The sequence below is a fragment of the Dipodomys ordii genome, unplaced genomic scaffold (assembly GCF_000151885.1).
Source record: "Dipodomys ordii isolate 6190 unplaced genomic scaffold, Dord_2.0 Scaffold119, whole genome shotgun sequence".
Classification (NCBI taxonomy): Eukaryota; Metazoa; Chordata; class Mammalia; order Rodentia; family Heteromyidae; genus Dipodomys; species Dipodomys ordii.
In genome coordinates, this window is record NW_012267335.1 from 3,524,824 (window position 1) to 3,596,912 (window position 72,089).

The following is a 72,089-nucleotide window of genomic DNA, read 5'->3' on the forward strand; positions in this document are numbered from 1 at the left end:
CTCACACCAGTAATACTAGCTACTCAGGAGGCCAAGGTCTGAGGATTGCGGTTTTAAGCCAGCCTGGTCAGGAAAGTCCATGAGACGCTTATTTCCAGTTAATCACAGAAAGTGTCGGTGGTAGTCCTGTAGCTTAAGCAGTAGAGCACTAACCTTGAGGCAAAGGAATTTAGGGATAGCATGCATGCCCAGAGTCCAAGCCCCACCTGGGGGGTGGCGGTGAGCGGGGAAGAATATATAATGAACACTACAATTCAACAATAATGAAAATCTAGGCATAGTTCTTCATTCTTGTAATTCCAGTACTCAAAACATGGAAGCAGAATTTTGAACTTAAGCCCTCCCTGGGCCATATAGCTGGTTTGAGGCCATATAGATCATGTATCAATCAGAAAACAAACAAACCCCAATTCAAAAAATGAGCAAAGGTCTTGACACCCTAAAGAAGATAAACTGTCACTTGTGAAAATATGTCCAACATTACTAGCTACTAGGGAGACAAAACCATTATGCACATACACATTCTTATTTAATGTTTGGATTCTTTTCTGTTTTGATTTACTCAATATTTAAACATTTATGAGGTATAGTGTGATATTTTGATTCATGCATACATTGGATAATGATTACAGTAGGATAATTATATCCATCAACTTAAACTTTGCTTTACAGTGATTACAGTCAAAATCCTGTGTTTTATTTTGAGATACACAATGCATTATCGTTAAACACTTGGGCTTTAGTCATCTCACTGAGAAATGGTTAACTGTGAGTCAATTCCACAAATGACCAATTTGCTGACAAGAATTTGGCAACAGAAAGTTTGTAGATTAATTCATCATCCTGATCTAGGATAGTTCTCAGCAGCTTTTTGGCAGTCTTTGTGGCAGTGACAGACAGGCAGAAGAGACAGCAAACCACATCTAAGTTAAACTATTGTTAACCTAGTAGTTTTAGTTTAAGAATAAATAAAACAATGTTTGACTTATGTTCCATTTTCTTAAAAAATTTTTTTTCTCAAAAAGCTTGCTCCCTCTCTCCTTTCCTCCTTTCCTTCCTTCCTTCTCTTATCTTTCTTTCTGCAAAGGTGAAAGTTGTGGTTAGGATTGCCATTTGTAATTATGAGGAGGCATCATTATGGATGAGGAGAATGGCGGGAATATGCTCTCAGTTATCTGTGAGGAGAAAGCCTAGGGGGCTGGGGTTGAAGCCTAGTGATAGAGGGCGTTCCTAGTATGGATGAGGCCTTGGGCTTCATTTCCAGCACTTTTTTGTTTTTCTTAAACTCAGAAAACTGGATCATTGTGGTAAATTTATTGGGAAGAGAGTATGTAGCCAGAGCATTGGCAATATTAAAAGACAGGTAACTAAAAGTACTGTATTGTCGTTTGGATGGGAAATACATCCAGAGAGGCTCATGGATCGGGCCGTAGCGGTCCCACTGTTTTGTGGGTGGTAGAAGCTTTAGGATTTGGGGCCAAACTGGCGGAAGTGGACCACTGAGGACATACATTTGAAAATTATACCTGCACCTCTGCTTGTTGGCCTCGATGAGGTGAACAGCCTGTGCTACACGTTTTGGACACCATGATGTTCCGCCCAAGTCCGTGGGGCCAAGAGAGCAGCAACTGAACTCCCGAAACTATGAACCAAAATAAGTCCTTTAAGTACAGCTCATCTGTACTTAAGTACAGTGCTGTGCACATTGTTTTCTTTGTTTGCCTTGTTTTTTGCATTCTTAGAAGCCATAGTCTATTGTTTCCTTTGGCAGGAAAAATTGTCCCAGATTGATATGTAGACTAAAAACAGAGCTACATGGCTGCTATTAATGTCTCTACAGGAGCAGAAACCTGGTCCTCATAATGTTTTCTGGATAATATTGTTGGATAATTCCTTCTCACTTCTTCAGCATTAGGATATTGTTGCTTAATCGTTTTATTCTCAGTATCATGGAGGATGTGGATATCAAGCAATAATCTGATCTCAACAGGAAAGATTGCACTGTCAAATTGGACTCAGACATATCAGATCTTAATCTGCATCAGGCTTTAGGAATAAGGATTTGCAGGTTCAGACTTGGTAGGAAGTATTCTAGGGCCACCAGTAGAGTTGCTCATGCCCTTTCATATCACACTAGGATTCATTTTGGCACAAGCTAGTATGTGAGGACCTTACATAGGTGATGCATGTGTCCCTCTTACTTAAACATAGGGGAGCTTTTCCAGTAATGACACTCTCCCATTTTACATTCAGTTCCTAGTCTGCATGTCCCTTTGCAGACTATGTTCCATAATTCGGAGGTTACATGTTTTCTTATCATAAAGTCAGTGGGATGTTCTAATTTCAATAAATTAGAACTCACTGTAGCAAATGCAATTAATGTGTTTGCTGGTATTTATCATTGGAATGCTCATGGGAAGATTTAACTAGGCCACCTTGTTTCTTTCCCAGATTTTCTCCTTCAAATAAGGAGAGAGGATGGATTGTGAGTATGATGCTAAATAGTTTCTCCCAAGGCAGCACTATTGTGATGTTTACATTCAAGCTGAAGAAATTGCGGTATGGAAAGGTTTAGTTGTCAGAGTCAAAGGTTTAGTTGTCAAATGATGGCATCTGGATTTTAGAAAGTTATGGTTTATTCAATACCAATACACCTGAGGCAATAAATTGTACGAAACATATAAGTTGTAAAAAAATTCCTCAACACTCATTTAATCCTCAATAACTTAAAATTTGAAAGACAGTATAAAAGACCATGAAATAGGTATCTATGTAATAATACATTGAGAGAATATTATGCAAGCTTAGCTGTCTTCTAGTAGTCTCTTTCTCAGGATTAACACTACCACATAATTACATAAGCCATAAATATATGACTGACCTATGAAATTTCCCCCCACCCCTATATCCAGTATTTCTACAACATATCCTATTTTATCCTACCTCAAGAACAACTCTGTAAGTGATTTAATTTGTACCACTTCTTCCCATTTCCTTGTCCAAGTACTGTCATTGCTCTCCTGAACTAAAGCAATAATAAATTTCCAGGGAAGAAAATACGCTATATAAGCACATTCTTAAAATCTAGTGCACTTAAAATTTGTACCAGTTAATGAAATGATCTTTTCAAAATGTAAATCTCATCATTCTCCTACTTAAAATATATTGAGAATTCTCAGTCCTAAAATAGGAACACAAATCATCACCGTCTATGAGGAAAGACCTGGTCTCTGGCTCCCAACTCTTTATTTCTACCTCAGTTCACACCATGCTGCTGCTAGTTCCCTTTTCCATCTGTGCTGGCCTTTTGCAACTCTGGTAATCACTGTGCTGCTTTCTTCCAAATGGCCTTTGCATACATTATTTCTTTTGTCTAATGTTCTTCTATTTTCCTTTTGGCCTAGTTATTTTTTCAATTATTTTTCTGACTTCAGGTTCATTAATTTTTTTCCTCAGTGAAGTTTTCTTCCATGTATCTAATTTCTTCAATTATAGGCTAATTTCTTCAGTTATAGGCTCCCAACACTTGGGCTTTAGGTCATCTCACTAAGAAATGGTTAACTGTGAGTTAATTTTACAAACAACCAATTTGCTGCAAGAATCTGGCAACAGGAAGTTTGCAGATTAGTTCATCATCCTGATCTAGGATAGTTCTCAGCAGCTGTCTTTTTGGCAGTGACAGAGACAGAAGAGACAGAAAATGACATCTAATAGGCCCATCATTTGACTATTCTGGAATACTAGATATCTGGAGCAAAAGAAAAAGGAGTTGGCATTTAAAATGTGAAAACATGAAATTAACATTCATCTCAGACTGTCAGACTTGGAGTTTAAGAGCTGTCATGAAAGAATGCATCAAAACTTCTGTGAAGATGTGAAAAAATTTTCAGTAATTCAGCATATCAGTCATTTGGCAAAATGATGATTTGGCAGTCTACTTTTCATGAAATTGATTTTCTAGAAACTGGCTTTTGGCAAAGTAGCTTTCAGTGAATTGTGTTAGGGAATTCAGTGAATCAGTCATTTGGAAAATTGGCTCTTGGCAAATTGGCTTTCTGCAAATTGATTTTTGGTAAATTGGCCCTCTTATAGCATCATGTACCTCACCTTGTAGCATTTTTGATAGCTAATGTTTTCCATTTGTTTTATGATTATTGGATTTGTGGTGCTTTCTCCCCCTCGACACAAGTGCTAAAGGGGAAGGGTAATATGTATTTTTATTTACCATTGCATTCTGAGTTTGTAGTAAAGAATCTGACACATAGTAAGTACTTGACAAATATTTGCAGAATGAATAAAACCAAATAAGACTGCTACAAAACAAATTGGAATAGTGTGGATTTGGAGTGCCACTGAGTTGTGCTTAATTATCAGCTATCTGGTGGATATAATTATGAGGCTGTTGCTTACCGCTCAGTAGCCTGTAGGAATGCTGCATATATACCATAGTACCTTTTTAAACCTTAGTGATAGTAACTACCTTCATATACTATTATTAACTCATTTAATCTGGGTTTCAATCATTTGGGTTAGATTATTGCTGTTGTCTTTATCTGACAGATGAAAAAGCTTAGGTATAAACAGGATAGGAATCTGCCAATGTCATCCAACTTCCTGAACACCGGCAGCCCAGCCTGTGTTACATTAACTTGTATAGTGTAGCTCTGTTGACTCAAGAAAATTGACATTTTAGTCAAAAATTGGTGGTTTGGAATAACAGTTTTTAAAATTTCACTATGGTAAACATATGGAGGACATTATAGATGTGCTAAGGAAATTAAGAATGCAGTTAGAAAAGTTTTTTTTTTTTTTTTTGGGTCCGGTCATGGGGCCTGAACTCTGGGCCTGGGCGCTGTCCCTCAGCTCTTCAGCGCAAGGCTAGTGCTACCACTTGAGCCACAGCGCCACTTCCAGCTTTTTTTCTTTTTGCTTATGTGGTGCTGAGGAATCGAACCCAGGGCCTTGAGCATGCAAGGCAAGCGCTCTATCACTGAGCCACCTTCCCAGCCCAGTTAGAAAAGTTTTGTGGAAGATAATGGTCAATGATGGTTTATAAGATGGTTTGAAGTGATAAGAAAAGGGGAAATTTAGGTTCCATAACATAACAACATACTAGAAGAAAAATTGTGTGAATGTGGTGTTTGATTTTTGCTTTTTCCTTGTCTATTTTTCCTCTCAGTTCATACAACCTTTTGATGTGAAATGAAACCTAAAGCACTTTGTGGCTTCTTTTTGGCATAGCCAAATTGCTGGTTTCTTTGGGGTACCACTGGGTTCATTGGCTCATTTTTGTAATCCTACCTACTCAGGAGATCTGAGGATCATGGTTCAAAGCCAGCCCAGACAGAAAAGTCCATGAGAACCTTATATCCAATTAACTACACCACACACACACACACACACACACACACACACACACACACACACACACACAGCCTTAAGTAGAGCTGTGGCTCAAAGTGGTAGAGCACTAGCCTTGAGTACAAAAGCTGAGGGACAGCACCCAGACAGTGAGTTAATGCCCCAGGATACATTCTCTGTCTCTGTCTCTCTCTCTCTGTCTCTGTCTCTCTCTCATACACACACACACACACACACACACACACACACACACACAAAGTTAGCTAAACATATGCACTGCAATATCAACAGTTGCTCTGGTAACCCATAGAGCCACTGGCTGTGGAATGGATAATATATCTAATACAGATTCAATGGAAGAAAGTGGTTCATATCGTAGGCCCCACAGGATGGAGCAGAATAGAATGGTACAAAACTTAATTGTGTTCCTCAGAACAGTACAAAATTTAAATTATGAATTGTTTATTTCTGGAGGCTTCTATTTCATATTTCCAGCCACGATTAACTACTTGTACTTAAAGAAAGGAAAACCATGGTGGAGGAGGATTGAGAGAAGACTGCATACAGTCTGTGACTTATAGTGGTTTAACCTGCAATTCTTGAGGTTGCAATGGTGTGAAGTATAGAACTATTGTGTTTTATATCTTTTGGATTGTATTCAAGAAATTACATGAAATGTGCTTTTGTTATAAAATAGAATCTTGAGTCAGATGATTTTGCTCCCAAGTAATCTAATGTAATCATTCTGAGCACAATTGAAGTAGAGTAGGCTAAATCTGATATTTGGTAGGTGATATGTAATAAACTCATTTTCAGCTTGCAGTGTCTTCAACATAGGGTGGATTAATTGAGGTGTAATCTCAATCATAAGTCAAGGATTGTCTGTATAGAAATTCTGATGCTGACCTTCTGCCCACAGTTATGTGTCCAGTAAGTGATCTTGTGATTCCCAGTAAGATCTATCTTATTTTGGAATTTAAGTAATTTCTACCATGCTGCTCTTGTCTGACATTGTCAATGTTGAGGAAAATGATGGATAGTGCTAGAAATGGAATGCTTGCTCTCAAGTGCATATTGTGAAGAAAGGAGTTTATGTTAAGAGTGCTTGTGGTGAATAGAATTTGGTTAACTTAATGGAGTACTTCAGTACCGTAGCTATTTGTCAGAACATTCCTGTGGTATATGGACAACTCAGGAATCTTTGGTTAGATGACAGTTCTCTCTTGAGAACATACCATTGAATTTTCTCTCTTGAGATTTGTTATATACTTGGAAGGGACTCAATGCATCAAAAGAAGATTGCTTCTTGCAGCTTCTCAATGACGTGAGATATTGATTATTACTCAATATTCTCTGAACATGTAAGAGACATAGGGTAAAGTGGGAATGTTTACATGATCCAGTAGATCATTATTGGTCTTGTAGGGAATTGTTAATTTCATTCAATGACAAGAATGGATTTGTGTAGATTTCATTCATCATGTGCTTCCTATTTTTTCTGCTGTTGCCACTTAGATGTTAGGCAAAAAGTTAAATGTTATTAAACACATTCATTGTTACAATTTATTTTGAAGCCAAATGTGGTGATACACACCTTTACTCTCAGATAATTGGGAGGCTAGAGGCAGGATGATCCCCCACAAGTTAAAGACCAAACTGAGCAACATAATGACATCTGCAAAAATAAATTATTTTGAGTCAAATACTGTATTTTTTCATATTGTGTTAAAAGCCTGGCTTCCAAAAAAGTCAACATATATGTCCTTAGCTTCATGAACCCTTTTTATTCTGAACAGAGCTGGGGAAAGCACAGATATAGGACTTGAACTCAGGGCCTGGGTGCTAGCGCTGAGCTTTTTTACTCAAGGCTAGTGCTCTACCCACTTCAGTCACAGATCCATTTCTGACTTTTTGGTGATTAATTGAAAAATCTCATGGACTTTCTGCCTGGGCTGGCTTCAAACCATGATCCTCAGATCTTAGTCTCCTGAGTAGTTAGGATTGCAGGCACCTGTCTGGGAAGAAATCAATGTGTTATTTACTAACAATTTTGGAAATAAAATGTTTCTTAGGATGAGACAATTTTGAAAATTACATTTCTTTTTAGAATTAACTCTAGTTTTAACCATTAACACCTGAGCAAGTTCTCCTCTGTGGCATACATGCACTGATGTAGATTTATGACTAAGATTTGTTATATGATAATATGGACAGTCTGCCTTTTGACATTCAGTTTTGTATAATAGCAGTAAAAGCTGTACATTTCCTTCTCTGAATAATACTGCATCATTGATTTTGTGATTTCATCTGTGGAGAAACTAATCTTGATTTTCCAATCTCTCTCTTTTATAACTTTTTAATAACATAGCCCAAGATGGGATTTTGTGACAGATTAAATTGTTTCCCACGAAAGCAGCAATGAAGACATTTATTATTTCATAAGGTTTAGTATTCTGCAGAACCATTTCAGCACAGAACTGATCCAACTATAAAAAATAAGGTGTTCTGAATATTTTTTCAGATGCTTTGAGTTGATAATGAAGTAACATTGCCTTGTTTTTAAAGATGAGAGAATACTTTTAAAAAACCTGACTAAAAAGTGATTTAATAGAGAAAATTCTGCTTTATGATTTTTTCAGAACATGGTTTAATGTTTGACTTAAAAAGCCTAATAATTTATACATTTTCATGTCTCACTTTGTGAAATCGGCAGCCATTCCTTTCCTGGGGAGTGCTTTTCTCCTGAGTGATACAGATAGGGTCAAGTTTATCAGAAAAGCAACAAAGAGAAAGGGAAGAATTGAAATTCAGAAGAAGATATTGGTGGTTAGCAATATGAGAGGTTGATAAAATTTCTCAAGGAAAGTATGTTAAATGAAAAAGAAGAGGGACTAGGAAACTGTGGGGCACATCAGTATTTAAGAGGTAGGTAGATAGAGGGGGGAGAATTGGAACAGAGCAGCATAAGAAATGGAAAAGAGTCGCAAGAGTCCAGGGAATGGGAATTTCAAGAACAACGTTTTAATGTCATCAAAAATTCAATACAATAATAATTAGTACATGGTACTTACCATATACTGGGCAGTGCTTTAAAACCTTCATAAATATTAGCATTTCAAAATAAACGTGATGTAATTTTTTTTGTTCACAATATTTTATTGATAAGACCATGGAGTCAAATTAATTGCCTAAGGTAAGAGAAATCATGTTCTTAAACCACCGCTACCATGCTTGCTCTAAAGATGTGGATTATGTGTGTTTCACAATGGTGGCAGGACCATATTGTTTATGACCCAGTATATTTTCAGTGCAATTGGGCAGTGGAATGCTGTGGGTAGTGAGGAAGTCAAGGCTATATTGGTGTTTCTTCCTAACAGGCTGACTAGCAAGGAGAGTTGGAAGTGTTTTTCATGATTACCACGATGGAAGGAATTATTTTTGGAATGGAGAGATCTTTGCATATTTATAGGGTGAGGTAAGTCTTTGCCGAAAGATTTTGGATACTAAAGAGTCATGGTAGACATTTTCATGATAAAGGAAGAGATTGGCAAAATGAACTGTAAGACACTTGAGCCTAGACAGGAGAGGGAAGGGGAACATATATTTTACAAAGGGAGAAGGGCTGGTGGGTGTATAGAGATACATATATGATGCATGTATGGGTGTAAACAATGTTGGTGGGTTTGTGCTTAATCCTCTTGTTTTCCCTGTGATGATTCCCTTTATTCCTCAGCAAATTTTTATTTGTGGGAACAACTTCCACTTTCCCCTACACTCATATGGTTTTTTTGGGTTCCTCCAGTTATTAACTTTTCTTCATTGCCTTCCATCTGAGCAAAGCTAGATCAACCAGTTCTTTTTTTAAAAAATTACTTTATTGTAAAGGTGCTGTACAGAGGGATTACAGTTATATAAGTAAGGTAATGAATATATTTCTTGTTGAGCTCAACCTGTTCTTATTCCTCAAATCTTGTATAAAGACTCTGAGGAATGGGAAGTGGTTGGAGCTATCATAAGATGGTAATTTTTTAAGCTCCGTAGGGTTTTCGCCCTTTCTGAGATGTTTCCTCTTCAGACTCTTTCAGTTGGATGAACCCTAAGAAATCCCTTTTTCTTTCCTAAATGTTTCTTTTATTTAATTCATTTGTGTCGTCTTAGCTGTTAAAATCTTTTAGAGGAACTTGAAAACTGTGACATGAAGAACATAGGATACTGAGCTATCAGTGCTGGAAAAACCAAAGCAGGATCCAAATAGAAATATCCAAAGATTGCTTAGAAACACCGACGTTTGCAATGTTTGATTTTTAAACATGGAATATAGGGAGTAAGGAGATAACACAATTTTTTAAGTCATTGTTGTTTAGTTAGGTACCCTAATAAGGAATCGCTTTTGAGGCAAGTCTTGAAAGGAAACCATATGAGAATTTTTAAGCTCAATATTTTCAGAGAACAAAATTAATGTTTGATTTTCCTGGAGTAGTTAAATCCTGGGCACAGTCTTAACCTTCAACCAAAAAAAATTTTTTTTTATCATAGATCATTCACACTATTGAGAAAATGTCCCCAAGTAAGTCTGTGAGAGTTAATGTGTTGTAGGCATTTCCTATAAGCTCACAGTTACATGATGAGTAGCTTATCAAACATAGACTCTGAGCCAGGACATACCATATTCAGATAGATTGTGCATATGCAGTTACTGTTCACTCCCTGCCATTGCCCATAAGTGACTGCTCATGATTTTGCAGAGTTGTACAATTAGCTTATGCATCCTTCTTCTGCTTGTATTTCACATATTGTGATTTTGTAATACATTTTATAACTAATAAGTTACAGAATGGTAAAGACAAGTAGGTCTGTGAAGTAGGAATAGGCTACTGGATGGCTACTGGACGGCTACTGGACAGCTACTGGACGGCTACTGGACAGCTACTGGACGGCTACTGGACAGCTACTGGACGGCTACATGAGCAGCCTTTTCACTCTCACTGTGAACAAAATTATACTTTAGAAAAGGAAATGTATTTATATTACGCACTTGAAAGTTTGTCTACATCCTGGCATTGTTTTTGATATTCAGTAAAAAGCAACCATTCTTTGGATGCTCTTGTGAGAATAGGAAGCACACACCTGGCATAGTGCAGAGTCGTCAACATGGCAGTTCCTAGGTGCATCTTTATCCCGCAGGCATCTTCATGCATCATCAACGGCAGCAGGCTTTCTAAGACATTTTTTTATCAGAAATTCTTTATTCTTTATGCAAAATGTCTGTTGGTGTCTGACAGCAAGGAAAAAAAGGAAGAAAATGTACTGGTGCTGTGCTCTTGAATGAGTTATTCAACTCACTGGAATAATCATTTATACAATGGGATTTTGCCTCATAGTATCATTATAAGTATCATTTAGGTAACCTTCAAATAGCATATTCATATATAATCACTTAAGCTTTTGTTATCTACTGTGAGAGTATCATGTCTAGTATTCTAGATTCCTGAGGAGGCTTGGTTTATGGCCTTCCCTTTCCTAGTTAGCTCTTTCTGTCCCTGCCTCCATCCTTCTCTTCTTTTTTTCCTTCCTCCCCCCTCCTTCTCTCCTTTTAAATCTTACAGTAAGCTTCATTTGAGTCGATGTTTATTCTGAGACTATTTCTTACTTTAATATGTTTTTATGGAGAGTCTTGTGATAAGAAACAGGTTCCTGGGGCTGGGAATGTGGCTCAGTGGTAGAGCGCTTGCCTTGCATGCCTGAGGCCCTGGGTTCGATTCCTCAGCACCACATAAGCAAAAAAAAAAAACCCGAAAGGGCGCTGTGGCTCAAGTGGTAGAGCCTAGCCTTGAGCTGAAGAGCTGAAGGACAGTGCCCAGGCCCAGAGTTCAGGCCCACGACCGGACCACCCCCCCCAAAAAAAAAAAAGAAGAAGAAAAAAAAGAAACAGGTTCCTGCTCTGATTCAGCCAGTTCAGGTTCTTTTATCCTTTGTATGCATTCTAGTTTCAGACTCAAAAATTTCTTCTTTATTTACTCCGTCCTCTAAAGCAAGGAAGACAATGGACACTTGCAACTTTCTGTCTGATAATTTGTTAGCTGGATTCCCCCAAATATTGTGTGCATTATCGTGCTTCCCAGTTACTTTTAGTAACGAGTTATCCCCTCATTACATACTATGTCCATTTTGCTAATCTCCAATAATAGTTATAAGCGAACTCTCAGACATGCTAATGTTTTGTTCATCATTTTTCTACTCATCCTTGATGCTTTTGAAGTCTTTGTTTGCTACTTGGTCTCAAATCCAGGTCTCATATTTTTGTTAAGTCAGGACTCATTTTCAGGTACAAATGTCTTAATCAAATACTTTGATTCATCACAAAGCATATCCTCATACTTACACACAAACACCCCACCGTTTTGCATCACTCGAGTTGGGCTCATCTGAGTGGTTTTTCTGTTGGTCTTTCATGGGGTCATTTAACTAGCTGTAATAATCTAGCTGCTTCACTGGGAGTGTGTCTTGTTTATTTGGAAGTTGTGGAACTCTTCTTCTTTCTTTTTGTTTTTTTTTTTTTTTTTTATCAGTGTCGGTCATGGGGCTTGAACTCTGGGCCTGGGCTAGCATTCTACCACTTGAGCCACAGTGCCACCTCTGGCTTTTTTCCCCTGCCTCTGTGGTGCCGAGGAATCAAGCCCAGGGCCTCATGCACACAAGGCAAGCACTCTACCACTGAGCCACCTTCCCAGCCCTGGAACTGTTCTTATATACATATCTGTCTTTGCAAGATCATCTAGGTTTCTTATATATAGGTAGAAGTTCAAAAGTGAGAATAGAGTTTCAAAAATTTAATCCAGTACTTAGAAAGCACACAGTCTTACTTTGGCACATTCGTGAGGTACAGCTAGTCACAGAAGCCATCCCGATTGTGTTTGGGACACAAGGTATTAAATTCTAGCCATTTTTGTTCTTTGCTGTCTTTGGATATCTTTTCCACACACTATCTCTTAAGTTTATCAATTCCTTTCTTTATTTCTCTATTCAGTATAAGTTTAGCAAACAGTTATGGAGTATGTGAAATGTGATGAACACTGGAGATAAAATTCAGTACTTTGGAAATTGATAAAATTATGATGTTCTTTAAGATTATAAAATTCCAAGAGCTCTATATGGCTTTTTCATTTTTTGAGTTTAAAAAGTTTTTTTTATTGTTGTAGAAGGTTTATAACTTATGATTCAATTTAGCTACTCAATTGCAAACAAAACCTATAAAAATTGAATGAAATGTCAAGATGAACAATATATTTCTGTGAATGAAATTTTCTAACTTCATTTTCAAAATAGCTTGGTTTCAGAAACATAAATTAGTAAAGATCAAACAGATTTGTTTTTCTTAAAAAAATGGGGATTCCTCTCCCCTCAACTGGTTTTAGAGGTAAAGTTTTTTTTTTCATGTTTCTGAAATGAAAGATACCTATATATGCTTATAGAGTCAGCCTTGATAAACTACAAATGGAAATTTTATATTTATAGATGAAGCGTTCTCAACAACCAAGAAAAATCTATTCTTAAATATTATTCATTTAAAAGACTCTGGGCATCCCTGCCCTTTCCCCTACCCAAGAAGCGTGCTATACCAGCTGACATAACACTCTCATAGGACATGCATGATCTGTTGTGAACTATTTGGTATAACTTCCTTCGCTTATCATCTTTTCAAGAGCAGAAATAGTTTTCTTCTCTGGATCACATTGCCCCACATTTAGTAGATATCTAGGGTCTTTGTTAGATGTACTAATAAATAATATGATAGCTTGGCATGAATTCATTATGATGCAGATAGAAATTATTCCAATTGTTTTGTAAAATTCTGGCATCAAATTTATTTGTTAAATAAAAAAATGGTTAGAAGAGAGCATTCAGTCAATCAGTACCATCAATCAGTTTTGTAGGAAAAACACTGTGAGAGACTTAAATACTGGTTATATGGGACAGATAATTAATTTTAGAATAAACACAAAACCAGAAGTTTTGATTCCTGGGTCATTGTTCTTTTCCCTGAGTCACAGAGTTTCTCCATTCCAGGTTCCCTCCCTTATTTAGCCAATCCGAGGGCTTGAACTCAGGGCCTGGGCACTGTCTTGAGCTTCTTTTGCTCAAGGATAGCATTCTACCATATGAGCCACAGCGCCACTTCAGACTTTTGCTGTATATGTGGTACTGAGGACTCGAACCCAGGGCTTCATGAATGCTAGGTAAGCACTCTACCATGAAGCCACATTCCCAGCTCCAGGCTTGCTCAATTTTTGATCTAACATTTTTAACTGGACTCATTCATTTCCAGGACTGTGTAGATGGACTAATTACAAGGGGGCAAGAACATGTTTTTGTCACACAGATTTCTAAATGGAATAGTTGGTGCTCCAAATTATCTTTTGCAATTAGAAAATTGGCTATCTTTTTTAGGGGAAGAGCTTGATACCTGAGTGTGATGTATTCCCTCCTTTTTGCTTGCTGTGGCTTGTTTGCTCACAGTTGGTGTGCTACTACTTGAATCACACCTCCAGCTATGCTTTTGGAAATAGAGTCTCATGGACATGTTTTTGGTTGGGGTTGGCTTCAAATCTTGATAGATAAAAGCCACCAGAACCTGGCTCTAAGATTTTGTTTTTTACTATGATAAATACATACTAAAAATAAATTTCAAATATTTCTAAAACCTTTATCACTTATTTAACATGAAAACATTTCTTAACATTTCTTAATCACATAAATTTATACAAAATTAAAATGACAATTGTTAGAGCTTTTGATATATGGTCATTTAATCCAGCTGAATAAACTAAACTCATTTGGACAACAAATCCAATTTATAAACTTAATTACATTTTCTAAAACATTTTAGATGGCATTTAATAAATTTAATATATTTAATTTTCCTTTTAAGTTCTTCAAATGCTTGACTAAGCAAGCCTATGACTTTAACAAGCAAAACTCCCTTAAGAAATCAACTCTTATAAAACTAATAAATTAAACCTAGAAGTGGAACAAAATCTTAAGTTCTTCTTACCATTTTTGTGATGTGATTCCCAAACTTAATAAAATTAGTCTCATGACCTCTCTGGAAAAGTATTAACATCTCTGATTAAAAGCTTGAAAAACTTTCCTGATAAACTTGAAAGCTTCTTCAGAGCAACTTTTCTCTGACTAAAAACCATATGAATACCCTAACAACTTAACCAGCCTTGCAAGAAGTTCTCTGTTGTCTGGTAGCACAATGACTACCTAACCACTCATTTTCACTCTTATAAATCTATAAAGAGGACATCAATCCTCAAATTGCATTTTAGAAATCTCCATAGCAAGTTTGAGATAAAATATAATAGTAAAAAAGTCTGTAGCATGCAAATGTTAAAGGATAATTTTATGCAAGTTACAGAATTTTAAACAGGCTTTTTTTGTACAAACATAAAATAATTTTGTATCACATTTTATTTAATAAATAAGGAAGCTGGTAATATGTCCAACAAGTGAATAGTAATTAGGAATTTCAAAGTAAATTTGCTAATACATTAAAAAAAAGAATAACTTAGGGAGGAGTTGGGGAGGTGGGGTAGGAAGGGATGGTAGGGGAAAAACAATGCTCGATATGAAATGTACTCATTACCTTAGTCATGTAACTGTCACCCCTCTGTAAAGTATCTTTACAATAAAAAAATAAAGTAAGATACAAAATTAAAAAAGAATAATTGGAGGTAGGATTATGGCATTGGTGAAATCAATATACCTCCACTAAGAAAAAATTGTATTTCTATAGATTAGACTCCTTTTATTGCAGTTGTTTTGATGGTTTACAGAGATAAGGTTCATTTTCATTGCAATAGTATGTTTTTAATGGCTCTGTAGTAGCTTAGCTAGAGATAATGAATAGACAGTCTCCTATACAATCAGAGAAGCTGGAAGCAATTTCTCTCTTATTCGGTTAGCTACTGTAGCAATACTGTTATTGTTTACAATTATCAGCTTCCTTTCATAAATATAAAGCAAACAGATAAATATATTTATGAGTGAGTAAATGTGGGGAGCAATGAAAATCTTCGTAGGAAACTTGCTTTGCAGCATCATGTTTTCTGCACCTCTTCTTGTTTCTTTATTCTTCTCTAAGTTCTTATTTGCTCAGAACCCTGAGAGGTCTGTATTATTTCTTCAGTCCTCTTACTTCTTGTACGTACCGTCATTACTCTGTTTTATGGTTAAGCTACAAACAAGTTATCTGCAAAGAATGCGCCAGCTTTTACTGAATTAATCACCCACAGACCATACTTTTTGTGGTCAAATTATATCTATGTCAGAATTTAGTTTGAAATAGGATTCTGTAAGAGCTACTTGCCTTCTAGTCTGGAAGGTAGAGGGAAATTACTCATCTCAAAACCTATCATTCCTATTTTGTGTATTGACTGAGGTGGAATAAGGAAAACAAATAACTTCAGTTGTAGAAATAGTGGCTAACACTGATTAAATGCCTATTTTGGGTTGGATATTATGTGAAAACCATTTCACCTACATTATCATACTTAAGTTTTGCAACAACCCAATCACTCTCTTTTATAGTAGATGAGGCTTTAACTTAAAGGTCAACGAGCAGCCCAAGACCTTTAGTTAACAGATGGTGAAGCTGGAATAAACCCATATCTGATCACAGATTCTGTACTCCATTTTCTAATATATTGTCCTAGAACCATAACCAATCTCATTTTATTTGAAAAACAGATCTGGAAAGTAACTAAAGAACAATTTATGAACATCTAAACAAAATCCTAAACACAGAAAACCTTAAAACAACTTGATTTGGTGTAAACAAATATGTAAGTAAAAGTAGACAGGTTAATTTTTTTTTTTTTTTGTCGGTCATGGGGCTTGAACCCAGGGCTTGGGCGCTGTCCCTCAGCTCTTCAGCTCAAGGCGAGCACTTTACTGCTTGAGCCACAGCATCACTTAGGTTTTCTAGTGCTTTATTTGAGATAAGAGTCTCACGGCCTTTCCTGTCCGGGCTGGCTTTGAACCGCAATCCTCAGATCTCAGCCACCTGAGTAGCTAGGATTACAGGCGTGAGCCACTGGCATCAGGCAAGGCAGGTTAATTTAAACAGAAATATTTACCACTAGAGTAAAAAGAACTCTAGTGGAGCAGTAAAAAGTTTTTGAACTGTTAGTGGGAGAAATAAAAGGGAAGGAATATTTTTATATCACAGTAACAGAGTCAAGTATGGTTAAGAACATCTGTTGACCTGGAGATATGCAGCCAACAGTGTCACTTAGAGAACAAAAATATGAGAGCAGAAATGATTTCCAAGAGTCTTAGTAGTTTTTTATTTTTCTAGTCATTCTTTATATCAGTCTGTGAAAATCTGTAGATATTTCATGAAGACAAAATTTTAGAATCCAGTATATCAGGCATTGATTTATTTTAGCTGTATGGAAATCACCAAGAGACTGAGTATTTCTGAAATTGGCTGAAATTAGTTTTCATACCTCAGTTAGTTATATTTCTTCTCTAAATTGGATTGTGATGAAATTGCCCTGTATTGGGAGATGATACTGTTGCATTTTTTAATCTTAAAGAAGCCTTATCGTAAAACAAATTTGAGAACTTCTTCAGGCTGTTGATGGCTTTAACAAACTTCAAAGACTTAAATTTTATAGCAAAGCTGTGTGTGTGTGTGGGGGGGTTAATGTTGGCTAGGGGAGGAAAGAGAAAGGAATTGGAATAGATAGAGATAGAGACACATAGAATATGAAGCTACTTGATAGTACAACAGGAAGTATGTTTAGTCTGGCTTTATCATATAATTATCATGTTTTTTGTAGTTATTTCGTGTAGTTACCACTAGATATCCTACTGTAGGAATGGATTCTAGAAGTACCTCTATTATCTACTTTTTCAGTTAACCTACGGTTTTGCAATGTATGTTGTGTGATCTATGATAGAAGTAAATGGTTAGTTGATGAAAAATTATCAAAAATGGATGAAATAAGAAACCAGTTTGTGGGAAAATATTACTAGTGTATTTCACAATGAAAGAAGTTTGGTGGAGATTTCTAAAATTTGAAAACAATCTTAAAAAATTATAGAGCATTTCTAATGCTTTCCATTCTTTTTTTTTTTATGCTTTCCATTCTTGAGAGTCAAAGTCTCTCTTCTAAACTAACAGTAGATTAAAAAACAGCCAAGTCCCTTTCAGTCATGAAAGAAAAGAATGCATTATTGTTTATTCTCTCCATAAAATAGAAAATTTTTATTATAAAGAATATAATCAAAGTCACAGAAAAACATAAAAATACTTTATAGTTAATGAATAAACATTATCTTATTCTTTCTAGTTTTTGAGATTTGTATTTATCAGTCTTTTAAAATTTGCAATTCCTGATATTTTCTCATTCAAAGTGATGTTCACATATAAACCTAACTTTTATAACATGCCTATCTTTTAAAATTTTAAATCTCTAAAATGTATTATTAATTACACATTTGATTGGCAAAACCTAATGTTACTTCAAACTATGTGTAGAGCACAGTCACAAAAATATTATGGAACTGGAATATGATGTATAGAACAATGGAATAGAAGATCCAGATAGAAGTCCAAATAGCTTCAGCCATCTGGTTTTTAACAAAGTTGTACAAGCCATACATTGGGGAAAAGACAGCCTTCAACAAATGGTGTTAGAAAAACGGGATATCCACATGTAGAAGACTGACACTAGATCCCTATTGTACAAAAATCAGCTCAGAATGAATTAAAGACCTCAATATAAAACCTGAACTTTTGAAATTATTAGAGGAAAACGTAAAGGAAGTATTTCAAGATCTAGAAAATGACTTTTTGAATAGGATTCCAATATCTCAGGAATAAGAACAAGAAGTGACAGATTGGATCAAATTAAAAACCTACAAATAAGAAGGTATAATGAGCAGAGTGAAGCAAGCCTGCAGAATGGAAGAGAATCTTGGCTAGTATTTATCCAACAGGGGATTAAATATATAAAGAACTAAAATAAAAAGCTAGAAACAAAACAAAAAACAACAACCAAGAAAAATAGCAAAATAGGCCAATCAGTAAATGGCAATGGAACTTCAAATGAAGAACAAGTGGCAAATTAATACATGAAAAGATGGTTAGCATTCTTAGTCATCAGGGAAATGCAAATAGAATCAGAATCAGAATAACAGTCATTAAAAAAACCAAACAACCAAATATTGGTGAAAATACATGGAAAAAGGAACCCTTCTTCACTGCTGTTGGGAATATAAATTAGTGCAGCCACCATGGAAATAGCGTATGGAGGTCCCTCAAAAAATTAAAAATAGAACTTCCACAGGATCCAGTTGTACTACTTCTGCTATATACCTCAAAGAATCAAAGTCAGCTTACTATATCATAGAAGTGTTTACAGTTGCCAAATTATGGAATCAGCCTAGCTATCCATCAACTGATCAAAGAAAATGAAACACACACATACATATACATGTACACACAATGGACTATTACTAATCTATAAAGAAAAAGCAATTATGTTATTTGCAAGAAAATAATCCAGTCATCCCACTTCAAAGTATATACCCAGAGGAGCTGAAATAAATATATACTCAAGATACCTGCACTGTTGGGTCATAAAGCATAAATTCACCAAATAAGTATTTTCTTTTTTTTTTTTTTTTTGGATCGGGTCATGGGGCTTGAACTCTGGGCCTGGGCGCTGTCCCTCAGCTCTTCAGCTCAAGGCTAGCGCTCTACCACTTGAGCCACAGTGCCACTTCCAGCATTTTTTTTCTGCTTATGTGGTGCTGAGGAATCGAACCCAGGGCCTCAGGCATGCAAGGCAAGCACTCTACCACTGAGCCACCGTCCCAGCCCCAAAATAAGTATTTTCTATGTTTAAATTAAATCACTTTTGGGACACTGACCCAGTTTTATTAGACCATTTTAGCAATATGAATAATGGATTATTTTATGTATTCAATGAATATTTTAATAAATATATATGCATTGTTTTTCTTCTTGTGTAGCAAACTCCCCCACAATTTTGGAGCCTAAAACAAAAAGTTATTTACATCATTCATGAGTCTTTCATTTGTCTGAGCTCAGTGGTCCATCTCCATTCCACACAGTTTCAGGGGAGTGACTTCATGAAGAGGTGTAGAATTCACATTTGAGATGGCTCATCCATAAGGCTGACACTGGCTGTTGACTGGGACCTTTGCTTGGATGCTGAGCACTTACTACTTGCTAGATACTGTTAACTTGATAGATGTAAGAGCACTAAATTAAAGTGCTTACTTAGTGCAATATCAAAAGAGATAAGGATTATGATGGAGATGGTGATTAGTACTATGGAGAAAAATCAGGAGTAAAAAGAGAAAGTGATACATTCAGTGGCCCTCAGGGTCACAGTCACTGAGAGGATAACATTCCTGCAGAGACCTGAAAGAAATGAGAGCTGGGAGCTGGTGGCTCACACCTGCAATCCTAGCACTTAGGAAGCTGAGATCTGAGGATCATGGTTCAAAGCCAGCCCAGGCAGATAAGTCTGTGAAACTTTTATCTTCAATTAACCACCAGAAAGGTGGAAGTGGTGCTGTGGCTCAAAGAGGTAGAGTTCTAACCTTGAGCCAGAAAGCTCAGGGACAGCGCGTAGGTCCCGAGTTCAAACCCCATGACACTACCAACAACAACAACAAAAGAGGATGAGACACACATATCTAGAGGAAATGTTAAACAGATGAAAGGTACTTTGGCCCCAGAGCAAAGGCTTTGGATGAGAAAGTTTAGCAAAGACTCTGCTTAAGTAAAATGAAGGGCCCAATACTTCCTAAATCTCAGGAAAGTAACATGAAATATAACTTCATAAAAAACGCATATTTAGGAATAAATGAGCCGGAAGTGACTATGTACAACTGACCCAAACAGCATTTGGAAATTGTTCAGAAAGCCATTTTACTCCTATTTTTCATATCAGACAATAGCACCACGTAGTCGCCAACTGAAAAACTTCATATCCTAAACTTATTTGGCTTTATTCTACTATATGACAATTCACACTCTCCGTTCCTACAGTATTACCCTGGACTGTCACCTGGAGCCCCACAAACTTGCCTGGAATATCACAAACATCTCCCATTTCCCTGTAGCCTTTCCACTCCTGTCATTCTTGAGACTCTTTTTTGGGGGGGTTGGGGGTCCGGTCGTGGGGCCTGAACTCTGGGCCTGGGCACTGTCCCTCAGCTCTTCTGCTCAAGGCTAGCACTCTACCACTTGAGCCACAGCACCACTTCCAGCTTTTTTCTTTTTGCTTATGTGGTGCTGAGGAATCAAACCCAGGGCTTCAGGCATGCAAGGCAAGCGCTCTACCACTGAGCCACCTTCCCAGCCTCCAACTCCTGTCATTCTTTTGGGTGCAGTCTATCCTACAGGGTGACCTTTACAAAGGTCTCCAGTCCCTTATTTATACCCTTCAATTGCTTGCTTGTACCTTTAGAAATAAATCCAAACTCTGGAACATAATTTATAGAGTTCCTCACAAATGCCTTATTTGACTAACCTCCCTTTGTCCTCTCATCCCAGCTCATCTATCACTTTCTCTGGGGATCCTTTTCTGGTGCCAAGTCTGAATTAAGTCACCCTCAAACATTCCCCTACGGCAGTTTCTTGTCATAGGACAGAATATACTGAGTATAATTGTTGGAGCATTCTAACACTGTGAGGTCAAGAGCCACGTCTTTATTACTTGGGGACACATGAGAACAAACTAGCCATAGTCCCTGTTGTAAAAATACTTGTAGCATGATGGGAGAGACTGACATTTAAAAAATGATCACTCAATTATAAGCAGCAGGATTCTGTTTGGAGATTTTTTTAACTCAAGTTCCTTATTCCTTGTACTGAAATTATTGTTATTGTCTGTGGTTCTTCATCTCTCCGGTGGCTGTGAAGGAGCAACGATAAGCTAGAATAATGAGATCATTGATCCATTTTTAATTTAATAATTCTCAGTGGGATAATAGTCTCAGAGCCCAGGCTTTCAATCACAAAAATTGGTCACCTCAAGGAGAAGAGGATTTCTGAAATTCTCAAAGATTTCCTTTAATAAACAACCTTACAGTGTGGAGGGCTAGAGTAGAATTCTACTAGAAGCTTCAGAGCAGACAGGACGCACAATACAAAGAGAAAGCAAAAGCGTTCTTTAGTGGGCAGAGAAGTCTGGAATGAGAGGGAGGGAATGATGAAAGAGAAAATTGCAAGTGAGTTTTTCTGACTTTCCCTAGGGTGTGTTACAACAGAAATGGAAGATGGTGGTGTTGAAAACTGAGCAGGACTTGTGCCTATTTCCCTTTCCTTGCCTGTCACTCAGAAAAGGTAAGAACCCCTAGAGATGCTCTGGATTTACCTTGAAGCCAGTACATAGGTTGATGGTGGTGTATTACATTTTATTTTTTTGGGTCCGGTCATGGGGCCTGAACTCTGGGCCTGAGCGCTCTCCCTCAGCTCTTCAGCTCAAGGCTAGCACTCTACCACTTGAGCCACAGTGCCACTTCCGGCTTTTTTCTTTTTGCTTATGTGGTGCTGAGGAATCGAACCCAGGGCCTCAGGCATGCAAGGCAAGCGCTCTACCACTGAGCCACCTTCCTAGCCCGTGTATTACATTTTTTAATGTAAGTGACTAGGTGTCTTGATACAGAGAAAGAAGTTGCTATGATTTGTTATCTGGCAAAGGCCCATGCATTACATGCTTGATCTCCAGGGGAGTTGGGACCTAATGAGAGATGCTTAAGTGATAGAGATCTTAATCTCCAAAAGAATTATGGGATCTTGCCTACACTTCTTTTTCTGCTTTTTGGCTTGGTGCATGGGCGCTCATTTGATATGATCTCCTGTGATGTGTGATGATGTGCTACCTGCACCAGAGGCCAAAACAAATCAGGCCTCCCAGTCTTGAACTGGAGCCTCTAGACTGTGAGCTAAGTAAGTGTTTTTATTTGTACAGCAGTTGAAAACAGATATTTGTGGTAGTAATGTGAAGTTGACTAAGATAGAAGTCTGGAGTCTCCTAGCTCTTTAGGTAGGTAGAACTGATGGGAAAAGAAAATGTGCAGTAATGCCAGATGGGGTGACACATGCCTGTAATCCCAGCTACTTGGAGGCAGAGGCAGGAAAAGTGTGGTTTCAAGGTCAGTCTGGACATAATTATCTAGACCGTATTTTAGAAACAAGATGTAAACAAAAGGGTTGAGTGTAGCTCAAGGGGTAGAGTGGTTACACAGTGTGCACAAGGGCTAGGCTCAAACCACCACCACCACCAACAGCACCACTTATAGAAACTGATGGGTCTTGTTCTTGGTTGTACCCCAAGCATCTAATATTGTCCACTGGCACATAGTAGCAGTTAATCAGTATTTATTGAATAAATTGATTGGAAGGGTAGTACAATTGTTTTATATGTGGATTGGTTGGAACATAGTATAAACACACGTGGAAATGTAACAATGAAATCCTCCTCAGTATGACTACTGTAAGCTAATTTAACAAAAGGGAAGTAAAGGAAAAAGAATCTGTGGAAGAGATTCTTTAGTATCCTGTTGTTGTACTATGTTGATACTTGATGTTCATTCTTTAACTTCAGGAGCGCCATGTTGCAACTCAGTGACATAAATGAAGTCATAGATTCACCTTATCCTTGCTTTAAATCTCCAGATCCACTGATTGTCCATGAGGACAGTTCACTTGATCCAGGCCTTTCCCAGCTTGCCCCACTTCTTGGGTTAATGTGGGTTGCTTCTGTTACTAAGTTGGTCTCCAGGTACTGTGCAGCATTTAACTGTGCTTTAAAAAATTACTATTTTTATTGTCAAAGTGATGTACAGTTACATAAGTAAGGTAGTGAGTACATTTCTTGTCAAACTTGTTACCCCTTCCCTCATTTTCCCCCTCCTTTCCCTCTCCCCACCCCCAAGTTGTACAGATCATTTCCAACATATTGTCTTGTGTATATCTATCGTCGTTGCTTTGTCTTACCATTCTGTTGTTCCCCTTCCCTTCCTAATTTGCAATAATTAGTATATGTCTAGGATAATCTTAGCAGATGCATAGAATAGCAAAATAGCTATGTACATATGACCACATAAGATGATGCTAAGCAAAACAAACTCCAAGACATGGACACAAGAGGTTTTTCTTTGTTGTTGCTGTTGTTTTTAATGTACTATGTGATTTTTTTTGTTTCTTTTGTATGTTCTTCCCTCTATGGAATATCCCCGTTGTCACTGTACTTGATTTTGGTACCTGGTATTGTAGCTTGTGCTTTTTGATAATGGAATTCATCTAATGCTCAAATCTGAAAACTTTAATGGAAGGAAAGATCTCATTCTCTCTTAACTCATGGTTGTCCTAATCTCTAATTTGCATCTGCTGCAAGACAAGTATTCACAGCATTTGTTGAAGGAACTGATTGGACAAGGACGAAAAGAAAGGAGGGGGTGGATTTTGGATCATTTCACACGTGCCTCTGGTGCTGGTGTTGTAAGATAACTCAGTCATGAGAACACAGGGAAGCCACATTGTGAGAGGTCCAATTGGGAGTCTTTACTGGAGAACCAGTGTCTGTAAGTGGAATTGCCTCAAAGACCTGCCGCCCATACAGAGCTTGAACCAAGCTTTTAAAGACAAAACCCACATGCTTGGGTGGAGCACCTAAGCCCAACAAAAGCAGAGCATATTAGGGAGCAGCTCAGGTGTCAACTTAAACTTTCCATATGGGGAGGGGAGATATGGCTCATCCTTTCCATATAGGGAGATACTTACAGGCTACTCAGAGGTGAGTGAATCAAATCCTTTAGGGAGGTAATCAAGGAGGAGCATTAGCAAAGGCTCTCCTAAGGCTAAACAGCGTGGCATCTGTGATTCGGTGAATGGCCTCTCTCACCTCTAGGCTTTTCAGAGCTGGGTGGAAAGCCCCTTGACCAGCAAGGCACCAGCACAGCAGTGAGAAGTTATTTAGACTCAGCCTCTGTATTCACTGGTCTAGAAATTAATTTTTAACCCAACCTCTAAGGGTACATGGTTGCTTTAGTGGTTAGGATTACTATTCCTGGAAACGGACACAAACTAGTTTCATTCTGAGTTCTGAGGTTACTTTATTTAACTCTGGTATAGTCAGTCAAGTTTATACCTTTCTATAACAGTCCCTAATTATTATATTATAGAATCTCTCCCTAAAAGACTTTCTGTCCTTTAAATTTGTATGAATGGACATATTCTTTTTTTTACATTTTCTGTCACAGCACATCTAGCAATCAGCCTAACACCATGCATACAGTAAATGCTCAAGTGCTGGATAAAAGACACCCTAGAAACCTACAATTACAAAGTAATATTTTAATTTGAGAGAGGCAGTATTATAAAAGGCCACAAGATGGGCTCATTTCACTGTGAAATTCTGTGAGACACTCGACTTACATTAACATTTATTTCTGCAAAAATGAGAAAGACTTTATATACATTTCTGAATCTTCAGGATTCAGAATCTTCTTTTAGTAACAAGTACTGACAATACTTAGCTATTTCTTTATTCATCTGAAATTGTGGTAAAAGAGAAGTTATTTAATGATCAGTCCCTTTTATGGTTAAGGCTTCATCCTTTCTTCTCTTTCCATATTTTCTTTAGTATAAAACTGAAATGTGCTTTGCTATTTATGAGAATAAATTATATTTCTTGTGCTTGGGCCTCAAAATGGTGATTATCAATTATTTTTCTTTCAAGTATAAAGCTTTACTAAATTGCTGTGCACTGTCCTGAAAGACACATCTCTGATGTCATAATCCTAAAATTTGAAATTGTGAAAGCCAAATTACCTAAAACCATAATTCCAATTGGGAAACAACAGTTACATAAAAGATGTAGAAAGCTAGCAGTGGCTCATGCCTGTAATCCTAGCTACTTAGGAGGCTGCAATCTGAGGATTGCAGTTCAAAGCCAGCTCAGGCAGGAAGGTCCATGAAACTGTTATCGCCAATCAATCACCAGGAAACTGGAAGTGGCACTGTGGCTCAAGTGGTAGAGTGCTAGCCTTGCGCTGAAGAGCTGAGGGACAGCACCCAGGCCCAGAGGTCAAGCCCCAGGACTGAGAAAGAAACACACACACAAAAAAAGATGTAGAAGGCTGAATTCTGATGAAAATAAGTATGTATACTCCAAAGAGATAAATAACTACTTATTTCAGTGGAACATTTCTAGCCAGTTGTAACAAACTACCTCCATGAACCCACTTCTAAAATATACTTCTATAATACAGTTTTATCTTATGTTGAACTTTCTTTTTTGTTTTCCTTTCTTCATTTTTTTCCCCAGTAAATTGTCATTCTTCCTCTTCTTCTTCTTATTTTACAATTTGCATGCTGTGTATTTCTTCCTATCACTTCCAACGTTGGAGGTAAAACAATGTAGAAAGAGGAGCTGGACATGGTGGCTCATATCCTAGTTACTCAAGAAGCTAGATCTGAGGATCACAGTTCAAAGCTAGCTCTGGCAAGAAAGTCCATGAAACTCTTATCTACAATTAACAACCACAAAGCTGGAAGTGGAGCTGTGGCTCAAATTCTAACATGCTAGCCTTAAGGAAAAATGTTCAGGGAAGTGCCTAGGGCTTGAGTACAAGCCACTCCTGGCACACATACACAGACACCAACCAAACAAGAAAGCCTAGGTGGACAAATGGTGAGCACTTGTTATCCAAGCTACACTGGAAGCATAAATAGGAGGATAGCTGTCCAGGTTGGTCAAGGCAAAAAGTGAAACCCTATTTGAAAATATTGAAAGCAATAATGTGGTTTGAGTGGTAGAGCACTTGACTAGCAAGTACAAGATTCTGAGTTCAAACCCCAGTCACATGTGCACACGCATGCATACACGTGTGCAGATGCACGCACACACAAGCACACATGACTTTTAAAGTTCTAATTTGTTTTAATATCTTTTTTGTAAACATCTTTTCACAAATTGACTTTTTAAGCATTATCCATGTACACAAATGACACTGCCCAAGCAACTGAAATGGTGTGTTTCTATTATATACTACATTTGTGAAAGATAAAATTTCTCAAGATCTCAGCTCATTGTGAAACTGAGTATGTCAGTGGTAACCCATCACAGTTTTTGATAGATCTTGTCAAAATAGTTGGGTTGTTTGTTGTGGTATTTCAGGTGACTACAGCTCAAGACATAGATACGCACAATTTCCAATCCTAATAATGTGCATTAGCTCACTTCTTTTTTTTCATTCATTTCTTTATAAATACAGTTTGCCTATCCTGTTGTATCTGTGTTGTCATTAGTGTGCTTTCAGAAGTATATGTGTTATTCGTGTATGCTGTTGTGTGAAGTGGCCTGTGCACTGTTCTGTAGTGTTTCTGTTTCTGAAATATCTACCTTTTAATATAAACAAATATTTTTTAACATTAAAAATATTTTTCCCCAGAATTATATTTTGAGGATTTTGACCAGATCTTAGACTTTTATGATGTTAATGTTTCACCATTTGGGGCCATGGTGTTCAGGATTGTGTATATCAGTATTTTGGCCCAACTCCTATGTCACAAGATTCTACTTTGTTGTTTGCTCATTTGATATTTACTAACTGGAAGAGGAAATAGAGAGGTAAAATGTAGTCATTTACTTAACGTACAGTAAAGATGGGATTGAGCTCAGTTCTGTTGATAATGGGCCTCAACAATGTTATTTCTTTGGTCACACGTTTAATGAGAGCTCTGCGGGTACCTCTCCTATGCCAGGGGAATGAGGGGTGGGGCTAGGTAAGACACACTCTCTGTGCTGAAGTGCTTTGAGATCTACAGGAGAAACTCCCTTGAAAACCAGAGAATGCCTGCTGGCGTGTGCAGAGCATGGGGCCTGGGAAAGGGGTGCAGAGGGGAGGACACTGGTCAGTGTTGGTCTGTCTGTGTATTCCCAGGCCTTGATCAGGCTTTTAACAGTTATTTATCCGCCATTCCCATTAACTTATTTTGGAAGTGTTTTACTTATTTATTCAACAATATGTATCAAATCTATACCATGAATATATAATATGTTCTAGAACTGAGGTAAAGAATGAAGTAAACTTATATTGTCAGAGTAGTGGGAAAGTAGATAATACACAAAAATCCAATGAAAAACAAGAAGCAAGAGAATGTGAACTGCTGATAAAACAAGGTGATATGTTAGAGTTAAGGAGCCTGTGCATTAGATAGGCTGTTTGAGAAGGTGACATTTAAGCAGGCTAGGAATGATGGGGAGCTACCCTTGCACAATTCTGGGGGAACACATTCTAAGCAGAGAGAACAGCTGGTACAGTTGCTCTTAGTTTGAAAAGAAGGAGATTGGAAATGTGTGTCACTCAAATCTTCATCCACCATCTCTATCAGGTCTTCCGCAGTTGATAGTAGCTGTCTAATGTCCTGGAATGCCTTGCAGCTAAGTGATCACTGGTGTGTGTGTGTGTGTGTGTGTGTGTGTGTGTGTGTGTGTGTGTGTGTGTGTGTCTTTATGACTCCTACAAGGATTGTTGCTCATTTTCAGCAACTGGCATGTACTAACAACAAGGTGGAAGAATCAGACTAGAATTCTCTTTTCTTTAACTGAAGAACTACAGGATTATGCCCGTTTAGGGTAACTCTGAGTAAAACAGGACATCCTGGCATCTGCTGAATTACATGGGCTGGAATGTTTTTCATAGAGTCAATACCTATTACATTAAGTAGCCATGATTTAGTTTGTTTCAGCTAATAACTTGGCCACAGATGTGTAAATCCCAATGGAGAATCACAAGAAATATGACAAAACTTATCCTATGGCCAATAACTCCACAATAATTGATGCTAATGACTTTGAATTCCCAAAGAATTAAGAAGAATTATGAAGTTGGAAGAAGGCATAAACACTTGAATGAATTATAGGAGAGTACAAATAGACAGCTAAATGGATTTAAAGAGAGTACAACAATAAGATGAATGAAATAAGGAAGATAATGCGAAATGATAAAGAAATTTAATAGAAATCTTGAATGAAAAAACAAGCCCACTAAATTGAAATCCTGGAAAAGATAAACTCAATAAATCTAATGAAAAACTCACTTGAAAGTCTCACCAATGAATGACTACAAGGTGAAGAGAGATTATTAGAGTTTACATACAAGATAGGTGAACTAGAACAGTCAGGTGAAGTTTAAGAAAAAGAAAATACAAAGATAGAACATTCAAGATATGTGAGACATCATGAATCATAGACAGAAGAAGAGATATAAGCTAAAGTCATAGAAAATGTATTTGATAAAATAATAGCATGACAACTGGGTGCCAGTGGCTCATGCCTGTAATCCTAGCTAGTCAGGACGCTGAGATCTGAGGATTGACATCCAAAGTTATCCTACACAGAAAAGTCCATGAGACTCTTATCTCTGATTAACCACCAAAAAATCCAGAAGAGGAACCATGGCTCAAGTGGTAAAGTGCTAGCCTTAAGCAACAAATGCCAGAGCAACAAATCCCAAAATCTTCAGAAAGAGTGATTATATAGATACAGAAATCTTTTAGGACACCAAACAGAACACCAGAAAAAAAAACACTCTTTATGTCATGCTATAGTTATAATAATAAGTACACACTAAAGGCTTCCAGGATGAACAAACACTAGAATATTTCATAACTAATAAGCCATCACTGTTTTGCAATTTTTTAAATTTAAATTTTATTGAGAAGGTGATATGCAGAAGGGTTACAGTTACGTAAGTAAGGTAATAAATAAATTTCTTTTTAAACAGTGTTACTCCCTCCCTCATTTTCTCCGACTCCCCTTCCTCTAAGTTGTAAAGTTCAGCAGCTATGTGCATATGACCATATACAATAATGCTTACTGAAATGAACTCTAAGAAATGGAAATAAGTTTTTGTTTATTTTACGATTTACAGTTATTTTTTCTTTCTTTTTTCCCTTTGGTTTATTCCCTGTTGCAATTATTTTTGATTTCTGTACCCTTTGTCTTGTGTATAATTTTATCTGATTTGGGGAACTGAATGGGAATCACAGAAATGATGGGACAAAGGGTGAACTAGTGCAACAGTGATACTCACTAGACATTATATTGAGTTTTGTAATTTATGCTGTTAATTCATTGGGCTTAAAAGCCAAATCTAAGGTCAGGGATGTCTCTCATGGAATAAAAAAAACCAAGACATTCTCAGAAGAGATTCTGAACTGGTTTCACATGATATTCAGTATGCTAATGCTTAGGTCACACTCTGAAAATGTGCGATCAAAATTTCAAACTCTAAAATTTCTTTTATCCTATTGTACAGGATACATTTTAGGTGATTTGTTTTGGATTATTCAACTCAGTTAATTAAAGAGGATTATGTACAAATGCTATAATCCTATCAATACAATGGCAGTAATATGAAAGCTTGAAATGTGAATAGTTGTTTTTCATGTCTTTTTAACAGGTTTCTACAGTGAAATTAAAATCCTTAAAATGAAATATTTTCATGTCTTCCTAATTTGCTCTTGGAACTAATATGTTGTCAACAAATCTTCAAAGACAAGTTATGCTAACTAAGATAGCTCATGCATCTCATTTTCCAAAGTTCAGTAGTTTATATAAGATCATTTTAACTGTAACTCCATACCCAGAATATTCTGACCTAACTATAAGAAGTGCCAATTTTGCTATATAAATTCGTTTTTCTAGGCTGTACAGCTCTAAGACTCAAAAGGCTATTATTGCTTGTATATTCTTGAAAACATACACTGAATCCCTGAAGTACTTTCTAATGCACTGCCAAGAACATTTCCAGAAGAACTGGTGGTTAGATGAATGACCATCTCCACTATGATGTCAACTATTCGTTTCACACTAAATCATAGAATGACTTCCAGTTAACTACATTTACAGAAGATGAAATTTCTTCTGTGTCTTGTGCAAGTATTTAAATATTTCCTTATTTTTCACCTAGGAAGACCACTTTTTTTTTGAGGGGGTATACATTTTATTGGAAACCTTAAATACTCTTGAGGAAGACCACTTTCACAAAACAAAGTTAGACTGTTGTTTTGGAGGATGTAGTAGCATTTATGCTAAGTACTAAATTGAGGGTTTGCCTAAGTTTCTCCCCATGGGAGTCACTTCTACTTCATGTAGTGAATCAGAACCAAAGTATCCAGTACACCTGGTAAGTGGTATTTTAACTTATTTATCCGTATTTTAATTTATGTGTTGGCTCAACCTGCATTTGTTGAGCGTAACTATTTGTATTTATCAAACACACATGTATTTGATCCATATACGTGTACAATAAAGGCCTAATTGTACTTGCAGTATAGTAGGAGCCATACATCAACGAAGGACAAAACTGTAATTTAAAATGATCTTAACTGGTTGTGGTGGTGCACATCTGTAGCCAAGCACTTGCGAGGCTAAGACGGGTGGAATTTGAGTCTGAGGCCAGTTTGGGATACACAGTGAAACCCTTTCTCAAAACCCAAAAGAACAAACAAAAAGAAAAATTATCCTAAGTGCTAAGAAATGGACATGTCCTTCTGTACAGTATGTTCACAAATAAAATTAAATTAAATTAAAAAAAAGAAATGGACATGTTGCTAAGAGAGATTTATTTATTATTTTCCGCACTGAGGATTTAATTTAGGTCCTCATATTTGCTAGCCAAATGCTCTGGCACTTGAACCCTACCCTCAGCCCTTTGCTTTAGCCCAGAGGATCCTGAGCTACCCTTCTGAGTAGTAGGATTATAACAAGATGCCTGGCTGGCCATTGGGGGAGACATATTTTAAGTCAGGTTGCTCCTTAGACCACTAAGAAAAGTCAGTCTGAATAATCAATTTGAAGAATGGAAGAAACAATGAGTCAAGAAGAAACATTAAGGAAAAGGGTACTAGGCAGTAGAAGGAGCATGCTGGATAATGAAGAAGAAATAACAATTAGAGGTCCTGATGCAGAAAATAAATTTCACTTCCTAAAGTGCCTTATGTATATTGTGATCTAGAGTTTGGAGATTAATGGAGTAAGCAGGAAGAGTATATCATTTGAAGGTGTGATTGTGAGGGCAGAATGATTTTCTAGGGTTTAATTTGCCTTAAGTCATATTAAAACCTTTAAGTGTGGCTATATTTCACCTTTTGAAGAGATCACATGTAATTGGAGGGTGGCTTGGAGTATGGTCCTAGATAAATCAGGAAGACTACTTAATAAACTACTTCAATGTACTAGACATGAGGTAAAGGTTCTTAGACTAGGGTTAGCGCTATAGAGATGGAGTCAATCAAATAGATTTGAGATACATAGTTGTGTAGATTTTAGTGATGAGTTAGATAGGATAAATAATGTCCGGACGTTTGCTTTGAGTGACTGGGTGGGTGGAAGTGGCATTTTGCGATATGGAAAAGACTTTTGGAAGAAGACATTTTTGGAGATAGAGCAAGAGTTCAATTTTAGAAATGTTAAACTTGAAATATCTGACCTATCTCATAGAGACATCAGCTAGGTAGCTGAATACGCTAGTCTGGACTTCTGAGGTAAGGTTTGGGCTGGAGATTTAAATTTGAGATGAAAAGCACACACAGTCTTTCTTTTTAAAATGTCTTTTATTCGGACATAATTTCATTTCTTTTCTTTTTTTCTGAGACTGAAACTTCAACTTGATGCCTTGCTCATTAGCTGGCAGTCTTAACAACTAAGCCACATCTTCAGCCCCCGAGATAATTTCAGATGTACAAAAAAGTTAGGAAAGAGTACCAAGAATCTTGTGATCATTCAAGTTCACCAAGTATTAGCATCTTATGTAGCCACAGAGTATATTGATCCAAAGTAGGAAATTACCATTCACAAGTACTATCTAATCTACAAATCTTTCAAACTTGGTTAACTAATTTGTATCCCAAATCCAAATCTAGTAGTACACACTGCATCTAGCTGCTTTCTTTCTTCAGTATCTCTTAATTTGGAATAATTATTTTGTCTTTTATGACCGTGACTTTTTTTTAGAAGGTGGAATGTTGCAGTCTTGATTATACAGTTAACAGGTTGCAGACAGCCATATGTTATAAAGGCCTGCAGCCCCCAAATATACTTAACGGTATCAACAAACTAATTCAGCTCCAATGGAGAAGTGAATTGGGACGCCTTGATGACCAGAGACAAGCCAGGAGACAGGACACAGGAAACAATCACAGAGACCCAGGTGGCATGCATGGTATAATGGTGCCTGGGCTGGTCCCACCTAAATAGGGTCTGAGCAGGGGGCAGATCCACAGGAAATTCCCATATCCAGGCACTGGACTGACAGATTCAGTAACCTACCAGCCAAGGGTCTGCCCCTGCCTCCAGGGATCCAGGCATGACCATCACTTGGGAGGCTGCAGTGTTTCCTTCCCCCAGCATGTAGACAAGATGCCAGACCTTACCATCTACCATGTGGCCAATATGGTGCTGGCCAGACTTGACCTCCTTACTTTAGTTTAGGCTCAAAGACAGGGTATTCATCATAGTTATGGTCTCCTGAAGGTTTGATTGGCACTGGAAGATACTCTTCCAAGATGGTGTGCTCATATTGCTTTTGACAGATAAAGATCCTGTGTGACCATGACATTTTTTTGGAGGAGTATTGGCCAGTTGTATCCTGCAATGTCTTTGAATTTGGGCTTGTCTGAATATTTCTTAACGTTTGAGTTAGAAAAATACATTTTTTTTTGGGTAAGCAAGATGCCTTAGAAGCCAAGAGAAAGGAGACATGCTTGCCCTACTGAAAGGGTGGGCAGGTGTGATGTGGGACTCTCTATCACTTGCTTAAAAGGAACCTGCTTGCCTTGGCTATGCTCCACTTCCTGCTCCTCCTCCCGGTGTCTGCAGCAGAGGTGAAGGGGCCCCAGCTTGGGAGCCTGGAGGTGAGGACAAAGCTCTTGAGGTGGTGGAGCAGTAAGATGGAATCTGGGTCTTTGGCTACATGGAACTAAAGTGTCTCACAAGTCCAGGCCGGTTGCCTGTTGCTGTTGCCAAGATTTTATCTTACTGAAGTCATTATATTTTCGGGCTCTGTTTTCACAGCAGTATAGACTGTGCCTCAATTTACATAATGAATTTCAGCTTCTAAGCTAGTGAGGTGTGAGAGAGGAACAGAAAAACAGCTCCCCATACTTCTTCTTCTTCTTCTTCTTTTTCATAGCATCTTTTTTCTTTTGAAACAGAGCTGAACTAGAATTAGGGGAAATTTATGGACTTTTAATGAATTTTTGAGTTTTAACTACTATTATGGTGCCAATAATGTTAATTCTGAAATTAGGCTATTCTAAGACTGCTGTGGCCAGAAGACTTATTATTTGAGATAATGGGAAACATCACTCATCCAGATGTAAAACTTTCTCAAAGAGAATGAAAGGTGGGCTGGGAAAGTGGCTCAGTGGTAGAGAGCTTGCCTTGCAAGCCTGAGGCCCTGGGTTCCATTCCTCAGCACCACATAAGAAAAAAGCCGCAAGTGGCGCTGTGGCTCAAGTGGTAGAGCGCTAGCCTTGAGCTGAAGAGCTGAAGGACAGCGCCCAGGCCCAGAGTTCAGGCGCCACGACTGGACCGCCCTGCCCCTCCAAAAAAAAGAGAATGAAAGAACCAACCTCATGAAATTGTATGGGCTGTGCAAGGGTTTATATGCTTATGATCTATGTTACTTTGGGTGATGGAGACTGGACTATTTTGGTTAATAAATTATTATTATATTTTAAATTTAGTTTGAAAATATTTAGGATAATCATATCAGTAGGTCTATAAATGAAAATGGCCTTTCCTTTTCTTGCCATACCAGTGTTATGCATCAGAGGTCCTGATCTGATAAAGGGAATTGAGGTATACATCCTGCTTTATTACTTTATGTATATGTTGTATAAGATTATAATTATACCTACCTACTTAGGAGGCTGAGATCTGAGGATTGCAGTTTGAAGCCAGCCCTGGCAGGAAAGTCTGTGAGACTCTTATCTCCAATTAACTACTAGAAAATCAGAAGTGGCGCTGTGGCTCAAAGTGGTAGAGTGCTAGCCTTGAGTGATAAAGCTCAAGGATAGTGCCTGAGGTCAAGCTCCATGATTGACAAAAGAAAAAAAAAAGGTGGTAATGATCTTTTCCTTAAAAGCTCCACAAAATGCATTTGTAAAAACTTCAGGAACAGGTGCCATCATTGTGTTTAGGGACTTGAACGTTTGTTCAGTTTTCAGGTGTTTATAAATCATTTAACTTACTTTGGGTGAATTACAGTTTTGGAAACTGTTCTAGCCTTTTCCATTTCATTAGCATAAATGTTTAAATACTATTTTCTCCTTTGGTTTTACAGTTTTACCTTATGTGTAATTTTATCTGCTATTTAATTTCTACTGTTGCTTTTTGTGACTTTTTCATCCCTTATCTTGTCTAATTTTGAAAGAAGTGAATCTGTTTTGTAAATCTTTTTCAAGATTTAGACATTGTAGTTTAATTTGATCTAACATTGTTTGTTCTTTCTTTCCCTTTCTTCTCTCTTTGTTCTTTTGTATTTTGGGGATCTAAACTATTATTCATTAATTTTAATTGGCTGTTCAGTTTTTTTTTTTGGGTCCAGTCGTGGGGCCTGAACTCTGGGCCTGGGTACTGTCCCTCAGCTCTTCAGCTCAAGGCTAGTGCTCTACCACTTGAGCCACAGCGCCACTTCCGGCTTTTTTCTTTTTGCTTATGTGGTGCTGAGGAATCGAACCCAGGGCCTCAAGCATGCAAGGCAAGCACTCTACCACTGAGCCACCTTCCCAGCCCCCAGTTTGTTATTTTTCATTCTTCTTGTTTTCAAATTTATACATAAGTACTATATTTAAAGGAAAAATTAGACCAGCCATGGAAGTACATATCTGTAATCTCTGCATTCAGGTATACACAAGAATTTTCATGATTACTGTTTCCACTTAATATTGTATTGGAGATCTTGTGCATTATAACAGATAAAGAACTGATAAAGTACAATATTTTTAGACATAGCTATTTTCCCACATAGAAAGTAAAACAAAGTTTAAAAACAAATATTAGAACTACTACGGAAAAGCAGCCAAATTCCAAGGTAAAAAATTAATAGCATTAACACTATCTTTATATACCAGTTGAAAGCAAATAGAAATAGAAGAATATAAGTTATTTATTTCTTTTAATTTGTATTTCATGTCATACACAGATATCAATTCCAGACACATGTCCTAAATGTATAATGCAAAGCTGTGACATTTTTAGAAGGTAAATATGAGAAGTAAAATTTCATGACATAGAATAGAGAAGAAATTCTTAAATATGACCTAAAAATGCAACCCAGGAAGAAAATAGCTAAATTTAGCTACTTTAAAATCTCTACTGAAGAGTGTTTGCCTTGCATGCATAAGGTCCTGGGTTCAATTCCTCAGCACGACATAAGCAGAAAAAGCCGGAAGTGGCTCTGTGGCTTCAGTGGTACAGCACTGGCCTTGAGCTGAAGAGTTGAGGGACAGCACCCAAGCCCAGAGTTCAGGCCTCACGACCAACAAAACAAACAAACAAACAAACAAAAAAACCTTTCTGTACTGAGACATAAAAGTAATGCAAAGGCAAGTCACAAGTTAGAAGATATTTTTCCACAGATGTTATTGATGTAATTGAAGCAAGATTAACATTCAACATATGATCATCTTTTACAAATTAATGAAAAAGAAAGACACCTAACTGAAATTGGGCAAATGATTTGGACAAGCTTGTTGCAAAAGTGGAGATTCAAACAGCTAACAGGCACACAAAATTTTACTTAGTTAAAAAATGCACTTACCTTACTCATTTACATTTCTACTCCTAGTCAGTAACCATAGAAAAACTAGAAAATTGTTCATAGCAACATTGTTGGTTACAAAGAGAATCCACTCCAACCAGGTATCAACTGTCTGTCCAACAGAAAAAAAAATCTAGCACAGTCACAATAGGAGATACACCACAGCAGTGAAAAATGTTTGAATAACCATCATATCTATAAAAATGGTAGAATTGTGAACGTCATGTGTTTGGTTGTTTTAGTTTTCAATAGAGTCAAAAATTATAATCCATCTAAGAAAAGGAAACACTTGAATGTTTTAACAAGGTTTAAGATAGAATTTGTACTTGTGGAGCAGGGAGGGGGCAAGATCAGAGAGGAAAACTCACATTCTTTTAAGTTACTTCTTGAGGGGAAGGAAGTAGATGGTGCTTTGCTACTATTTTTAAAGCCATGATGTTTCATAGATTTTTGTGTAATATATTTCTTCCTCTTTCCTTCACACCAACACCCACACTTAAGAAATTCCATCAGGTTATAGCTAACAGTTATTTAGAAATAAATCTACAAAAACATGCATAATTTTTCTGGAGAAAATTCTGAAATTTTCTAAAAGGTCATACAATGATTCAATGGTATGTCCTTGGGACTCAATATAGGTGAATGAACTCAATATTGAAAAAGGGACAATTCTCCATTTACTTTGTTAATTAGTGTGGTGTTTCCCTTTGTGTGTGTGTGTGTGTGTGTGTGTGTGTGTGTGTGTGTGTGTTGTGGATCTTGATAAACTGACTATAAATTCTGCGGCATGGTAAAGGGCCAAAATTACCCAAGATAAATTAGAGGTACATGAAAACATAGGAAAATATTGCCAACCACCTTATAAATCAATGGCTTCCTCTGAAATAGAAAAATAGCTCATGACAAAGATAATCTAGTTCCAGTGTCCCTAACTTGCCCAGTCATAAGAATCCCCTAAGGATTAGTTAGAAGTGCAGTCTCAGTCAGTATATTCAACACACACATGATGTAAAAGTTGAACTGCATAACTTGGTGAGGGTATGGATGAGGTGAGGAGAGATGGGGGGAAGTACAGTGGAAGGGGTGACATCCATCAGGATACATTGTACTCATAATCTGACTTGCTGAGTTGAACCTCTGTACAACAACTTACAAAAAATGCAGAGTCCCTTGTCACCTCCTAGATTCATTAAATGGGATTGTCCAAAGGAGAGGCCTGGGAATGTGCATCCTCAGTAGGCTACCTACACGGTTACTATGATTGAGCTGTGTAATAGTGATCACTTCTTTAAAGAATAACCATCATTAGGAAAAAAAGGTAGATAGAACACATTATTATGGAGGTTTAAATGTACCGTTAAAACACTAATGATCACCTAGATCTGTTTTCCATGGATGGGAGTTATTTTCTCAACATTTTGTAGTCTGCTTAAGATACTAAATGACTTCAGAAAAATTCTACATAGATGTGCTTAGCTTTCCAAAAACAAAACAAAACAAGAGCTTAAGGAAACTTAAAAATGTTGACTTATGAGAATTACAAGTATCTGAGCTGGGAAGGTGGCTCAGTGGTGGAGCGCTTGCCTTGCATGCATGAAGCCCTGGGTTTGATTCCACAGCACCACATAAGGAGAAAAAGCTGGAAGTGGTATTGTGGCTCAAGTGGTAGAGTGCTCACCTTGAGCTGAAGAGCTGAGGGACAGCGCCCAGGCCCAGAGTTCAGGCCCCACAACCAGAAAAAAAAAAAAAGAATTATAAGTACTTTATTCTCTTAGTTGATCCACATCTATTTTTATTTTCTATTTGTTTTATAGAGAAGAAAAGATATAATTGTTGGATTGCGGGTCTGTTCAGCATTTTTTTTTTGTGATTGTCTTTTTGGGAAAATCAGATTCTATTTCTGCCACTGAAGGAAGATCTAAAGCTAGTTATGCTGAAGACTTTGAGTCCATCCCTACACTTAGCTTCTTTCTCTGTAGCCAAATTTTTATCGAAAGTGCTGAGAGATGTAGGCCACACTTGACAGCAGACTTCTTCCTGAACTGATGTTGTGGGCTATGGATATTTTATGGTCAGTAGCTTCAAGCAGTGGAGCCTGCCCTCTTCCCTGCACCGTCCTTAACTGCGGAGTCCTGATGTGACCTTCTGAGAGCTGCCTTTCAGGAACTCAACAAAAGACCTTGCTGAGACCGCAAAGACAACAGGAAGGAAAGCAGATGTTCAGAAAAGACTCAGGAATCTCTAGCAAGTCCTTAAAAACGTTTCTCTAGTTTTCTGTCTCAGCATACGTAGCAGAGCTGAGTTTTTGCTGATGAAGAAGTCTATGTCCTGAAATGCAAACCACTCTTTTTCATCTCATTCCAATCTGACCTTCTCTTATCCCTAGTTCAGGAAGAATCTATCTTCTCTTTGCTTCTTCTAGCTTTTACTAAATTAACCCCTTTCCTGCTCCTCCCCCTTGCTCATTCCTCTCCTTTCTCCCTCTCTCTCCCATATATTTAATATATGGTTATAGATTGAATGAAATCTATAGGGTGACAGAACAAGGCATATGTTAATATCAGAAATAAATTATAGTCACATATTAAATATCAGAAATATTTGTGCCTATGTTGTTATTCCACTTAATGTAATATTTCTGATATCATTCAGTATATGTCTTATACCTGACTATAAACATACATGCACATCCCTGTGAAGCCATTGAAGATGAATCTTACAAAGTACATATAGCGCATTATACAAGTTGACCCGTGAAAGCTTCCTGACATTAGATCAACTCTGTTTCTTCCTCTGTTTCATAGCGTTGAAGGCTCTAAATGTTAGAGGGGTAGGATAGTATAGGATAATGTAGCCTGTTCTTGCTGTTGATTCATTCTGGGAGAAAGTTTGTAAGGGATTTGTACCTCAATGGGTAGAGAAACAGGAGTTTCTTTCTGGAGATTGAGTCTGGAGAATTCCTTTCTCCAGATTGGTGATTCCTGGCATCTTGGGAACCTTGTCTCATTATGGAGTTTTCTCCATCTCTGTCCTGGGTTTTGAATAGTTGCTAGTAACTAGATTCTTGCCTTGTTTGAATGAGGTTTCCTGAAGTGATTTCATCTCTTATGAAAAATATTTTCCTTGAACTATGGTCTTGCCAGATTGTCTAGGCTATCTTTGAACTTGAGCTCTCTTAGCTTTAGCCTTCTGACTACTAGGATTATAGGCATGCACCATCCTACAGCGGTGGGTGTGCTTTTAATCTTGGATGTGGAGGAAAAGAAATCGCTTTATTAGTCCAGCTTGGTGGACTAATAAGATTATTTGAAGTACAGATCAAGTTATATTGTAAAATGCCACCTTTTATAATTCCAGGCTTCTGAGAGGAGTTGCTGAAGGCTGTTTAGAAACCCTGCAGCTTTGCATATGTCCATCCTGCTGTGGCCTATGGTACAGGCTTCATTTGCTAGTGGTGTGCGATTGTGATGATGGTGATGGCCTCTTTACTATATTGCCACCTGGGAATAATCCCTTCACCTTGCAACTAGAAACAGGCATGCTCAGTATACTGAGATTTTTAGCTGCCCCACTGCCAACTCATGTTGCCCAAATTCCCAAGATTTTCATAAATAAACCAGAATACTACCTTATTAATGCATAATGGAGCAGACCTGTTTGTAGTGACTAGCCTATCCATAGTTCTCTCTCCTGGGCCCTGCCTCTTAGCATCGAGGAATCTGAAAACCTGAACTATGAGTGAGAATGTAACTGTGCACTTGCAATCAGAGCAAGGAGTCAATATTTTATCTGAGATTTAGTAAATAAATCAAATGATTCCTAGCCTGAAGCCGAGAAAATTTCTTTATTGAGTGTCATTGAGTAAGCTAGATTTTTTTAAAGAAGAAAATTAGAAAAAACAAACATTAAAAAAGGGTTAAGAACAAGACCACACTAAAGCTACCAGCACAACTATGTTTATTGCAGCATTATTTACCATAGCTAAGAAATGTACCCAACCCAGATGCCCCTCAGTAGATGAATGGATCAAGAAAATGTGGTATATATACACAATGGAATTCTATGCCTCCATCAGAAAGAATGACATTGCCCCATTTGTTAGGAAATGGAAAAACTTGGAAAAATTATATTAAGTGAAGTAAGCCAGGCCCAAAGAAACATAGGTCCCATGGTTTCCCTTATTTGCAATATCTAGTATATGTATGAGTCAAGCAGAAAAGGTCAGATAATGTGATGTTAGGAAAATGAACCCTTAGATATGTATTTTAATGTTTTTTTTCTTTCATGTATTTGTTTCTAACGCATTTATAAGATTATCTCTTTGTTGCTTTGTATGTCCCTCCCCCACAGTATAACCCCTGCTTTCACTATATTTGATGTCAGTATAACTTGTGGAGGAGATGGGGAAAAACCAGTTGTTTAAGGATACAGGTGGACCTGTTGCAACAATGAGAAGTACAAGTTGTCATGTCGAAAACGAGCTTTACAATGTTGGTGCGGGGGGGGGGGAAGGATTGGGATTTGGGGGGTAGGGGGGAGGCTGGGAAGGGATGTGAAGGGTAAACAAAGGAGGAGGCTGCAATGCTTGATAAGAAATGTACGCATTATCCTGCCCATGTAATTGTAACCCCTCTGTACAAAAAAATAAAATTAAATAAAAAAAAAACGGTTAAGAAGGGAGTTTACAGCCAAGAGAAAAATAATACCATGATAAAATGGTGGAAATAAAAGTCCAAGACTTTTCTAAGAGCCCAAACTGGTCAATTGGAAAGTCACTTAAAAAATCTGAACTGCAGATTTAAAATCTGAAATATACATATTTGAAGAAGTAATTGTGAATAGAAATAAAACGTGACAAGTAACTAGCTCTAAAGTATGAGAAACAAGAACAAATTTAAAAATGTAGTAGAGCAAAAAATGAAGAAAGGTTCTTTTTTATTTGAAGAAAGGTTCTTTTATTATTACTTTTTTTGTTTTACAAAAATAGGGACTATTGCATATGAATCTGTGCCAGATTTGTTTAAAACACGTACTTAAACAAGCTAGAACATCCGAGTGCCTGTAATTACTGTCTTTGCATTTCCTGTGGTGTCTATTTTGCAATACTTTGCTTGGAAGTCTTTTACACATGGTTTGTAGAGAAAAAAGTAAATAAGGCATAAAAAGGAAATAATTTAAAATATAAGAATAAGAGAACCGTGTAGCACAAATTCTCAGGATCATGAACAGGTATTTGTAACAGCTCTGTGCCATACAAGGTAATGTCTGAGCAGAAAAAGAACCTAAACTATTTTCTTGTTTTGGGCTGAGTATAAAATCACCATTGACTTAAAAGATAACTTTTAAAGAAGCTGTTTGGTTGAAAGGAGAGCTGGGAAGCGAGACACTACGGATGATAAATTAACATGGACACCACAATCTTGGGCAACAGAAACTGTAGAGTCACCAAGAGCTCTGCATGTGCCACCTGGTTGGATCTTTCAGCGAGAAGGCCTTTGAGTGGGATCCTTGTGTATAAGATGGGGAGCAAGGCCCTGCATGGACTATGGCGATTGTGTTGTATGCTAGGTTGTTTTCTCAGCATCCAAATCAACATGTCACGCCAAGCAGGCCCTCTGTAAATGCTTTTTAAATAAATGAAGTTCTAGCAATGAGTTTTACCTGATGTCTTCAGAAGCGTGGCGAGATCATTATGCTACATATGCCCAGAAGGATGTACAATTATCAAAATTATGTGAAGGAATTTAAAATATGCAAACAACATGCAAATGAGCAGCTCCATTAGAGGTGAAGCCACGGTTCAATAAGAGGAAAGTGACTATCACTGCTCATCATGAGGCTGAAGCAGGTCAGAAAGTGTCTGCGATAAAAAGAGGCTGTCATTGGGAAGCTCTTCATAAGCTAGTTGTAGGAGGGTGAAATTTGTGTTCACACTGCATAAAGGACAATGATTCTTTGTTCTTATAGCAGTAGAAAGAGTAGCCCACAACCGCTGCTTCAAAAATCAAATGAACAACACCTCTGTGAACATGGTTGTCAAGGAGTAGCAGATATCTTAAAATATTGATGCTATTTACACTGCTACAACACCGACAAACCTCATCCCTGTGCTGGTTTTGAAATCGCAATAAAGCAAGAGCAAAATTTATCTTGGATAAATAAATAATAAATGCTAAGGATATTTTTAGCTTTTGTCAAGGACTAATTTAAAAGCACATTATTTGGCTTGGAGGCGGTATCAAAGAGAAAACTGAAGATTCTTTTGGTTCAGTTAAGAAATAGGGACAGACAAAAGTAAGTAACATATGGATTACAGTACAGTTTATGGAAGTCTACAAAGAAAACCAATACCTAGGGGAAAAAAAGAAGAAAATTCACATGAGAAGAGAGAGGAGGAAGAGGAACACTCACAGGAAAGTAACCTTCCACCCTGCCTGGGTGGGCTGCTTCTATTGCAGCAGAATGTGGCCCACTGGAGATAGTTGGGGTAAAGAATGTTCCTGTGGTACCAGGACAAAGTTATGACAGTCTTGACCCCTGTGACATCAGGACCAAGTGTTACCACATCTTCAGTTTGCTTCTGAGAGGCACTTGAAACATGCAACAGTCCATCTTATTTCTGCATGTTGACACCTATTTTAGATGTTTATGAAGCCAATACCATTTTATACAAAAAAGATTGGTCTTGGAGAGGTGAATAAGACCAACAGAAAGATGAAAGATGAAGGAAGAGGGCAAAGTTATAGCCAGCTAGACAAGGAAAAGTAGAAATGAGAAAGATGTGAATGGAGACCAAATTGGAAAATAAAAGCCCCTCAGTCTTGTCCACCTGGCCCAGACTTCATCTCAACATACCCACTCAAAAACTGAGGAACAGCTCTTCCTAAAACTTCATCGATTGTTATTTAGGTAGTACTGCAGACTGAACTCAGGGCCTCGCACCTAGTAGTCAAGAGTTCTACCATTTGATCCATATTTTTAGCCCTTTTTGCTTTACTTATTTTCAGATAAGCTCTTGTACTTTTTTCTGTACTCAACTCAGAGTTCCTATCTCTACCCCCCATGCACAACTGGGATTATAGACATGTATCATTGTACTTGGCTCTAAGCCTCAGCTTTTAGTCAAGTACCAGTTCTGATTCATTGAAGTTTTTCCTTTCCTTGCTACATTGTTGGGTGAAATTGTATGCTGTGACTTTTTAGTGGTTCACTTATTTCACATATAGTGTCTACAAATTCCTTTGATGGTTTTCAACAGTTTACAAAACTTCTACATGATCCTTGTTTGATTTACTTAGAACCTGATCTGTCTTTTTAAAAATTTATCTTCCTGGTCTCTAGTTAAGTGAGCTAGCTTTCTCATCTGTGGAAGATTTCCTCCTTCCCTCCTTCCCTTCCTCTATTCCCTCCCTCTTTCTCCTCCTTCTTGCCTTCCTTTTCTTCTACACTCTCTCCCTTCTTCCCTCTTTTCCTCCCTCCTTCCCACCCTCTTTCCCTCCCTCCTTCCCACCCTCCTTTCCTCTCTCTCTTTCTTTTTTCCTTCCTTCCTTCCTTCCCTCCCTCGCTCCCTCCCTCCCTTCCTTCCTTCCTGTGGGTCCTGAGCTGGAATGCTGTCTCTGAGCTGCTTTTGCTCAAGGCGAGTGCTCTACCACTTGAGCCACAGCACCACTTCTGTTTTTTTTGAGTAGTTTATTGGCGATAAGAGTCTTTCCCAGGCTGGCTTTGGAAGGCAATCCTCAGATCTCAGTTTCCTGTGTAGCTAGGATTACAGGCGTGAGCCACCATGCCTGGCTTTCTTTCCTTTCTTCAAAGATACTTGCTCAAGAAGCTCCTTAAATAGAAAAAAAGTCTGCATTGTGTTTTCTTAAACTTTCCTGGAGATACACACACACATACACACATTACAGAGTAAGAGAGAGAGAAAGTGAAAGAAAAAGAGAGAATTTGAAATCTATTTATCTTGGATTTTTAATGAAGTATTTTCAAATGTTCTTCAACTTCCTGTGGGTTATTGAAAATTTCAGGAGGAGAGAGTTCTAGTTGATAAGAAGACTTGAGGTCAAATGGCAGCTTTCCCTACCAGTTGCTTGAACTGCTGAATTCTCATGCAATCTGTAAGTAGTTCAGAGAAGAGACATAAATGAATGCCTCCAAGGGAGAAGAAATCAGAGGAAGCAGCATGCTTTGCGTTAGAACTGGCCTGGCTTTGAAACTTGATTTAGGTAACTACGTAAGATGCAATTTGACAGAATCAAATGTTTTTCAAATACTCAGGACAGTGCTTAATGCCTGCAAGGCACTCCATCAGTATTTTTAAAAAATGAGTTTGTTAGAACTGATTTTTGAAGACCACTGCACTTAAATTTTTTCTTTTACTTTACTGTTCTACTACAATCTTTCTGCTTACAAAGGTCATCCTATTGTGCAGCCAATAGTTGGCAAGAAATCTTAGAAGAGGAAGAATAGAGAGAGGGTGGGAAGGAGGGAGGGAAAGAGGGTGGGAAGGAGGGAGGAAAAGAGGGAAGAAGGGAGAGAGTGTAGAAGAAAAGGAAGGCAAGAAGGAGGAGAAAGAGGGAGGGAATAGAGGAAGGGAAGGAGGGAAGGAGGAAATCTTCCACAGATGAGAAAGCTAGCTCACTTAACTAGAGACCAGGAAGATAAATTTTTAAAAAGACAGATCAGGTTCTAAGTAAATCAAACAAGGATCATGTAGAAGTTTTGTAAACTGTTGAGAAGGATGAGGAGGAAGAGGAAACTTTTTAAAAATCTATTGTTATTGTAAAGGTGATATACAGAGGAGTTACAATTACAGTTGCAAGTCAAGTAATGAGTACGTATCTTTTTGAACAGGGCTACATCTTCCCTCATTTTTCTTCCAGTTTTCCCCTCCTCCCCTCCTCCCTAACAGGTTGTATAGTTCATTTTCAACATTGTATCTAGTAAGTATCACTGTGCTATTTGTTCGCCCTTTGTCCCACCATTTATTTCTGTGCTCTCCCTTACCCTCCCCCAAACAGATAAACTTACATACAAGACAAAAGGTATAGAAATAAAAAACAAACAACAAAAACAAAACCAAAAAGCAAAATAACAAAAAGCCTCTTGTTTTCATTTCTTAGAGTTCATTTTGATAAACATCATTTTATATGATCATATACACATAGCGATTAGCCTTTGTGATCTTCTAAGATTATCCTCCTTTGGCCTCACTGTATGTTATGTTTACAGTCATGTTTAATCTATCATGTCCAAGTTAAAGAATACTACTTTTGCATCCTGATTGGAGCGTTTCTTTTAGATACTTTTAGTAAAGGAGGAGTTTGATTCTTCATTTTCCATGAAAGTATTTTAATTCTAAAATGATTCCATTACCAGATATTTAACAAGAATTTTGTATTATTTTGTTCTCTCTCTATGAAAATATTGCTGCTATGATCTTGGCATATCCAAAGATACCTGTGGCTCTTCCTGCCTTCCACGTTACATCGAAATGTCCTTTCTCTTCACCTTTGCAAGTGAGATCTTCCAGTACAAGAACTGTTTTTTCTGAAAGGGAATTTCTCTGAGTGATTGACAAACTATTGAAAACTTCGCAGATGCTGGCTTATGAAGGCCAAGTACTCTGACTAAACATGGCATTTCACTGAATACGATCTTTGGTAACTGTTTATTCATACCAACCATCACGGCATATCCCTTAAGAGTTTGTTTCTAGCCCCTCCTTTTCTATTGTCTTTTTGCTTCCCTGAATACCATGAGCTGAGCAGCTTTGCTTCCCTTTCTGCTCTTCACCATAAAGTCCTGCTTCAAGACCAACGCTCAGCAATGGGGCGAAGGGACCCTGGACAGGTGTTAGTTCTTTGGAGCACAGTAGGGATGTCTTGGCCATCCTGCTAATAGATCTGACGTCTTTAGTGGTGTGCTCCTCAGCCTGTTTTCCCTCTGCACACCATTAAGACCACAGCATCTGCTTGAGACACCCTTGCAGTACTTTCTTCTGCTTTTGCTAACTACTCAAGTCAATGGTGGAAGATGTGGGGGCTCCTAGCATCGTTCTTGTTGGTGTGGAGTTTTCTGTTGCTGCTTTTGGTGGACAGAGCCCACACAGCCTTGCTGGCATCTCCCCCCGCTGGCTTTGCAGTGTTGTAGCCCCATAGCAGGCAATGTCTGCTTAGTTGCAATGAAGTGTCCAGCACTGCCTGGCCATGTGGCAGCTGCACTGCTCAGCCACGGTGGCTAACGCTTTCTTATGTTTTTGTCTCAGGACTTAAACAACTGAAATCCAGGATAAAACAGGATGCGTGTGAAGGACTTCACTGAGAAGGGAAGTATCGTGCTGGAAGGATGTGCTGCTGTCTCCTGGTTGGGTGTCCTTGAATCTCTGTCATTTGAGGTAATTCTAAATCTAGGTCTTTTTTGTTTGTTTGTTTGTTTAATAACCTGTGTTGAGTTCTGATTGGCTGCCCTCATTATAATTATGTGTTTTAGACATTTTATTGGTTAGGTCCCACAACATTCTGATTGGTTAATTCCTAATCAGGTTCCTTTTGCAAATTCTCTTCCCAGGGTCATGGGAAGGTAGTTGAAACTAGAAGGGGCTAGCAAGGCAGAGGCAGAACGTTTTAAACCACGTCTCCTTTGCATCTGGTTTCAGCTCATCTAGAAAAGATGCTGTCCAGGGTCCTGGGTTTTAACTAATCTACCCTTTCATTATCCCTGTTTATTCAGCCTGTGGCACTGCTAGGTTCCATCAGATTATCTGCCCAGAGAAGCAGCTCCTCTTCTCTCAGGTGAAATCTAGCTCAGTGACTGTTTCTCCTGGAGATTCCCCCCCATTGGCTTGAAATGAGGAAATAAGTGAGAAATTCCACAGGGCTCTCGTCCTTAGACAGACAGCTCACATCACGGGTCATTCTCCAGTACATTAACTTCCCTTACTCTTGTCTTCTCATTAAATAAGCTGCAGATCAGTGAATGGGACCGAAGGGAACAGGTCTGATTTTTGTTTCATTTAATAAGTCCCAGAGTGAATATTTGGCAATGCATTGGTTATTCTTTTTAAAGTGAAGTTTCTTCGAACATTTATCCAAAATTCTCAGACTACAGGGAAGTATAATTCAAAACCTATTTTCTAAGTTTTCTGTTTCTTACTTTAACTTCTAAGATATTTGTTTTTTAAATATAGTTCTGTGTATGATTTATTTATTTCTTTAGTGTCAGTACTGAGGCTTGAACTCAAGGCCTGGGCACTGTCCCTTAGCTTCTGCCTTCAAGTCCTTTGCGGACCACTTGAGCCACACTCTACTTCAGGATTTTTGGTGTTCAGTTGGAGCTAAGAGTCTCTCAGACTTTCCTAACCAGATCTGAGCCTTTTGAGTAGCTGCAAGCATCAACCACTGATGCCACCTTCTTTGTGTTTTCGATTGGTAGTCATGCCATGTAAATATTCGGTGGATTTAATGGATGTTGGTTTTTAGCTCTTCACAAATGGCCATGCAGGGCACGAGGAGCTTGCAATTCTGCTGAGGTAAGCACTTGAATGGAGCCAGCGTGGGTCTGAGCCCAGCGCTTTTATCTCATTGTGGGCTTGCTATTTTCTGCTTGTCCATGGTAAGTCTGCGAGTGATGAAATGGGCAGCTGTGAGCGAAATGGCTATTAAGCAGTAGAAAACTTTAGCAGAGGTTAAAAGGCAGCTAAATTGCTGGTGAGGAGTGCTGAGAGTCCTATGACTTCTTCCTGAGGTGTGATTTAGAGGACAGCCAGAGGGTATTTCAGTACTTGTCACTTGGGACACTCCTGAAGACTTCCCAGAATAAGTCATTGCTCTGCTTGCTCATAGAATCATTAGCCTGTGTTGGCTGCTAGCACAAAGTTACTTGTATCTGTATGCTCATGCTTTTTTCTTTCTTTCTTTCTTTTGTAAATTTCTGGGTAACCTTAAAAGCTGTGCTAACAAATTTTCTTAAAGATCAACTCTCATTTCCCCAATTTACCTATTTGTATATATTTTTCTCCTTTCAACCTCACCCCTAGACATTTGCTTGTCTTGCTAACTTCTTTCAAGTCTTTTCAAATCTAACTTCAAATAAATCTTTGACTGTTTTTTCAAATCTAAAATAGCAACTATTTCCTACCCCATTTCATCCTCTAACCCTTATCCTACTATATTTTCTTTATAGCATTCACCTTTGTATAAGTTTATGTACTGTTGCTTGTGTGTATGTGTGTGTGTGTGTGTGTGTGTGTGTGTGTGTGTGTGTGTATGTGTGTGTATGTATGTGTGTGTGTTGGTACTGGGGCTTGAACTCAGCTCTTGTTTAGCTATTTTCACTCAAGGCAGGTTCTCTACCATTTGAGCCACAGCTTCACTTCTAGATTTTTGGTAGTTAGTTGGAGATAAAAGTCTATTTCATTTGTCTGCCCAGGCTGGCTTTGAACCTCCATCCTTATATCTCAGCTTCCTGAAGAGGTAGATACAAACCACTAATACCTAGCTATACTTGACTTGTAATGTGCTTCATTTTAAAATCTATTTCTTGGCTTGCTAACATATAAGCCCCCTGCATCCCTAGTGCCCCTAGCAGTCTGGAGAACATAAGCATTCTTTGCCAAAATGTATGGTACATAAATAGTTGAATAGAATTTTACTCATCTTGTTTTTCTAAGACCTTTTTTTCTTCCTATTTTGACTTGGATTGTGAGCTCATTTATTTCCATTTTGATTTAATAACAAGATCATTTAACTTAAAAAATGACTACAGTTTTGAGTTTTTTGTTCCTTTTAGAATTATTCAATAAGGAATTTAAAGAAATATCCTAGTGATTTTGTGTACTTTGTTGTTGTTGTTGCTGTTAATGGCTAGTTTTAATTTGCAATCAGATAGTTTGAGTTGTACAATATATTGTCTTTGGGGCCTGTTGAGATTATCTTCATGATCATTATTTTTGTAAATGTTATTTGTAGAATGAATTTACTTTATCTAATAAATCATTTTGTAAATTGCATTATTCAAGCTTTTCTAGGGTAGTCTTTGTTTTGTAGAAGAGAGTTGTTTTAACTTCTAACAAAATCATGTTTATATCTGCCTTGCCTTTTACTTCTAGGTTAGAATTTCACGACTCTTATTTCATTGTGAGTTAAATTACATTTTACTTCACTTGAAATTAGTATTTTGATTTGGTTTCTTTTAGTTTGACTTTGCTTGGTAAATATTTCTATTCCTTTGTGTTTTTAGCATGTTGGTGCCTTTAAGTATGAGTTTTGAAATTGAATATTGCTAGATTTTCTCTTAATTAGTAATTCTGGTTATTCCTCCTCAACCCTTCCCAAATCTTGGGTGATCTCAATTCTTCCATCTTTCCTTTTAATTTTAAATGTTTGTTATTGGGTTGTTTTCTGTTTTTTCCTTTTTCTCTTTCCTTCTTCTTTGCTTTTTTTTTTTTTTTTTTTTTGGTACTAGGGCTTGAACCTAGAACCTTGGACTCTTTCTTAGCTTTCTCTTCTCAAGGCTGGAACTCTATACTTGAGCCATACCCCCATTTCAGGATTTTTGCTGGTTAATTGGAGACAAAGATCTCTTAAATTTATTTTCCTGGGTTGGTTTTGGACTTCGATCTTCAAATCTCAGCCCCCTGCATAGCTAGGATTAGAAGTGTGAGCCACCAGTCCCAGGCCCTTTTTCTTTTTTCTAGCAATTGAACGATAAGAATCTTTTGTGAACTTTAAATAAATGCAAATTTACTAAAAATGTTTACAAAATAAAATTTACCCATGCATAGATTAAATAGTAAGAATTTTCACATTTTATTTAAAACAAAGAATTTGGCATGCTTTCTTCTCCTTGATTCCCACCTCCAGTTTGGAGTTAAAAACATGAATTGTTATTTTCTGTGGTTACATAGTTCAATTTTAGGTTCCCTTTCAGTCTAGCTTTGAGTTTTGCTTTTAATTCTGTAACCATATGTGATGATGATAATAGATAGCTACTTAAACCCCAGAATGGGTTATCTTCTCAGCTTCCATTTTCTCTTCAACAGGCCTTCCTTCCTGTACACAAATAGAGCCTGAGTTTTAATTGCTTACATGTCCATTCAACTAGACATTGATTTGTAATTTCCCTTGAGGTGGATGAGACCTCTAGACTAAGTTTTGATAGAAAAACGCATGTGTGACTTCTGAGTCAATTTTATACGGAAAACATACTCTTCACATCCTTTCCTAATTTCCATGGCCTAGAAGATGCATGCGGTTGTCCATCCAACCCTCATCACATGGGTGAAGACAAAACTCTAGAGATGGAAGAGCAATGAAGAGCTTGGGCTCTTCAGTGGCCCATTAGGCTGCTTGTGTCCCGCCTGGTGCAGCCTTTCTATCCCCAGCCCCTCTAAGGGAGGGACGTAAATATAGCTTTGTCCCTGCTACTACAGTTTGTAGTCTTCTGTTTCATCATCTTAAACGGTGTTCTAACGAATGCGCCATCATTACCATTATCAATTCTTTTTTGCTTGGGGCCTTGAAATCCAGGCCTGGGCACTGTCTCTTTACCTTTTTTTGCTCAAGCCTAGCTAGCATTCTATCACTTGATCCATAGCTCCGCTTAGAGCTTTCTGGCTATTAATTGGAGATAAGAGCCTCACAGACTTTCTTGCCCAGGCTGGCTTGCAACCACGATCCTCAGATCTCAGTCTCCTGAGTAGCTGAGCCACCAGCACCCAGCTCATAATTTAATATTTTATATTGCTGTGATTTTTTTCCTCAGTGGTGGTGATTATTCATAGGCTTAGTTTTCTTAACATATGATTTTTAAAAGAATTTTCTCTTTTTAAGAGAATTTCTAGGTTGTTATAGATTTCATTTCCTCAAGCTCTAATACATATTTTTAATTACTCTATCTATTTTGGGGATACTTCTCTGCTTTTTTTCCACTGATAACTCAATTTTCATCTTTCATTTTTTCTTCTCTGAGTTTATGATTACATTTCATCTAGGTTAGAAGAATATGAACTTTTATTTCTTGGTCAAATATTATTGAGTAGTAGCATCTATTTTAGGGTAATAGCTAAGTTATTTCTTGTATATATCACAGAAGAAATTTCATTTTAACAGTTCTCTTTTCCTCATTTCTCTAGACTTCTTAAATTTGAACGAAAAACTATTTCCCTGGGCCCGTTATTTGTCAAGAAATGTGACAGCTTCATTGTCTTTGAGTTTATGTACCAGCAATACCTTTATTACTAGGATTCTCCCGTCAGCTCCTAGCTGGCACCCAACGTCAGAGCACAGGCTCCAGAACGTTTCTTGTATGTAACAGAGATTCACTTAGGATGGCTTATTACATAGAGACATTTCTTTTGATTCTTTCAGTGTGAGGAAGTATTTGGGTATTTTGCAGACTGGATGATATGTTCTAGATAATACATAGCCAGGATGATCTCAGAGGATTCTTCATTCTGTGCTTACTGGAAGTAGAATTTGCCATTAGGAGATAATGTACCATAACTTGTCATCTACTTGTATGTGGCATTAAACTGGTTGTTTTATGAATGAAAGTAATAAGAGAAGAGTAGCAATGAATGTGAGGAGATAGTTGTATAACCAAAACCCAACCCATAGGTTCTGGTCTTATTCTTTCCTATAAAACTGCAGTTTTTTGAGGTCTTGTCAATGATAAAGAAAAATCTATGGGATCTATAATTAGAGTTTAAACCATTGATTTTATATTAGATTCTACAATTTTCATTATTTTTTTCTTTTTCTTTTTGTAGGAATCTAAGGGCATTGCTAGTCAGCCACACAGTGACTTAAATGTTCTAATACTTTACTTTAACTTTGTTTTAAGTCTCCTTAAACTTTGAGGGGAAGAGTTCATACTTTTGAACTAAACAAAGCAACGGATAGAGGTGAACATCCCTCTCAAGAGCATGCAGAACTGTCATTCCCAAAGGCATTTCATCTCTTGTGGGAAAGACTGGCTTTGTTTGAAAATCCTGAGTGTTCATGAAAATTCATTGAAGTCACTTTTGTATTTCTGAGTGGTAGCATTGTAAGAAGTTCTGCCTGAGAACTTTTTGTGGGATATATATCATGTGTGGAAATGGTCACTTAGAGTTTCTTTAAACCAATAATCCCTACAAACACAAGAATGCATTAGAATCTTGTGAAACATATAAACATTTCAGGCAGCTTAATGCAAATCCATTATCTACCCCAAAGTGAAAAATGCATCTCTCGCAACAGTTACCAGACACAAGCAGTACAGGATTTACAGAAGGATTCCCAGGGAGGCACACTGCTCCATCTTTGGATGTCACACCTAATTGGATGGACCCATTTAGTCTTTTATTTTTATTTTTTTAGTCCCCCCACAAGTTCTTGGCTGATCATCACATAGTGGAATTGGCTCTTATTCTATAGGGAAAGCAGAAATGTCCACATAGGTAAGGCTGTAGCTCATATCTCCTCACCTTGGTCTCTCATTTCTCCTGGCTTCTCAATGCATTGACTTACCATCTTCTTTTCCCATTATTTTCTCTATAAATTTGTTCTGGTCTGTTTTTTTATCTCTAGTTCTGATTTGGTTGTCTTTTCTAATCAATCATTTTTAGTATATGATACCCAACTTTGTTAAACCATATGTTGAGTGACTAAATGTAATTTCCGATGTTAAACGACAAAAGTCTTGAAACAAGATCCTTGGAGATTTACATTCAATGTGCATCTGTTAGTGTGAATGTATCTATACCACAGCTAACAAAATGAGGAAAATATACAACGTCCTAAAATATGCCAAAAAATCCTTACCAGCGAAACTAATTAAACAATAATGACAGCAACAACCAAAAAGTTGCATTTTGTTGTCATTTCCTTCTCTTTGTGTCTTCTAAGTGTTCACTAAACATTTATTTATTTTTTTAGTGCCATCCTGGGGACCTAGGTCCTGGGCCCGGTCTCTGAGCTTTGTTTGCTCAAAACTAGTGCTCTATCACTTGAGCCACAGCTCCACTTCCAGCTTTTTGGTAGTTAATTGGAGATGAGAGTCTTAGGAACTTTTCTACCGGGGCTGGCTCTGAGCCACAGTCCTCAGTTCTCCCCCTTGTAACCTCCCCCACCCCCTAAATAGCTAGATTACAGGCATGAGACACCAGTGTCCAGCTCACTAAACTTTTTAAAGAGTAAAAGAAAAAATGAAGAATCCATTTCACTGCAGAAATTGTGGTTTCCAACTCGTTGGGTCACCTTAGGATTTAACTCAGTACCACACAGTTAATCTCTTCAAGTTAGGGATCATTAAATAATATATTTTTCTTTGACATACACACACATACAGAGTCTGAAAAAATATAAAACTACCAAATTGAGAAGGGGTTGAAAGAAAGATTGACAGGTATATATTTGTTTTTGGAACTCTTGTCTTAAGTAAATTATAACTTGGTACCTAACCTTGATAAGCCTATTCCTCTGTTTATAAAAAAGAGATTAACCCAGTTTAGATGGTCTCTGGAGACTAATGACAAGGTTTTTGCATGCACCTTGAATGTGAATTCAGATACCTACTTGAAATTCCTACCCATATAATACTCTTACATTTCCATGAAGAATATATGGGATGCTTTTGTCTTTGTATAATATAGCTCCTTTTTGAAATGTTAATAATAATCTATTCTTAAGAGCAAGTAAGTCACGAGGGTGCTAACTTTTGACATTTAATCATTGGTGTCCTTTATCTTGCATGCTCAGCATTCATTAGACAACTGTAAAGGGAAAAAAAAGCCAAGAATCTGAACCCACACTGGGATGGTAGTGCTAGTGGTCAGTCTGTTATAAAGGGTAACTATCACTGAGGTTTTCATTTGAATTCCTCTTGGCATATTTATAGGGCAACTTTTAAACTGCTCTGTATTTTACTTTAAATAAAATTTAGCATATTCCTTTCTTTGTACATATTAAAATACTTGTAATTTTTCAGAAACATTATTATTCCTGGTCCACGTTTGGGACTATTCCTGGTCTATGTTTGATAGGCTATCAGTTTTCCATGGGATTAACTTTCAGCTTTTATAGAATTATCCTTTTTACTTTAGGATTCTTTTTCATTTTGCTTTTGCTTAGCTTTTCCTTTTATTTTTCTCAGTTATTGTGTTTTTATCTTGTTACCTCTTATCTTTGCCAGGTTATTGTGATTTGATTTATTTTAATGAATTTAATATTGATCTCACAACGATCACCATCAGTTATTATTAATACAGTACCTTGTATACTGTTAACAAATGAGGTTGGTCATTTCTTGGGGTAGAGTTTTCTACCTCAGAATATGATACTTCTATAGTACCTGCGAGACCTGAAAGTCTTTAAAAGTTATCTCTGAGGAAGAGAAAAAGCTGTCATAGCAGAGAGCTGATATGACTGTGTCACAAGTGGCACACATCGGCCATGGTAATAAGGATACTGAACCTAACATTTACATATTGTTCGAGAAGTACTATAGATTCTCATCATACATACATATATATATATATATATATATATATATATATATATATATATATTGCCGGTTGTGGAGCTTGAACTCTGGGCCTGGGCGCTGTCCCTCAGCTCTTCTGTGCTCAAGGCTAGCGCTCTACCACTTGAGCCACAGCACCACTTCCAGCTTTTTCTGTTTATGTGGTGCTGAGGAATCGAACCCAGGGCCTCATGCATGTGAGGCAAGCACTCTGCCACTGAGCCACCTTCCGGGCCCTCTTTTATCCTTTTATGCTACTGTGAAATGATAGGTATAAACAAATTTAATTATAAACATTTTTTTGTATATGTGTATGCCAGTAGTGGGGCTTGAAGTTAGGGGCTGGGTGCTGTCCCTCAAAGTTTTCTTCCAAGGTTGGTGGTCTACCACTTGAGCCACATCTCCACTTCTGGCTTTTTAGTGGTTAGGGATAAGAGTCTGTTGCATTTGTTTGCCCAGGCTGACTTTGAACGGTGATTGTCAGATGTCAGCCTCCAGAATAGTTAAGATTACAAGCGTGAGCTACTGATACCTACCTGTAAATTCATGCATTTCCTGAGCAATGAATAGGGTGGTCAAAAGAAAAGTTATTAGAGCAAAAAACTATAGGGGCATCTAATAAGTAAAACATAATATTTGATTTGTAGAAATCCTCCAAGCTTGCTACTGTGTACAATAAAATATTCTACTGAGCTAAGGATATCAATAAAGATGGTGAAACATGAAATAGGATACATGTTCTTTGAATCCTGCCTTTTTGCCTGTATTTGGTTTATTTGCTTATTGAAGTGGTCTTCATACGCAATAGAATCAGACAAAATGGAAATGGTTTAAATGTGTATTACTCTATAATTTATTCCCCAGAAATTATTTTAAATTTTAGTTCCAAATTGAACTAATGTGTCTATATATAGCTGCAGTCTCACTATTCCCTTGAGAGAGCAAATAAGGTCACAAATAAACCCAATGAATTATTCTCTTGTAAAGTATTTGATAAGCAATCCAGCTGAGATCTTTACCTTCCTTAAGTAGCCAAAACTCTTGTAGTTTTAATCCAAAATTTAAAAAAAATTGGAAATCCTCCTACAGTATGAACCTTCATGACATGACCCCTCCCCATTATCTGCCCAGTTACCCTGCAGAGTCTGCTCTGTCACCTTGGGGTATGGCCAGGAGGAAGCCATTAAATCAAGCCTAATCCTTGTTTTTCAATAAAGGCTGGTCCTGCAATCAACTCATGTCTAAAAGATCATTGCATTAGCATAATAACTAATGATTTTTTTGTTCCACTTTCAACATAATGGTTTTAAATTTAATATATTCAACTCATAGTCTCATTAGGGGCTATTAGTATAACAAAGGTGTTTGGGGGGACATAATTAAACTCTGATTTAATCATCACACTGTAATACAAGCAGTGAGGGTTGGGTGCATTAAGTGGTTTCAGGAACATGAAGAGGGATGCATAGGCATTTAATTCTTATGAATTTAAGAAGCATTTTCTTTTTGACAAAGTTTTGAATTCATTCATTAATTTTCTAAATTCTTTTTTTTTTCTGTTGGTCGTAGGGCCTGAACTCTGGGCCTGGGCGCTGTCTCTCAGCTCTTTAGCTCAAGGCTAGTGCTCTACCCCTTGAGCCACAAGGCCACTTCAGGCTTTTTCTGCTTATGTGGTGCTGAGGAATTGAACTCAGGGCCTCATGCATGCAAGGCAAGCATTCTACCACTGAGCCAACTTCCCAGTCCCAAATTTTCTAAATTCTAAGTGACGACTTGCCAGTTTCAGGCTCCAAGGCACCTGGCTCTACTTGAATCCTTTCTTTGTGAGGGCTATTGTTTAGATTTTCCTGAACACCTCTGAAGCTGTCCATGAGTATAGTTAATTGTGCAAAGGAATTCATCTGTCTGTCTGTCTATCTATCTGTCTATCTGTCTATCTATCTATCTATCTATCTATCTATCTATCTATCTATCTATCTATCTATCTATCTATCTATCTATCTATCTATCTATCTATCTATCTGTCTATCTGTCTATCTGTCTATCTTGCTGTGCTGGGGATGGAACCCACCAGGACCTGTGCATGCTAAGCAAGCATTCTATTACAGAACTACATCCCAAACCCAACTCTAATTTAGTCTTCACATTGATACTGGCTTACATTTTCATGAACCAAAATTAGCAGAAAGTTTAATACCTTTAACTCTCTGATTACTTACTCAGTTTAAAAGGATAACTATGCTTCTAAATTCATATTGAGAAATACACTGTTTCTATCACTACTACAAAATCTGTCATGCAGTTCACCACTTCAGTGCACTAGTATAAATCTAGAAATGGCTTTCTATTACAAGGAGTCTATTTTCAAACCAAATTGTAATTTTAAATAAGTAATATCATTTATAATTTCTTTCTGTGGCTCTTTCAACTCAATTATAATTTTGTTTCATTTTAAGCTTCTGAATCCACCCTATTTCTGAAGAGTTCTCTAAATAAGAAAGGAATAGCTGTTTTTCTTTATCTGCCCTACAACTTCATTGTTTAAGCAAAAAGGAAACTTAGTCCTGTTATTACATTTGCTTTTTTTTGGTTCCATGGCTCTTTGTAGTATTTATTTTCTCCATCTCTCCAAAGTGATTGTAATCCAATCCAAGACTTTGATCCCTAAATTTTGATTGATTGATTTATTTTTTACTGTGCTATTCTGTAGGTTCAGAGCACAGAGTGGTGGTGTTTTTTTTTTTTTTAATTCAAATGTGGTAAGATGCAGCAATGCTTCTTCAAGCACAGAGTGAGCCATTGTCCTCCGTGCTCAACTGGCAGGGAATCTGATGTGATCTCCCGGAGTGCTCAAGGAGTGGCAGAAAACTCCAACCTTGTGAGCTTTCACCATTCGGCCTGAAACCAGGCTTCGATTGGTGTCTTTCTATTTAAAAGCACACAGATTAGGGTCTTAGACTTTTCCTCCCCCACTCCCTACTCTCATTATAACCAATGGGTTATTCCCAGTGATTAGTTCTTTTTCCGATTTGAGTGATCTCTCTAGAATCCAAATAGTGTTTGGCTAATTCTTTTTGTACAGTGGATCTTGGAGAGGCTGTTTTCTCTCATGCCCCCTCACCACAGGGCCCTTCGGGCTTTCAGAAGCCATTACTCTGCTTACAGGGATGGTTTAGGACGTTCTGATGAAAAAGTGTACTTTGGTATTTTTGGAGCATTTGTAGGAGCACGCACAGGAAGTGTGTATTTGTCAGAGAACTTGTCTGCTTACTTCCTTGTGGTTTGTATATCAGATTTATGCTTTGAGGACAAAACACAAACATTTATCTTCTCATACTCTTAGAGTCCAGAAGTCTAAAATCATGGTGTTCGCAGGGCCAAGTTCCACTGGAAGCAGGTAGGGGCCGATCTGCTCCTGTCTGCTCCTGCGGGTTGCTTGTCCTTGGCTGTTGGTTGGGTTTTGAGAGCACAACTTTGACCTCTGACTCTGAATCTTCACATGGTCGTCTGCCTCTGTGCCTGTGTCTGGTCTCATCTCTTCTTCACCAGTTATCTTAAATTGTTCCATGGTCTACTATGACTTCTTTACAACTAAGCAAATTTACAAACATACTCTTTCCAAACAAGCCATGTTCTGCAGCTCTAGATAACACACACTTTGTAGGGAACTTATTCAACCCAGTGGGGAGAGGGTGTAGAAAAGAGATCTATAAAAGATGCTCACACCTGTAATCCTAGCTACTCAGGAGGCTGAGATTTGAGGATCGTGGTTCAAAGCCAGTCTGGGCAGGAATCTATGAGACTCTTATCTCCTATTAACCACTAGAAAACTGGAAGTGGCACCATGGCTTAAGTGGTAGAATGCTCACCTTTTGCTGAAGAGCTCAGGGACAAAGTCCAGGCCCATGAACTTGACCCATGACCAACAAAAACAATGCACTGCCATCATTCCATGTGAAGAAAAATGTTTTAGAATATTCCATGTGGTTTAGTGTTCCAACACCCTCACCTCTACCTTCCATCACCCCCACCACCTCCACCATCACCACCATTACCATTATCACCACCACCATTATCACCACCAATCACCACTATCACCACCACCACCACCATCACTACCTTCCTCTCAGTAGAAGACAAAACCTTACTTTGTTGTAGCTGAAGTGATTTCTCTCTGTATGCTCAGCTGCTGTTAGTGTCTTCATTTCTCCAAACCACAGCCCTTTTCTGTCTTTTTCCCATGAGCAAAGTATGTCTGTACCTGGCAGTGGCAGATCTTTCCACTGCAGTGTCCATCTATTGACTGCTTTTTCCTGTGCAATGTCATTCCTTGAACCCTGGGCCTGCGCACTGTCCCTCAGCTCTTCAGCTCAAGGCTAGCGTTCTACCACTTGAGCCACAGCGCCACTTCCAAGTTTTCTGAGTGGTTTATTGGAGAAAGCAGTTTTATGCAATTATGTCGGCTTCTCAAGGTGAGATGATAAGTCAGGGTCCTTTACAAACTCCAGAAACATTTCAATATATCTACACATCCACCTCCTCTCCTATTTGTAGTTAAATAGCACCTGGTTCCTTATTCCTCTAATTTTGGGGTTTAGGATGTAAGCATAAGGCTTTCCTCCATCTCCTCTCCTATGGAACTCAATGCAATTACAAAGTTCCTTGTGAGTACTTTGTGATATGTTGAATTCTGCCTTTCTCTCCAGTTTCAGCACCACCACAGTAACTCCATCCCTCACTGCATTTCTTACTTAGGATAGCAAGTATCTAGAAATCTTTCTAGACAGGAGTGTGTGTGACTCCTCTTTGCCTTGTGTCTTTTTTTTGGGGGGGGGTCCGGTCGTGGGGCCTGAACTCTGGGCCTGGGCACTGTCCCTCAGCTCTTCAGCTAAAGGCTAGCGCTCTACCACTTGAGCCACAGTGCCACTTCCAGCTTTTTTCTTTTTGCTTATGTGGTGCTGAGGAACGAACCCAGGGCCTTGAGCAGGCAAGGCAAGTGCTCTACCACTGAGCCACCTTCCCAGCCCTGCCTTGTGTCTTGAACACAGCTACCTGCTTAGCCTTCTAATAGCCCGCTAGAAAGTGTCATCACCTTCCTGTTGTTCATCGCCTGCTGAGTTAGAAACTCAAGATGAAAGAGGGTAACATGAACAAGCACATGTAAAACACTTAGCACAATGTTTATATAAAGCGGGAACCTGATAAATATTTTATAATTTTAATAATCTTGTGCTCTTCATAGTGAAGTCTAAATTTACTCTTTCTGTTATGTATTCCAAGGCCCTGTAGCCCTACCTTCTAACAGGGCAAAATAACATACACACATATACTATATATACATATATGCATATGTGTATGTGTATATACATAGATATGCATGTATATATGTTTCTGTTACTTAGCGCTTATGTTCATACATTTTTTTCCCCTGTCCGTGTTTTTTCTTTCCTTTGAAATCCTATCAACTACAAGTCACTCTCAAAGGTCATCTTCATGAATGTTTTCCTCATCAAAGATATCTCGTCTATCTCAATAGAATTGTTTCCTCTTGTAAGTCCACAATCCTTGTTTGTAACTCTCAGGTGACAAGCAACGTAGACTACATGGTAATGTGGTTATCTGAGCTCTTACTTCATCTTTTATGGATTAAACAGCTTCTGAGGGAAGGAGTTGCATCTAATTAATTCTGCATCTTTGGAGAGCCTAACACTTTAAGTTACTTAATACTTATATTCAGTATAACTTTGTAGTTAATTTCAACTATCTTCTCTAAGTTTATTAGGATAATACTAGGCTCTATAAAATTTCTCTGGCTCAAATGAGATAGAAATTAATTCTCTTGAGAGAGGCAATGGATTCAGAGAAAGCGCAGCACTGGAATCCTTTCTTTTAGTTTTTTTTTTTTTTTATACTTTGCTTATGTGGTGCTGAGGAGTCGAACCCAGGGCCTCAGGCATGCAAGGCAAGCGCTCTACCACTGAGCCATCTTGCCAGCCCATGGAATCCTTTCTTAAGTGCCCAGAGGACCCCGTTGCTTGTATAATGTGTTCAGTAATTTCTTTGGTGTCCTCTCATCTGCATAGTTGAATCTAGCTTATGGGATTCATATTCTGAATATAGATTGTGGAGAGAGGAAGAGAAAAAAATTAAAAAAATTAATGTCAGGGTTGTTTTAATTTGTATTTCCTTTATGGCCAGGGATGATGAACATTTCCTCATGAGAGAGACACTAAGCAAAATGAAAGAAATGTATAAATCCCCCGATGTGGAAGAAAGTTTTATTGTTAAAGTTTGTAGAGTTCATAAGCTTTGTAGATCAAGATAGTGACAATTTGCCTTGTGACAGTTAAAATGTGACTTTATCTAAGTATCACTGTGCCATGATACTGTGAAATATATGTAATTACTCAATCTCAATAAAGAAATAAAAAAATAAACACACAACCTAAGTCATGTCACAGATTTCCATTCATACTCAGTGGTAGAAGTTTGATCACCTGACCACCCTGAGTTGCAAAGGGTTCTGGGATGTGTAGTTTCTATATGTGCATGCCATCATATCATATAACCTACATACTCTGCAAAGCTTCCCCAAAGAAGACTTGGAGAGTGAAAAGTAGTGCTTTACTAGAGTTTTTTTTGCCACCTCTGCCCATGAAATGATTTGTGAATTTGCTTTTACTTCCATTATTGTCTTATAACAAGTTCACTTAGAGGTTGAATCATTTTGAATAACTGAAGCTTGTTTGGATCACCGAGTAGGTGTCTGTCTACCAAGGGATGTCATTCTTTTATATTTGGCTCGTTTGAACAGTAGTCTTTTAGTATTGCTTCTATTAAATTATTGAACCTTTGAGAAGAATTCTTTAAATACTTGGGGGCATCTTTATAAACAATGATTGTATTGACCTGATACAGAGATGTGTCCTTGGACACAATGGTTCAGGTTCCTCTTTATAAACTTTCACTACTCACTGGTGATAGAATAGATCGATGCCCTTGGTCCTCACCAGGATTTCAGTCCCATATTCACTGTCCCCATTTCTTGTGTCTATTTTTAAATATTACCTGCTTCTATCCATAAGATGTTGGTTGATACTACTGCTGTTGCCAGCACAGTTCTCTATGAAAATCCTTCTTCTTTATTGCTGTTTGTAATAATTTATTGGCTTAGAAATCACACAAGAAGTATGTGCTTGGCAGAATTCTTAGTGTTTTACATATTTTAACTCATCCTTATAATAACCATTTAAGTTATTATTTCCCCATTTCTTCCATCTTATAACACAGTCTGAAAGAACACTGAGTTTGTTATTAGTTCAAGGCTAAACTGCTAGCAAATGGCAGAGCCAACTTCAACTGCATCTTAGCAGCTGAACCTGTGCTCTTCAGCACACTGCACTGCCTTTAGTTTTCTTCAAATGTTGTTCAAACTAAGAATAACAAGATTCAGAAAAAGGCTGAGAGATACAGTAATGTAAATAGCATTTTTGGTTTTCGGCGCATTCTCTGCTCTCTTGCATACTGATTGAATGCAGGCTAGGCAGGTCCCACCTTGGCGAATGTTTTGGCAGTTGTTTGGAAGGTTATGTCAGTGTGGTGAGAGAGCTTGTTGTAGGCTGTGAAAAGTAGGTCAGTTACAAAGCAGGGATCAGTGAACCAAGTGTTTCTTCAACTCTGCATTGGAGGTCACTGGCACTGAGAGTTGCTTCAGCCCCTTGTTTTTGCTGTAGCCTAAAGAGACTTGCTCAGGGGCTCCTGGTTTGGAATGTACCCAGACTTGTTTCACATGGAATGATTCATGTCAATCAAGCAATGGAGGGACAGTTTCTAAAGGAAGAAAGGAAAAGTCAGGGGATATCACCAGCAGTTTGCTTGCCTTCCATAATATAGAGGCTAGCTACGAAATAAGACTGATTCAGAGGAAATTGAAGATCGTCTCTTGGTCTAGGATGCATACATTTAAAAGATGCAATGTAAATTACCTGGACCATGTTTCTAATTTAAAGTTCAAACGTAGCAGAGAGAGCATCTTAGGACAAGAAGGTTCTAGCTGGGAACAATGCCCAAGCCCAAAGAAAGTTTCTGCAATGCAGACAACATACACTAAAATTGTTATAACTTCTCCAAATGGATCCTTTCCAAATGGCTCTGAGGCCTTCATAGTTTATTTTGAGGATCACTGTCAGTTTTGAAGTGCTTCTTGGTTTTTTACTTACTATTCTGCTGAAATTCAAAGCACTTTCTTTATAGCATAGGTAATTAACATGGCCTGAAACGTATTTACTTTTCTTACCTGCTGCTGCAAATGTAAGTCGTAGTGGCACATTTCAAAGGTCCACAGTTTGGCTTATTACAAAGCAAGTCAAATAGCAGAAATTTTGGTAAAATCATGTACTTCTAACATTTGCATTTGCATTCCTGTTTCTCATTGGCTTGTCAAAGAGCATAGTTACATTTATTTAGACTTAATAACATAAAATTACAAGTCATAAAACTCATATGTAAATACGTAAGGGAATTAAATTAAGCTATATAGGAAAAAAGTGAGTTTGAAGGATATAGAAGTACAGTGGTGAGAAAAGGTACTTCTAAAACTTGGTATTTACAGACATAAACAATTCCATGTTAAAACATGCTTGCTTATCTCCTTGTACTATTCTCTCACCCACCTGTGAGATCAGAAGTATCTTCGACCACACATACCTTGTTCAGTAAAGGAGTATATTTAATTGTTGATCTTCTTCCAACGCTCATAGATCTTCTTCAATTCAAGCAATATGGACTGGTGCCTGATTTCAAGGTTGCCCTAATTAGCTGGTCAAACCTCTTTAGTGAGATCATATCACTTCTCCAAAATGAGTGTAGGAAGAGATTGGCCAAGTTCAAAGCAGAATTGTTTGAGATCCTGACTGATTTTTTTCCCCTGCTAGAATCTGAAATTGTACTAGCCATGTCTCTTTGTATTAGTAAAAAACAATGTCTAGTACCGTCTTGAACACTTGATATTGTAGCTTTGCTTTGATCTTTTGAGCAGCATCCTTGATCCTCACCCCTGTGCAGGATAGCCCGGTAGAGGACATACTGTCCCTTGACAGGCTTTTCTTCCTTACAGTGGATCTTAGAATAAATCCAGATGGCCGCTGGTGTGTTATGCTCTGGGTTTTGTGTCTATATGAGTTTCACCTCATTTTTACCCCATATAAACCTTAACTTGGAATTCCATCATCTCATTTTGTTTTGTACTGCAAAAACAAAAACATCTACTCGCATCAAGCTTTTGTAAATCTTCTAGGCCTGATTGAAGATTTGAAACTTATGGAGTGAATGCATTATTACAGTGTTGGTTCACTTCACTTTTCTTTCTTTTTAAAAATACAGTATTTTATTCGGGTTCTGACAAGCAGGCATTAATTGTACATATTAATGTGGTTCAGTGTGATGTTTGTACACATGCGTGCAGTATGCACTGACAAAACCCAAGCGCTCTTGCCCTTCTCCACCACTAGCAATTTTACATTCAGGTCAACTCTTTTTAGTTGCCCTGTATGAGAGAAACTCATTAGTTATCTTTCTGTATTGTTCTTTTTCTGTGCTTTACTATTTTCTTCTTATTTTGTCTTGAAATTCTCCAGATTGTCTCTGATTTCTATAGAGCGTACCCCATTTCTGCCAAACTGTCAATAGTTGCTGTCTGGGCACCAGTGAGCCTACATTTTACTCTAAGGGCCTGTCATGATGTTTCCCCAGCTAAGAGCACTCTCTTCTCAGAAGAGACACTTCTTAGAACATGAAGTGCACTGCAGACTGGCACAAGGTCATTGAGTGTGTCTTATACTTTACTTAATCTTCTTAACCTACCATACATGTGGACCATCCTCTTTTGATCCATTTGCAGTGTAGATGGTCATTATCTTTCTCATTTTTTGCCTACACAGTTTTTTCACTGTCTTCAATTGGTTCCATTCTTTAGGTGTTATTTTGTGAGTTTTTTCAGAAATTTGTTTTTCACATCTTAGAAGTTTCTATTGAACCTGATATTTACTGGGTTCTTCCAGCTGAATTTACCAGTTCATTCATAAATGGCATTTGCAAATTTAGAAGCATGCTGAATTCTTGGATTCTGTTAAATTATGGTGTCCTGTGGTATCTGAAATTCTTTTGCTTACACTCATATATAGGCCAATGCTAGTAGATCTTGTCATGTCAAAATAGCACTGCCTTCAAATATACAGTTGCCACAAGCAGTTTTGTGTTTGTTTTGGGCCATAAGATATGGGTAGAGCCTGGGTAAAAAGACAAATAAAAAGACAAGAGAGTGACAATTATTAAACTATTTTAAAAATAGGAGCCCACACTAACAGTTTCTCTAAGCATGGAGATTAGTCAGTAGTTTTTCCTTTTTTTTTTTTTCAAACTGGCATTAATAAAATGGCTTTCTAGTCCTACAAGGGCAGAAGAAGTGGAAGGAATTAAATGCTCAGAGATAGCATAAAGTTGTTTTTTCTTGAGTGATAAAATTTCTTTGCATATGACATCTCACAAAAGGGAATTTATTCTGCTATTTTCTATAAAATATGTGATTGGTTTTATGATCATTTTATATTGTTTTATTACTTTTATAAGGATCCTTGTAATAAATTTCAAGGTAAGTTTTTTACAAGGAGAACAAAGGGATAAAATTGTAATGGGGCTGAAATAATTTTTCTTGCACCTAAACATCTATGTGAATTTATGTACAACTTTGTGAACATAAGGCCTAAACTCCTTAATATAAGTCTAAATATCTATTACTATTATGTTCTCTTTTTGGAAAAACTTTTTCTATTTTTTTTGCTTAATCTTATTTTTTTTTTGCCATTTCCCTCATCTTACTCCTACTTTCCCTCCCCCTTATGTTTTTCTATTCTTTAAATATTGGATGTTGGGGGGTTGGAGGCATGTCTCAGTTGGTAGAGCACCAGCCAATGAATGAAAGCATCAGGTACCAAGTTCAGGTCCTGCTCACAGACATAAAAAAAAGAAAAGACTAAATTGGATGCCAGGGTTCATTTTATAAGCCAGGATGATGAGGGAGGAGCTACTGGGCATCCTGGCCCTAAGTCTCAAGAGCCTTGAAATGTTCTTTCAGACTCAATCACCTGGAGCTAGTGCACTGTAGGAGGGGCTGCCCGTTGGATGACAAGATGCTGAGTTCATAAGAAAAAATCAACTCTTTATCATGATGTTTTGCATATGTGAAGTTGAAAGAACCTGTAGTGAAAACATGTAAAATCAAACATAGTTCGAGTGTTTGTGGTGTTCCATTGATGCTTTCTCGCTCTCTCTCTCCTCTATACATTTTTATTCATCTGTGATTCTATTATATCTTTTTCATGGGTTCAATTTAAATTAGAGTAGTGCCCTTCTTCCTAAATATTTCAGTGCATATATAATTAATCACAATGCAATATTGAGTTACTGTTTTCCCTGCATTACAGAGCATAGATACAATAAAATGTGCACGTATTACAAGCACATTCATTGAGTTCTGACCAGTGTGTATGTTTGTTTCAAGTAAAGCTATATCACAGTATAGAATATTACCACATTCAGGAAAATTCTTCAGAGCCATCCCTATTTCTGTGCACAGAGGAGAAACTCTTTTAGTAGTTTATTCCTTCTTAGTATTGAATAATGTTCCAATATGTGGAATGACTACAGGTTGTTTATTTATACTCCCATTCATGAATTCCTGGCCTTTTCTAGTTTGGGACCATTATGAATTAGAATTTTGTGAAGTTTGTTTTACAACTCTTAAGTTTTGTACATATGAACGGAGAAATGGAATTTCCACCGTGGACTAGGGCAGAAGTTAGGGCGTAAAGCCAGGCCTGCAGGAATGTCTCATGGGGATGATAGTGCCTTAGAAAGGATGGAGGTGGCAGTGTAGACTGTTGTCTGCTCTGCTGTTTATGGCGGAAACCCTTAGCATTGCTGATGAAAAAGAAGCATGTCCAAGGAAAAAGAACAGCATAGGAGATGCCTATCATGTCATTTGAAGTAATGCCCATAACTGATGTCAAATTTCACTCACTCAACAAATATTTATTGATGGCCTTTTGCGTTTCAGACAGTGTTCAAAGGTTTAGACGTACATCAGCAAACAACATTAAAAAGGAACTATGCTTTTCATAGAACTTGCATTTCGTTGGCTGGAAACAAAGTGAAGAAAATAAACATGTAATTATTTAAGATGTGATGAGATAATAACTATGAAGCAAGAAAAAAATAATATATGTTGTATTTCAGGTGATAATTTAGAGATCTAAGTAAGAAGAGAGCATTTGAGCAAATAGTTGGAAGAGATAAGGGGATAACCATAAGGAAATCTGCGGCATGAGCACTGTGGGCAGAGGTCACCCAGGACAGGACAGATGAGAATGAAGTGCACGAAGCACTGACTGGATGCGATTAGAGAGGCAATCAAGTCCAGATCCTCCAGGAGTCTTTTCAGATGTTTAAGAGAAGGTTTTTTATTCTTCTCTTGTAGTTCTGGAGATAGAATGTCAGGCCTTACATAAGCTAGGTAAGCACTCTATTACTAAGGTACATCCTTAGCTGTTTTCAGGGGGTGTGTTTATTCTGTTAGAGCCATTGGAAAAGAGATACGATTGGGTATACCTTGAATGGATTATTCTAGCTCTTGGTGGTACTATATGAGGGTGAAGAAGAATGTAAATGGGGGGAGGGGGAGGCTGGGAAGGGATGTGAAAGGTAAACAAAGGAGGAGGCTGCAATGCTTGGTAAGAAAGGTATGCATTATCCTGCCCATGTAATTGTAACCCCTCTGTACAGTATGTTCACAAATAAAATAAAATTTAAAAAAGATTACAGATGTGGACCACTGACACACATCTTTGTTCAGCATTCTTATCATGAAGGGATATTGAAATGTATTGAATATCTCTTCTGCAACAATTCATATGACCATATGATTTTTGCTCTTTACTCTGTTAATGTAGTGCTTCACATTTATTGATTTATACATATTAAACCAATCTTGGATGCTTTGGATAAATTCTAAAAAAAAAAAAAAGAATGTAAATGGGATGCCGTAGGCGTGGCTCAAGTGGGACAGCCCCTAGAAAGCACGAAGCCCTAAGTTCAAACACCAGTACCACCCAAAAGAAATGACAATATTAGTCATCCAGTTTTCAATACCCAAAACTACAGGTGATTGAAACTCAGAAAATTTTATTTAAACTTAAAGCCAAAATTTCCTCATCCATAAAATTGTGCTAACATTCGTACTGACCTCATGGGGTTGTATTTGGTGTGAGTTTTAGGTGCAGTCATACATGCGAATTGCTGTAGTGTGCCTTTCCTGTGTTAAATACTTAATACAGCTCATATTATGAGTGACTGGGGCTTCCCAGTGTCTGTGTTTACTGTTAACTTGCTCTCTGTGTGTGTATGTGTGTGTGTGTGTGTGTGTGTGTGTGTGTGTGTTGCTGGTATTTCATCCTGGAGGATATTTAGAAGATAGGGCTAGACTTCCTTATATCACAGAATCTTGGAGCATGAGTAGACTCTTCCTTGTGGCTCCAGAGTACAAGAATTTTGGGTGTTTATACATGGAAGGTTCAAAAGGCAACAATAGAGAATTCCTTTGTGTAGGAAGAGTGGTGTGTTTGGATCTGTCTCTGCTATCAGTGGATATTCACTGGGTCTGTAAGCTTTCTGTATATTCATGGTGAATATAGCTGCAATTGTGAATTCATCTTGGGCCTCTTGAAATTCTACTGTGATTTTTTAATCTATGCATCAAAAATACCTTTTCTTGCTTTAATTATTTCTGGTGGTTTATCTTAGTGCCTATTTACCTACCTATATCTGAAGAAATATTACAACTTTGCTCAAGGACAAAAAAAAGCTTCTTTTTTTTCCTCCTCAGAAAACACATAATAGTGAACTTGTGAAGGTGTTCCATTAGGGACTGTTCCAGAAGTAATGGGCTGGACAATCTCTGGAGGGTAGCAGTTAGAAGACAGTGAGTCAATAGAAATTAACTAAGTGTTTAAAATAGTAAATATTTTATGTCTGAGACAAATTGGGTTTTAAAAGTCATCAAGACTATGGGTTTGAAGCAAATAATAAAGCAGTTTGTTCTTTTCTATGAGAATATGAGAAGAATATGAAGATTTCAGGAAAAAATGAACTACTTAATTAGGAAAAAATTGCTCCTCAAAGTTAGTTATTCTTGAACTGTAGGATACAAATAAATTAAGATGACCAAAGTAATAGGAACAAAGTCTTAAAGCAATTGTGTATGTGAGAATTGAATTTCCTATAGACTTAGGAGTTCAACAATATGATAAAATTTTCCTGCAATTGAAATTAGTTTCTGCCTCAATTTATTCTGTCTGGTGGCAAAAATTTAACTATTGTCACTTAAAGATAAATATAGTTGGCTTGGCGCCAGTGGTTAACACCTATAATCCTAGCTACTCTATGCTGAGATCTGAGGGTCATGTTTGGGAGCTAAACTGGGCAGAGAAGTCCATGAAACTCTTTACAATTAACCACCAAAAAACTTTAAGTAGTTCAGGTGGTAGAACCCCAGCCATTGTTGAGCAAAAAAGCTAACCAAGAGCATGAGGCCCTGAGTTTATGCCCCAGTGTCAGATAAAAAGAAAAGAAAAGAAAAGAAACACATGATAAGTAGAGTTAATTCAAGATTGATGAGACCGGGCTGGGAAGGTGGCTCAGTGGTAGAGTGCTTGCCTTGCATGCATGAGGCCCTTGGTTCGATTCCTCAGCACCACATAAGCAAAAAAAAGGCAGAAGTGGTGCTGTGGCTCAAGTGGTAGAGTGCTAGCCTTGAGCTGAAGAGCTGAGGGACAGTGCCCAGGCCCCACGACCGGACCCAAAAAAAAAAAAAAAAGATTGATGAGACCAATAAAGATGTCTCCCTTTTTCTGAGAATGTATGCATATTTAGAGATTTCCTCCAGGGCCCATTACCAGAAGGACAGAAGATCTATTCCTTGATTCTCAATTGTCTGCTGGCATTTACTGTCTCCTACGAGCAGCTGGTTAATGAAAGTGTTCTCTGCCCACGAGAATGGGCTCTGCTTCATAGCTATGTACTTAGCCTTGCCTTCTGCTTCCACATTCAGACTTTTCAAGAAACTTTGCTGTAGAGTTCTTTCTAGAGGGAATATCCATTCTCTCTTATTTATACCCACTCCTTCTCAGGTTTCATGTGTTTTCAGAATATTTCATACAGAGTGCTACCACTGTCTTCTTTCTTCTGTCTTTTGCCTCTGGAAACATTCAACTCACAATCTATTAAGGTAAATGAGATTGCTGTATAAATGTGTTTCCCGTAATGGATTCTGTATTCTGATCCATCATGGTGCTAAGGCAGACTGTAAGTAACTCTTGGTAGATTTAACTCTACTTGTGTTAATCCTCTTTTGAATGTAACTTGGTTTTTTAAAAAAAGTATTATTAAGTAGTTGAACAAAGAGGCTGAAACATGGAAAGAAAAACTAAGGATAGACAGGTGCTGATACCTTATGCTTGTAATCCTAGCCACTCAAGAGGCTCAGATATGAGGATTGTGGTTCGAAGCCAGCCCAGGCAGGAAAGTCTGAGACTCATCTCCAATAAACTAATCAGAAAAAGTTGGAAGTGGTGCTATGGCTCAAGGGGTAGAGCACACAAAGGTTCAAAGACAGCGCCCAGGCCCAGAGCTCAAGCCGCCAACAAAACAAAACAAACAAACTAACCCCCAAAACAAAACAAAACCAACTAAGAATAAAGGATAACTAGTATGTATTATGGATTTGAGTCATTTCCTTGGATACATGATTGTAGATATATAATCACATATTTTGTTTTACACTGGTAAATGACGTTTTCGAGCAGATACTGCTAATCTTAATGAAGTTTTATCAATCTTTTCTAGTTAGAGCTTTCCTTTTGTTACATAAGCCTTTCTTTCCTTCAAAGTCATTGCATTTGTTTTTCATTGCTGCTAACAAAATACTATAAATACAGCAGCTTGGACAATGTTACCTCACCATCTGTGGTTCAGAGGTTCTTGCATGGTTTAATTTGACCAGCTTAGAGTCTCTCAAGGCTGAAACCCAGATGTTGGCCAGGCTGTGTTGTCATCCAGAGACCTGATGGAGAAGAACCTACTTCTAAGCTCATTTAGATTCTTGGCAGATTTTCATCTCTGTGTCTGCATGGAGAGCTGTGGATTTCTGTTGGCTTTTACCCGGTGTCTGCCCTCAGGTCACCGAGGTCATATCTGCTTCCAGAGTTTGTGTGTAGTTCTTCATTTTGGGGACTTCTTTCGCTTGCTGCTTGTTTCAAGTTTGCTAAGAAACTCCACCTTTCAGAACACCTTGAGGTTGCTATTAGAGTCCCTCCATCCACTGAAGTCAGACCCACACATGATATCTTCTGATAATAATTTCAGATCCACTTACTGGAGAGTTTAATAACATTAGAATTTATTTTTCTCTTTTCCATATTAGCTAATAGTAAACTGCAGAGTATATTTTCTACCCAAAGAGAATAGAATTATTCATGAGACGAACATTTGGGGACAAGAGTTGAGAACCACTGTAGGTTTCGGTCTCCATAGTCTGGAAGATTGTTTTAAATGTTATACCAGTTTTATTATTTTACATATTCACATTTAGTCTCACAGTCTATTTGCAATGATTTATATGTGCAGTGGAGATTAGTATTCGCTTTTGTTTTATGTGGATAAACAACTGACCCTGTGTACTTTATATGTCATACAGGAAGCGAATTTATATGTTTGCTTCTTTTTCTAGATGCTTTCTAGATGGCATATTCATTTCTTCTTGACAAAACATCCTTTTCTCATTTACTTGGGATTATAATATATCTTGATACCAAACTTATTCTTTAGGCTTTTCTTTAACTATTATTTGATTTATGACATTTCCATATGAATCATGAAATCAGCTTGCCATTTCTATCAAAATCTCTGGTGGAATTTTTATTGGTACACCATTTCCCTTATAGATCAATATCAAAGGAATTGGTAACTCAATTACTAATTGATTGCTTTCTTATATTACTCAGTCATGTCATTAAAACATAATTTCATTAATTGAAATGATATGATTAGAAAACTCAGAAGTATGTATGGGAACTTTTTGCTGTGATTGTCATGTAAAGGAAAAGGTGGGAAATATTTTTGGCTCTGTTGACTATAAAGGAATTGTCACTGTTATTATTCATCATAGCATAAAAACAATCATTGACAATATTTAAATGAATGGTCATGGTTATGTTTCAATATAATTT